The 72,089-nt window shown below is 34.9% G+C and overlaps 2 protein-coding genes and 1 long non-coding RNA gene across 21 annotated transcripts; 2 read left to right on the forward strand and 1 right to left on the reverse strand.

The window, feature by feature from the left end:
• Nucleotides 1-6,837: 6,837 nt before the first annotated feature.
• LOC138337370 (uncharacterized) lies at nt 6,838-7,388 on the forward strand. The gene is made up of 2 exons (XM_069287280.1): nt 6,838-7,038; nt 7,140-7,388. The coding sequence occupies exons 1-2, from the start codon at nt 6,838-6,840 to the stop codon at nt 7,386-7,388; spliced, it is 450 nt and encodes a 149-aa protein (XP_069143381.1).
• A 16,368-nt stretch (nt 7,389-23,756) lies between these two features.
• Nucleotides 23,757-44,351, reverse strand: LOC101256602 (uncharacterized). Of its 19 annotated transcripts, XM_069286772.1 has the most exons (9): nt 43,951-44,170; nt 43,746-43,878; nt 39,181-40,549; nt 32,128-32,355; nt 30,461-32,038; nt 29,686-29,789; nt 25,784-25,928; nt 25,574-25,702; nt 23,757-25,347 (listed from the first exon to the last, which is right to left on the reverse strand). In XM_069286772.1, the coding sequence occupies exons 6-9, from the start codon at nt 29,712-29,714 to the stop codon at nt 23,926-23,928; spliced, it is 1,725 nt and encodes a 574-aa protein (XP_069142873.1). In that variant the 5' UTR covers nt 29,715-29,789; nt 30,461-32,038; nt 32,128-32,355; nt 39,181-40,549; nt 43,746-43,878; nt 43,951-44,170; the 3' UTR covers nt 23,757-23,925. The 19 variants fall into 19 exon arrangements, with proteins under 19 accessions (XP_069142873.1, XP_069142874.1, XP_069142870.1 ...); XM_069286773.1 differs by having other exon boundaries at nt 30,461-32,355; nt 43,746-43,862; nt 43,951-44,173; XM_069286769.1 differs by lacking the exon at nt 39,181-40,549 and having other exon boundaries at nt 43,951-44,173.
• Nucleotides 44,352-45,791: 1,440 nt separating this feature from the next.
• Nucleotides 45,792-47,762, forward strand: LOC138337585 (uncharacterized). Its single transcript, XR_011210879.1, has 2 exons — nt 45,792-46,082; nt 47,520-47,762. It is a non-coding gene; the product is annotated as an uncharacterized lncRNA (long non-coding RNA).
• The last annotated feature ends 24,327 nt before the right edge of the window (nt 47,763-72,089 follow it).

Raw genomic sequence — 72,089 nt, forward strand, 5'->3', positions numbered from 1 at the left:
CATACTCTTCTGGCGTACAAGTAGACTTAATGTGGATAAAGTAGGAAGATTTCGTCAACATATCCACAATAACCTATATTGAGTCATTTTTCCTCCCTGTTCAAGCCAACCCAAGAATAAAGTCCATATTAATGTCTTCCCACTTCCAAGTAGGAACAACATAATTTGGGTCAAACCACCCAACTTTAGATGCACGGATTTAACTTGTTGGCAATTTGGACACCTAGCTACAATTTCCGCTACTTCCCTCTTTAAGCCATTCCACCAATAGACTTTTGTAAGGTCATGTTACATATTAGTTGAAACTAAATGAATAGAGTAATGCATGACATGGACTTCTTCAAGAATTTGACTTCTCAAATCATCAACATTGGACACACACAAACTCCATTGGTACCTTAACACACCATTTCCCCCTTGGAAGAATCATTCATTAAACTTAATGAGTATCGACACTTTCAAATACATCAATAGAGAATCAAGGTGTTGGTTAGATTTTACCTCAACTACTAAGTATGACTCAGAGTTATGATGCACCACAAAACCCCCATTTGGAGAATCTTCTAGTCGATCACCCAACCGGGCCAACCGATGAAAATCTTTCACTATATCTTTCTTACCCTCTTCAACATGATACACACTACCCATGGTTATACAACTCAAAGCATCCGCAACCACATAGCCTTTTCAGGGTGGTATAGGATATTCATGTCATAATCCTTTAAAAGTTCCAACCACCTTCTTTTTCAGAGATTCAACTCCTTTTGACAAAACACATATTGAAGACTCTTGTGGTCGGTATAGACATCAACATGAACACCATTAAGGTAATGCCTCCATATTTTTAAAAAGAACACCACTTCCGGCGATTCAAGGTCTTGAGTTGGGTAGTTCGTCTCATGCACCTTGAGTTGCCTAGAAGTGTAAGCCATCACCTTGCCATGTTGCATAAGGACCAAATCTACTTGGGCAGCAACAATTTATACGACAAAATCTTTATTACCCTACGGTAAGGTCAACACCGGAAGCGGAGGTAAGATTAGCTTTCAACTCTTGGAAGCCTCTTTCACAAGCTTTTGACCACTCAAACATAACCTTCTTTTGGGTAAAAGTTTTCAAAAGAGAAGCAATAGATGCAAACCCATCGAAAAACCTTCGATAGTACTTGGCTAGACTTAAGAAACTTTTTATTTCGGTGGAAGTTAGAGGTCTAGGCCAATTCTTGACTGCTTCCATTTTCTTCAGATCAATATCTATACCCTCACTTGAGATAATATGGCCAAGAAAAGCAACCAATCTCAACAAAAAATTCACACTTACTATACATAGCATAGAGTTATTGTTCCTTGAGGACTTGCGATACAACCCTCAAATGTCCCATATGCTCATCCTCACTCTTAGAATATAACAATATATCATCAATGAAGACAATTACAAAAGCATCAAGGTAATCTCGGAACACCCTATTTATCAAGTCCATAAATGTCGTCGGGGCATTAGTCAATCAAAAAGACATGACTCGAAACTCATAGTGAACGTACCTAGTTCCGTAATCCATTTTAGTAATTTCTTCACCTCTCACTCTTATATTACTATTATTTTAATTCTTAATTAATATTTCATTATCTATTTTAGTGATCTTATATTTGGTAAAAATAATTTAAAATAATTATAATTTTTTGTCACCTTTGAAATAAGGAAAATGTGATTTAATTGGTTCCTAAAATATACCCTTTCCTTCTAAGTCATGCTCCTTGTTCACTATATAAAGTGCCCTCATTATTATTATTCTTAAGAGGATTTACATGCTTTAACCATCAAGAGAACTCTTACTCACTTACTCACTCAGATTCACAATTGAACACTCTTAGCACTCTCACTCAGGGTCGACACACATTTTTACAAATCACCCAACACCCTTACATACTCACTCACGTTTACATGCTCTCATATAAAAAAGATACTCTAAGACTCTAAAAGAAAAGTAATAAGAATTTTTAGCTTTCAAAGTTTTTGCTTGAGTTTGCTGCTCCAGTTGTTTGTTGATTGCTTAACTAGTTAGTCTCTTAAGCATTTAAATTATTTTCCTATCAAGCAAGTTTGTGATAGCGATAAAAAGGGGGGAGGAGGAAGCCCCCAGGTTAGCTTTCGTTCTTCCCTCTCTCTATGTGTGATAATGTTTATGGTTATTCTTTTTTTATTTTCATATCTTATGTGCATTGCTTATATATATGAAAGTAATCTGTTACTATGAATATTTGATGTTACCATTATTTTTCAATTATATAGGTGTGTTACATTACCCCTTCTAGAAGGTTCTGAACTTAGAGTTCAAGATTTTTAAGAGTCGCCTAGAAGATAATTTTGGACGGAGTTATAATTTATTTTAATGTTGTATATTTTGTTCATTTGTTCTTTATTTTGACTTGTAATAATATTGTGGATAACTCTAATACGCTATATGTATGATATAACTAGGGGAATCGACTGGGGGGTACACATGCTAAATGTTACTTCATCGTATTTTATGTGCAGTAGTAATCATGCCTATAGGGTCAATTAATTTTCAAATGTTAGTTGGCGTAGAAACTATGCATATAGAGTGAAATATTATTATCCTATTCTTCACCTAGAAATCATTTTCATAAGTACTTTTGTAATACTCCAAAAAATTAAGACCAAATTTACAGCCTAACATGGGTGTATAAAGTTTTAGATAATTTTTTATGACCTAAAATAATGTTTAGAAGTCATCCAAGAAGTTTTAGCGCCAACACGTCAAAGGACGTCCATCACGTATGATGGCTAGCCTAATTGAACTAGTTGACGTCGCTATATTTGGGGATAGTTTCGGAGGTTCAAATAAAGTATAAAACCTGCAAAAATACATAATTTAGGTAGAATGTAGTATGAAGTGTCTAAACATCCAATGACAATGCCCCAAGGACCACCCGAAGAGTCTTGGAGGAGGACTCCAACATAGGTGGATAGACTGCCAAAGCAGCCAGCGAAAGTCAAGAATAAGTGGGCTGCTGCAAGAAGCGCAGCCCACACAGACCTTCAGTCCCAAAATTTATTTTTGGGAAATATAATATGTGTTGGCCCTGCAACGCGGAGCCACTTCCAAGATTCTGTAAAATCGTATTTTTGACATTTAGACTTCACAAAAAGACTAATTTAAGTGAGGGTGTTTTGATTAATTTAGGTGGGTGATTATATATATGCTAAAGTTAATTTTAAGTTATTTATCACTCACCTTAATCCAAATTCCCAAAACAAAACCCAAAAACTCTCACTTTTCTCTACTTTCTCTCTCCTCAAATCCTCCATTGAAAAGGAACAAAGCTTGAGGAAGAAGGTCAATTCCTCTAGGATTTCACTTCAATTTTGTGGATTAATCTTAATTAAGGTATGGGTTCTTAAATCTTGGGATTTCTTTACCCAAGAGTCTCTCCCAAATTTCATTTCTAAATTACCCAATTCCATGAAGTTTTCCAATTCAAATCGGTTTTCTTATAAACTTTAAATTGATAATAAATTATGATTTGATATTACTAATTGAGTATAGATTGTTGACTAATCTATGTTAATTAATGCAATTTTGTATTGCTCATGTTCCATTCCCCAAATTTCCCAAATCTTGGATCTTGATCATGAATTGATGGGAATTGAAGAATAAATTGATTATTAGACTTGTTTTATCTATTAGACTAGGGTAAGTTATTGTTGAAATTGAATGAAATTCTTGATGAATCCATGATGTACCCTAATTCCCCTAACCCTATGTTATGAATTGATTTTAATTTGGATAGTGATGATGCAATTGACCTAGTTCGTGTATTAATTACGATTGATTGATGTTACTACACCTATTGTTGGATGTAATTGGTTGGTTGATGGTAATAACATAATGATGTCTATTGAAGGAGATTTAGTAAGTCTTATGATCCTAACCCTTACTTCAATTATGACGGCTTGAGATTGATGATATAGTTCAATTGAAGCATGACTTATAATTAGCCTAAGTGGCTTTTTGTGTGATGATGAATTGAAATGTCTTGATTATGTTATTGTGAGATTATGTTTAATATGAAATGGTATAAGGTTGGTTAATAAGTACATATGTTCCTTATTGTGACATGGTGATGATATTATGCTAATCTCACATATAAGGGTTGCCATGAAAGGATATTCTGATACAATTTCAAATGAGCTAATGACAATGACTATACAAAGGATTAGACCCTATGACCTTCATTAAGCTATAATGATTAATAAAGACATTAAAGATATTTCAAAAAGGGACTCTATCTTATCACCGAGTTATCTAGAGTGAGGAGTGTCCTTTACCACATAGGGAAGGTAGGTTCACTAATGTAATCTTGAGATTGGAGACTACAATACATGTAGCATAAAGAGGGTCCCAACTATATCTCGTAGTTATTGAACTATGCTTCCCCCGTAGGAATACTAGCTAGTGGATCCACGTAGTTTCTATGTTTTATGTTTTGGTACTACCTTGGCACGTAGCCCGCCTTCCTTCGGTGTAGGGTTTTATGACACTGGATTCCACACTAGCTCATGTGGCGTATGGCAGTTAAGGCAAGATGTTCCCAAAAGGTAAAATGAATTAAAGGAATGGACTCTAACTAGGAAGACCTAAGGGGAGTATCTTAGTTTAGGTAGGGGTATGGGACTCTACCTAAACATTGCACTAGTTATCCTTGAGGGGAGTCCTAGGAGGATGTTCTTATGTATGAATATGTTTATAACGCTACATTATATGTATATGGTGAACTTGCATATTGTTGATACCTCATGTTGATTGGTGTCACATATGAATTTGTGTTGGTCTATATTGTTAATGTGTGATGCTCTGTACACTTAAATGCTATGTTATTTGAAGTAGGATGTTGGTCATGATTCTTGTTTGGTTAATTGATTAAGGATATGGGGCTTTGCTTGGTCATTGTACATGTTGACTTGATGGGGGTTCATGGGTAATTGTCTGGCTTTAGTGATGTTCAAATGTACTCTTATTCATGATTGTTGCTAATATAATGATGATAGAGTTATTTGACTATGTCTTTAATTATTGATATGCATGTTGACTTGACTAGACTTGATTTTGTGGTTCTTGTGATTACATGCCTATGACTATTGGTTGCTATGGTCTTGTTAATTGTGCATAAAGGTTTTTAATAAAAATGCATAGTTTATGAAATGTCCCTTTTCTTAGCATGATTTCAAGATATGTGTGCATATGGTCTCATATTTAGTACAACTAGTGTACTAACCCCATTTCTCCCTTTTCTCCAACATTTTAGGTTTCGCTCGTTGAAGTTATTTTGAGAACGACTTGAAGAAGACTTTGATCTCTTGATCATTTTAGTAGGGTAGGTCCTTACTTTTCGAGGTCGATGTCACGATCTACCTAATGGAGTTTTTTTGAGTTTAAGACTTCTATATTTCTTTATTTTCTATTTAGTATGAAATATTGTATAGCCCATGTGAGGCATTCTTACCTTGATGTATGGGCTATGCCCAAGTTCATACACTCTTATTAGATGGTTATGAGATGAGACAACTATTCTGACTATGTTATCTTATATTTTATATATTTATGTACAATAAAAGTAGAAGACTAAGTAATCTTCCTATACGAAGGGTCTATGTATACTCGATATATATGCACTATGTGTATGTAGAAAGAGGTCTATGTAAACCTCTGAGTAGATTTAATTAAAAGTTTTAAATGTCCGCTATTTTTACCTATGAAGGTAATGATCTAAGCTAAGAGGCTAGTCTTACTTCTCAAAAAGGACGACGACGCCAGTTACGTCAAAGGGGTATTCTTGAATGTGACGAACTTGTTATAAAAGCATGAGATTAAATATCTTTGAGTCGATGTCTCTCTCAAACACGTCTATGTGGATTCGTATTCATAATTGTGAAGCGCACCACACTTATGAATAGGAATCTATATGATTCCTAGGAAACTCTCGCTTTCTTTGAAGTCCAATATCGTGCCTTTAGAGTGTTAACTCAATGTGCTTTTAGCATTTAATACTTATAGGCAATGAATACTTAAAGCAATGCGGCACGAACACTGAAGAAGAGATTGTCAATGCGGGAGTTCCTCCCCGTGCTGATCAAGTTCCTCCTATTGACGAAGATGTGAATAATGACCAAGCCTCGGTGAATCACCCTCCTTTAACGGATGGTGACATAAGGGATGCTTTTCTCCAAATAGCCCAAGCCATTAATACCCAATCACAAGCCGCCACTACTCAATTCCAAGTCATGGCGGCCCAACCTAATTAGAGGTTGTATCCTAAGCAAACCAACAAATTTCTACTATGGCCTTCCGTATAAGGTATTTCACTAGGATGAATCCCTTTACTTTCTATGGGTTCAAGGTTGAACAAGACCCCCATGAGTCCATTTATGAAATCCACAATATCCTTTATGTTATGGGGTTGACTATTAAAGAGAAGGATAGTTGTCCACTTACCAACTCAAAGGTGTGGCCCAAACTTGGTATGTCCAATGGAGGGACAATAGGCTGTTAAGGAGTGCACCGGTGACTTGTGATGTGTTCAAGAAGGCTTTTCTTGAGATATTCTTTGCTAGGAAGAAGAGGGAAGCTAAAGTGGTGGAGTTCATCAACCTTCGCCAAGGAGGTATGAGTGTTCTTGAATACACCTTGAAATACTCAATTATCAAATTATGCTCCTTCTTTTGTTTCTGACCATAGAGATGAAATGCATGGCTTTGTGACGGGAGTGTTGGATGACTTGCAAGAGGAATGTCATTATGACTATGCTACATTACAATATGAAAATTTCTCGTTTCATGGTTCATGATCAAAAAGTGGAAGAGGCAAGGTCTAATAGGAAGAGTAGAGATGCCAAGAGGGCAAGATCTTTTGATGGAGGTTCTTCAAAGGGAAGGCTTGAGATACAAGACAAGCCTAGGTTCAAGAAAAGGGTTTATAATCAAGTTCCTTCTAAGTTTCCTAAGGCTATGGATGATAAGGTGTCTAACCCTAGACCTAAAAAATGAAAGGTACTAGTTCACCAACCGAAAAGCCAACTTGTGGAAAGTGTGGCATGAAGCACTATGGTAATTCTCTTAAGGGATCGGATAATTGTTTTGGTTGTGGTAAAAGAGGGCACAAAGTTAGGGATTTCCATAATGTGAGGGTTCAACGCAAGGGTAACGGTCAAACTCAAGTAACTTGTTCAAATGAGGCTCCGAAGAAGAACAACTTTTATGCTCTCCGCTCTAGGGGTGAGCAAGAGACTTCTCCCGACGTTGTGTCTGGTATTTTGAAAGTCTTCACTATTGATTTTTATGTCTTACTTGATCTCGGTGCTACTTTATGATTTGTTACCCCTCTAGTAGCTAAAAAAGTTGACATTTTACCCAATATCTTGCATAAACCTTTTATAGTGTCTACCCCGGTGGGAGAGTCAGTTGTTGCAAAAAGAGTGTACAGAAATTGTCCTATAATGTTGCCCAATAGAGTTTCTTATGTTGAACTAGTAGAACTTGATATTATTGATTTGATGTCATTTTGGGTATGGATTTGTTTCATGCTTGTGTTGTCTATATAGATTGTAGAATAAGGTGGTGAAGTTTAATTTTCCAAAAGAGCCCGTTTTAGAGTGGAAGGGGGAAATTCTATTCTTAGAGTTTGTATAATATCTTGTCTTAAGGCTTGTAAAATGATCGCTAAAGGGTGTTTACACCATATAGTAAGAGTTCAAGATTTAGTCTCTGAAATTACTTCCATAGAGTCGGTCCCCGTAGTGAGGTAATTTTCGGAGGTCTTTCCTAATGATCTTCTTGGTATTCCTCCCGAACGGGAAATTGATTTTGGTGTCGACTTGTTTCCGAATACAAATCCCATTTTAATTTCCTCCTTATCGGATGGCTTCGGCCGAATTGAAAGAGTAGAAGGCTCCTGAAAGATGTACTAGACAAAGGCTTCATTAGACCTAGTATTTCTCCAGGGGGTTCTCCTGGTTTTGTTTGTGAATAAGAAGGATGGTTACCTTAGAATGAAAATCGATTATCGCCAACTAAATAAAGTCACTATTAATAACAAATATTCTCTCCCTCATATTGACGACTTATTTGATCAACTCCATGGGGAAAATTACTTTTAAAACATTGACTTCAGATATGGATATCACCATCTTAGGGTGAGAGGTGAGGATATACCAAAAATGGTATTTCGAACTAGATATGGTCACTATGAGTTCTTAGTAATGTCCTTTGGTCTCACGAATTCCCCAGTGGCATTTATGGATCTCATGAATAGGGTGTTTTGAAGTTACCTAGATTCATTTGTCATTGTTTTCATTGACGACATCTTGGAATATTCAAAAAATGAGGGTGAACACATGGACCGTTTGAGGGTGGTGTTACAAGTGCTTAACGAGAATCAACTATTATCCAAGTATAGCAAATGTGAGTTTTGGTTGAGGTCACTGCGTTTCTTGATCATATCATACCTAGTGAGGGAGTCGAAGTTGGTCCAAGGAAAATGAGGTGGTCAAGAATTGTCCTATATCATTGTCTCCAACTGACATTAGGAGTTTCTTGGGTCTAGCAGGTTATTATCAGAGGTTTGTGGATGGTTTTGCGTCCATTACATCTTCTTTGACTACATTTACCCAAAAGAGTATGAAATTTGAATGGTCGGAGTCATGTGAGAGAATCTTCCAAATCTTAAAAGATAGGCTTACTTTCGCTCCGGTGTTGACCTTACCGGAGGGTGCAAAGGTCTTCATTGTGTATTGTGATGCATCCCGAGTGGGTTTAGTGTTTGTGATTATGCAACATGGAAAACTAGTAGCCTATGCTTCTAGACAACTTAAGGTGTATGAGAGGAATTATCCAACCAATGATCTTGATTTAGCTCCCGTGGTATTTGCCTTGAAAATATGGAGGAATTACTTCTATGGTATTCATGTCTATGTATATACCGACCACAAGAGCCTCCAATATGTGTTTACTCAAAATGAGTTGAATCTCTAAAAAAGAAGGTGGTTCAAATTATTGAAAGACTATGACATAAGTTTTCTCTATCACCCCGGCAAGGCCAATGTGGTAGAGGATGTTTTAAGTCGTTTGTCCATGGGTAGTGTGTCTCATGTAGAGGAAGCCAAAAAATACCTAGTAAAAGATGTTCATAGGTTGGCTAGATTGGGTATTAGGTTGGAAGATTTTCCGAATGGTGGTTTTATGGTCCATCATAACTCCGAGTCATCCTTGGTGGTTGAGGTGAAGTCCAAACATCACCTTGATCAACCTTGTCCAACTCGCTAACAAATCAAAGTCGAACACCAAAAGTCGGGTGGTTTACTTCAATAGATTAAAGTTCCTACTTGGAAGTGGGAAGACATCGATATGGATTCTGTTGTAGGTTTTCCTCGGACATGAAAGCAATATGACATTATATGGGTGGATGTGGATACGTTGACCAAATCTGCTCATTTAATTCTCGTATGGTCTACATATTTGGCGGAAGATTATGCAACGATCTTCATAGATTAGATTGTATGTCTCCATGGTATTTCATTATCCATCATATCGGATCGAGGTGCACAATTCACATCTAGATTTTGGAGAGCAATCCAAGAAGAGTTGGGTACTAAGGTGAAGCTTAGTACCGCTTGTTTCCTCAAACGGATGGTCAAGCGGAGTGTACTATTCAAACCCTTGAGGATATTCATAGAGCTTGTGTCATTGATTTTGGGAAATTAGAATAAACATTTGCCTTTGATGGAGTTTGCTTACATTAATAGCTACCATTCATCCATATTTATGGCTCTTTATGAAGACTTGTATGGTAGAAGGTGTAGGTCTCCTATTGAATGATTTGAAGTGGGTGAGTCTTCACTTTTTGGTCCCAATTTGATTTATAGGACTTTGGAGAAAGTTCATATTATAAGGAATCGCTTGCAAATGGCATGTAGTCGGCAAAAGTCTTATGCTGATCATAGGAGAAGGGACTCAGAGTTTGAAAGAAGGTAATAAGGTGTATTTTAAAATTTACCTATTGAAAGGGTGTTTAGATTTGGCAAGAAAGAGAAGTTGAGTGCTCGTTATGTGGGTCCCTATGGAATCTTGCAAAGGGTTGGTAAGGTTGCTGATACGCTCAAACTTACTTCTCAAATAAGAAGTAAAGCGGTCGTGTCAAGTAAATAACACAACTAGTGAGGTTGGGATCATTCCCACGATGAAAATAGTCTATACTTAACTTCAACCTGTTATTACTATTGTTTGGTCAATGACTTCCTTGCGAAAGTAAAAACAATAAAAGGGGGGTTTCTATTTCTAAATGAGTGAAAATAACTAATGAACTTGAAAGAGACACTTAACAGCTTTGAATGTTGGATTTTAATCAATTAATCAAAGTAACTAGGGTTTACGTGTTCCCTATAAGATCATAACTTGATAATTCTAACTATAACAATTCTTTCCTAGTATCTTGCATACAAAGTGATAAGTTATGTATTTCTAAATCCTTGGTCCGGCATCTAGAAAACCTCACTCCGCACCTTGGTCCGGCTACGTGTGTTGCTATCCTAACCTTTATCCTTACCTCATATTAAGCATCGTATTCGATATTTGACTAAGTTATTACCTCGTATCAATCAATACTATCCTATTAGATAGTATACACTAAATCTATGTTAGTAAATCTTTTCCTATTATCTAGCTCCTTGGTCTGGCAAGCAGCATTAAGGCGAGTTCTAACGTTGGTCGTCCGTTAAAAAGACTTCTAAGCGAAAGAATTATTAATACATGCAAGACACTATTCTAGAATTGTTATTTTAGTTAGGTTTTATCTCATTATTTTCCTATGGTTCCCACAACACTAGTTATGGAGTTTAGTTACTCATAGTCATATTCACAATATTCAAATATATTAAATAAGAATTCACGTACTTACTTCAATGAGAAAGAGTAAAATCCGAAAGTTTGTTTGATTAATCACCAATATTCACTTGCAAGAATCTCAAAGTAATCAATAATCTCACAAAAAGTCTAATGATTATCAAAAATCTCACAATACAATGTTTACCAATACAGAGTTTAACAATTTAAGAGTCTAACCTCAAAAACGAGGTTTTTCGAACTATTTATAAAAAATAAAAACCTAATTAAACAAGGACTCTATTTGCTGGAAATCTTCCAAAACGCGGCTTGGTCGACGGACCACGCGACGGATCGTCGTGGTCACGACGGACCGTCATGGACTCCGTCGTCCCATACTTATGCAGTTTCTTCTGTTGCTCTCTTCACCACCCTCAACGGCAAGTATGACGGACCGTCATAGGCACAACGGTCCGTTGAGGGTCTTCGTTCCAAAAAACATCAACTCTTGAAATCTGGGTACTGGGATCACTTCTCTGAACTTCATGACGAACCTGCAGGACGGACCGTCATAGATGGACGGTCACAAGCTTCGTAACCCCATATTTGGTCAGACTTCCCCATCTTCCTTCAGCATCTGCACTACGCTGCCACCTACGGACTGTCAGAAGCACGACGGACCGTCATAAGCTCCGTAGGTGGTCTCTTCTGCATTTTTCGCTCAACATCTCCGCATTAAGCTTTGGACAGATTTCCTGCAAAACAAAGAGAAACTTATATAAAAATTAGCACAAAAAGACTTTCAGACACACTAAACTTAAGGAAAAAGTATTAATTATACCGTGAAACCAAGGTATATCAGTTGCATATGATCTAAGGTTGCCTAGTGAATTGGCTTCGTTTCATCCGATTTTTCATGTTTCTATGCTTAAGAAGTTTATTGGTGATCCCAAGCCTATTCTTCCTATTGATGGTGTTTGTGTGAAGGATAACCTCTCATATGAGGAGGTTCCGTTTCAAATCCTTGACAGGAAAGTAGAAAAGTTAAGGAACAAAGATGTGGCTTCCATAAAGGTGTTATGGAAGAATCACCTAGTTGAGGGTGCAACATGGGAGGTCGAGGCCAACATGAAGTCCCTTTAACCTCATCAATTTGATAACTAAGGTTATTTGTTCTTATTAACAATAAAAATAATTACAAGAATTGAAGTTTCCTTGATTTTTAGTGAAATCTTGCAAAAATGTGCATTTTGGTGTTGTTACAATGACTTAGAGCAAAATGTGCTTTCAACTTGGAAATTTTGCAAGTTTGCCTATTTTGAGTTATGTTGTTCTTTTTTATACGGTGAGTCTTTATGAAATGATATATAGCATGTTGGTAAGTTTAACTTTGGCACAATTGACTCATGTAAAGTATGTTGAGCTCATGTTGTTATTGTGAGAAAGAAATTCCTCATGTTGTGATGTTAAGCCTTATGTGTTGAAATTGATGTTTTGAGTCATTGTGCAAATGTCATATTTTTATGTTTATTTGAGTTTTCACTCACTATGAAGTTTTATATTGTTGGTTGGGCTTCTAGTCTTTAGTCTATCCTTTCTCTTTTAAAAGCTTAGTGTTATTTCGGGACGAATGTTCCAAAGGGGAGGATAATGTAATACTCCAAAAAATGAAGACCTAATATAGAGTATAACATGAGTATCTGAAGGTTTATATAACTTTATATGACCTAAAATAATGTTTAGAAGTCATCCAAGAAGTTTTAGAGCCAACACGTCAACAAACGTCCATGACGTTCGAAAACTAGCCGAATTGAACTAGTTGACTTCGCTATATTTGGGGATAGTTTCGGAAGGTCGGATGAAGTCAAAAACCTGGAAAATAATTAATTTAGGTAGATTTTAGTATGAAGTGTCTAAACGTCCAATAACTACGCCCCAAGGAAAACCCAAAGGGTCTTGGAGGAGGACCCCAACATGGGTGGGCAGGCTGCAAAAGCAGCCTGCGAAAGTCAAGAATCAGCGGGCTGCAGCGCGAAGCGCAGCCAAGACAGACCTCACAGTCCCAAAATTTATTTTTAGGAAATAAAATGTGTCTTGGACCCGCGACGCAGAGTCACTTCCTAGATTCGATAAAATTGCATTTTTGACATTTAGACTTCACAAAAAGACTAATATAAGGGAGGGGTGTTTTGGATAATTTAGGAGGTGATTATATATAGACTAAGGGTCATTTCACTCACCCAAACCCAAATTCCCAAAAAAAAAACCAAAAGCTCTTACTTCTCTCTACTTTCTCTCTCCCCAAATCCTCCATTGAAGAAGGAACAAAACTCGAGGAAGAAGGTCAATTTCTCTAGGATTTCACTTCAATTTCATGGATTAATCTTCATTAAGGTATGGGTTCTTCAATCCTGGGATTTCTTTCCCCAAGAGATCCTCTCAGAGTTGATTTCTAAATTACCCAATTCCATGGGTTTTCCAATTCTAATGGGTTTTCTTCTAAACTTCAAATTGATGATGAATTGTGATTTCCTATTACTAATTGAGTAGATTGTTGATTACTTTATGTTAATTAATGCAATTTCGTATTTGTTATGTTCCATTCCCCAAATTTCCCAAATCTTGGATCGTGGTCATGAATTGATGGGAATTGAAGAACGAATTGATCATTAGACTTGTTTTATCTATTCTAATTCTTGATGAGTCCATGATGAACCTCTAACCCTGACTAGAGGTTAATTGGGATAGTGATGATGCAATTGACCTAGTTCTTGTCTCAAAAACTATTGATTTATTTTACTACACCTATTGTTAGATGTAATTGGTTGTTTGATGGTAATATCATGATGATGGTTATTAAAGGAGATTGAGTAAGTCTTTATGATCCTAACCCTTACTTCAATTATGATGGCTTGTGATTGATGATGTTGTTCAATCGAAGCATGAATTTAAATTTTCCTAAGTTGGTGTTGGTATGATGATGGATTGAAATGTCTTGATTATGTGATTATGAGATTATGCTTAAGATGGAATGATATAAGGTTTGTTATGAAGTACCTATGTGCCTTATTATGACATGATGATGATGTTATGCTAATCTCACATATGAGGGTTGCCATGAAACTATATTCTCATTCAATTCCTAATGAGCTAATGATAATGAATTTGCAAGGTATTAGACCCTATGACCTTCATTATGCTATAATAATTAATAAATACAAAAGACATTTCAAAAAGAGAATTTAGCTTAGCACCGAGTGAACTAGAGTGAGGAGTGTCCTTTCCCTCATACGGAAGGTAGGATCACAAATGTACTCTTGAGATTGGAAACTACAATGCATGTAGCATAAAGAGGGTACCAACCATATCTCCTAGCTCCTGAACTATGTTGCCCCCATAGAAATACTATCTAGTGGATCCACGAAGTTGTTATGTTCATGTTTTCATAATACCTTGGCAAGTAGTCCACCTTCTTTCGGTGTAGGGTTCCATGACACCGAATTCCACATTGTTTCATGTGCTCTATGACGAATAGGGCAAGATTTTCCCAAAAAGGTAAAAATGAATTAAAAGAATGGACTCTAACAAGGATGACCTAAGGGGTTAGCTTAGTTTAGGTATGGGTATGGGACTCTATCTAAACATTGCACTAGTTAGCCTTGAGGTGAATTCTAAGAGGATGTTCTTATGTTTGAATTTGTTTAACCCTACATGATATGTATGTGGTGAACTTGAACATTGTTGATACTTCATGTTGATTGGTGTCACTTATGGGCTTTGCTTGGTTATTGCACTTATTGACTTTATTGGGGTTCATGGGTAATTGTCTTACTTTAGTAATATTGAAATGTACTCTTATTCATGCTTGTTGCTAATATGATTTGATGATAGAGTTATTTGGCTATGTATTCAATTATATTATATGCATGTTCACTTGATCATACTTGATGTTGTGGTTCTTGTGATGTACATGCCTATGACTATTGGTTGGTATGGTCTTGTTGAATGTGAATAAAGGTTTTTAATAAAAATTTCATACTTTATTAAATGTCACTTTTCTTAGCATTATTTCAAGATATGTGTGCATATGGTCTCATACATAGTACAAGTGGTGTGTCACGACCCGGATTCTGGAATTCGGATCGCAACCGACTTCGTTGACCATTCAAAGTTCGCAAATAAGACTCATCTTGCATTCATCACATTCATATGGTTAATTTTAGCGGAAAATTTATAACTTTTAAACATATGAATAATACATAGACTTCATATAGTTATTTCATGAATTCATCATATATTAAGCTCAACATAAATGTAACAACCATCTATCATAAGAGTCAATTCGAAACAGAATAAGAATATATCATAAATACATTTGCCAAACACGGCCTTATTTAAAAAGTTTGAAATAAAAGTACGAAAGAAACGCTAGGGACAACATCCACTAGCTTTTCCTAAAACTAAGGCTAGACTAAAGTTGTAGCATCCTCGAAATCAAGTGGACCTACCAAATGGTTTGGAGAAACGCTAATGTCCAAACCATTTCAAGAGTCATCAATTTGTCCCTTAACCTGCATCTATAAAATAGTTAATAGTAGGGGTTATCATACCACATGTACTTATTATGGGTTTATGCACACATACACATAAGGCTATGCATGATCAAACAAAGCTCTTCCTAAACAACATGCTAATTCTGGAAAGCCTAGTCACTAGACTTTCCTAAATCGTTAGTTGTGAATTGTGGTATGAATATGATGTATTTTAATTCATTCAAAGCACACAAATCATTTTTTATATGATTAAAAGACATTAGCATCATCAACATAATTTTAAAACAACTCGGGAGAAGATTTGAGATTTTTGATCCTCTTAGGCCGAGAGCTCCTCTTTGTACACTTAGATTATTTTTAAGCCGTTTTCTTCATATTGTTGTGTAGTTAAGTAATTCCTTTGGTCATATGTTTTTCTTACAAGTGAAATGATTAATTTTAGTCCCATACCCACAATCAACTGATGTAAGTAATCCAAGCACTAATGAATGATTTCCCTACCTTATAGTGAGTCATTCTTTACACTATATATTCATTAACTTTCATAAGCAATTCTCTATTGATCATGCCATTAATTTCATTACTTCCATGTTTTATATATTATACATTTCACACACACGGACTTTGGAATCGTTGATGTAGCATTGAGATACCTCAAGTGAGGGCCCAATATATGGGACCTAAAACCGAGGGCCTTCTTTAGCAAACACAGAGTTTGCTTCATTAGTTCATTCTTACTTCACATTATTTATTTCATTCATTCATAGGTTGATGTAAACACCAGCTATACCTATGATTAAGTTTAAGACTCTCATCGGGATCATGAAGTGCAATAACCAAGAATGACCTAATGTCATTACTTGAATTTGATTTCACCTCTTGATTGTCTTGCACAAACGCCTTCGGTGTCATTCATTTCATTATCATTCATACTTTGAGGAACTACAACCTTAACCGACATATATCATGTGAGCATCATGAAATCCGGTGTCTTCCCCACACCGAAAAGAGGTGGAGTCACTGGCCAAGGTGAAACCAAAACATGCTAGCGTATATAGGTAATTGAATCCTGCTAGAACCCTATGTTGGATGCATAGGTTCAAAGACAAGGAGATATAAAGAAACCTATACCCGCCTCTGGACAGTCTCATCTCATGAGATTTACATGAATCTCTGCCTTCCCGAAAGAAGGAATCGCGACTCATAGCTAGCCTATCGGTGCTTCGTATAAACTTTCATTAAATTCATCTCACACATCATAGAAGTTGGCTTCTAGCATGAGGGCATCATTTCTCATTGGATGATTTATCATCTCATCATTAGTATTAAGTGTGAATTGTCCTTACACTTACATATAGAGTATGATTGAGTCTTGTCTCTTGATATTCAACACTCTCTTAGGTGAGTAGTTTTAGTTAACTTTACTTAGACTTGGTTGAGACTTGTCTCACAATTAATATTAGTCTCTTATCATGTTGTCACCATTTTCATTAGTATCATAGATTAACATAATTACTCACCTCATTACGTGAAAGTTCATTTCTTCTTTATCTTTTAGTGTTTACTCAAGCATTATGGAGGCTTGATTCTAGATTGAGATTTACTTACTCTATTGATGACTTATCATCCTTACTTTACATTGATAAAATGTGAATTTTCCTTACATATCATCCTTTGGTGTTAATGAGACTGGTCTCACACATTCTAACACCTTCATACGTGAGTATTCTTTTAACATAGTATCTTAGGTGTAAGTGGACTTGTCTTACTTCCTTTAACACTCCATTCTGGTAACTTAATTAATTTAGACCCCTTTAATTATGTTATAACTCACGTTACTTACTTACTTTAGTGTAGTAGATTCATATCATCGTTTATGGATGATGAGCACTTCATTTAATGAGTTTCATGAGTTCATATGTCATTCTTTTAGAGCATGTTGGGAGTTCTCCCAATGAGTGGCATGCCCTTGATTATGGGTTCATTGAATTAGTTTAGAACTTCTTATATTATCATTCGATACTCTAACTACACAAGATTGGCATATAATTAATATTTGCCTCAACCTTTGAATATTTAACTACTTAACCATTTTTGTTGGCATGTGCCAATTTTACGTATGTTCATATCTAAATTTAATATTTATGAACCATTAGCCAATCTTGTAATTATTTAACATAATATTATAGCCATTTACATGCATCACTTTTAGACAATGCATCTTTATCCATTTTATTGGCATACAATTAGTATTGGCATAAATAATTGGGCATAGATTTCATAACCATAATTGATGGAATAAGCCAATTTTCAGGTTCAACACGCTTAAGTTTTTATACATTATACATTAGCCAATCTTTTAGTTATTTAATATAATATTTTGTCCAATTTTCTATAACTTGCTTGACAATGTAGTGTTAGCCAATTTATTGGCTTAAGATTAGTATTGGCATAAGCAATTGGCTATAGATTTCATAACTGTTTTGTTGGCATAAGCAAAAGTTTCATTCAATCATGCTCCATTTGGGATACATTATTTATTAGACAATCTTTTAGTTATTTAGATATAACATTGTAGCCAATTCCCATTTAAATTTTAAACAATGTTTTTGTTAGTCATTTTATTGACATAAGCCAAACATTCACTCAAATTATGATTTCATGGATATCTTTTTAGCTAACCTTATAACATAACTTTAGGCATAACGTTTTTTAAAACATCTTGGAAAGAATAATATTAGCATTTGATGAATATATCATATTTATAACGTCATATTAATAGCAAGCATGCACAACAGACCGTAACACCTTCATTTATAACATCTTCGGACATATCTTTAACATAGTATCATTCTTTTAATTCACATAATAACACTTAACATCAAACGAGTCCAATTAATAGGTTAAGTCAATCATTTTTTAATCAAAACCCATGCACATTAAGATCATCCAAAACCAAATACCAACCACATGATTTCTAACCTATTCAAAATTAAAATCGTAACAAGGATGCTAGGGAAAGGAGTTCGACAAGAACGATGGGAAACAACCCTAGTTTTCAAGATGTTTGAATCATTCGAAAGAAAATTCTCTTGGAGAAATAAGTCCAAGATAGAAACCCATACCTTAACTATAACTTAATCTATGAATACCACCTTGAACGAAACCTTGAAGAAACCTTGAAATTGTCCTAGAGAAATTGATAAATTTTCTGCCTTTTTCTTTCGCTTGTTGCTTACTGTTTTTGCGTCTCCTTTACTATGAGTTTTAACGTGATTCTAAGTATTATAAACTTATATTGACTCCTTCAACTTTTGGTTTAATAAGTTAATTAAATAAATTAATTAACTAATTACTAAAAAGCCCCTCCTAAGTTGACTAAACATAGGAGAATGTTGACTTGACCAAAAATCTAGAATTTTGGTGTTGACTATGATTTTGTAAACATTTTGACTTTATTTTAATTAATTAAATCCTTAATTTAATTAATTTACGGACCTAGGGTAATTACTAAAGTACCCTAGTCATTCGAACCATAAGCAACCCTTTAGGACCATCCTAGATTAAGTACTAGGATGTTTCTCGAATTGTACTGGGCTAGCATAAGAATTTATGTTTGACCCCTTTAATTTAATTAATTAAATATCTAATTTAATTAATTAAGTGACCTAGGGTAATTACTAAGGTACCCTTAAGTCGTTATAAGCATAACTAATCCTTTGGACAATCCTTGGTTAGGTACTAGGTTGTCTTTTTCATGTCTTAATCGAAATCTGGAAATTGTTTTGTGATTTTGATTTTCACAAAACAATTAAGTTGCTAAATTAATTAATTTAGTAGCCTAGGGTAATTAATAAAGTACCCTTAAGCCGTTAGGATCTTACCTAACTCTTTGGACCATCCTAGGTTAGGTACTAGCTTGTCCCTTTCTTGTCTTAACCGAAATCTAAAAATTTCTTTTTTATTTTCGGTTTTAGCCCTTTTAAATTAATTAATTAATTAGGTAACCTATGGGAATTTCTAAAGTATCTTTAAGTTTTCAAGACTATAACTAACCTTTTGGACCATCCTAGGTTAGATACTAGGTTGTCTCTTTAACTAGTACTAGGCTAGTGTCAACCAGGTTTTCGTCCTAGGTTTTCGGGTGCACTAATGGGTACATTTCGGTTTTAGCTAGGACATTTAGTTAGGACCTAGAATCGGTTTAGAGTTGAATGGAGAAAATTCTATTCCTAAAGGTCGTATCATCTCTTGTCTAAAGGCTTATAAGATGAACTGTAAAGGGTGTTTATACCATATTGTAAGTGTCAAAGATTTAGACTCCGAAACTCCTCCCATTGATTTAGTCCTCGTAGTGAGAGAATTTACGGAGGTCTTTCTTAATGATCTTCTCGGAATCCCTCCCGAGTGGGAAATTTATTTTGGTATTGACTTGCTACCGGATACGAACCCCATTTCAATTCCTTCTTATTAGATGGCTCCGGACGAATTGAAAGAGTTGAAGGCTCAACTCAAAGACTTATTAGACAAAGGTTCATTTGACCTAGTATTTCTCCATGGGGTGCTCCGGTGTTGTTTGTGAAGAAGAAGGATAGAACCCTTATAATGTGTATCGATTACTGGCAACTTAATAAAGTCACTAAATAACAAGTATCCTCTCCCTAGGATTGATGATTCAGTTGATTAACTCCAAAGTGCGAGTTACTTTTCAAAGATTGATTTGAGGTCGGGATATCACCAACTTAGGGTAAGAGGTAAAGATATTCCCAAAATAGCTTCCTGAACTAGGTATGGTCGCTATAAATTCCTAATTATGTCATTTGGATTAACAAATGCCTCGGAACCTTTAATGGACCTAATGAATAGAGTATTCCAAAACTACCTTGATGTTTTTGTGATTTTCTTCATTGATGACATCTTGGTATATTCTAAAGGTGAGGATGAGCATATGGACCATTTGAGGGTGGTATTGCAAGACCTTAAGGAACACCAACTTTTTTCCAAGTATAGCAAATTTGAATATTGGTTGAGATCAGTTGCGTTTCTTGGTCATATCATCTCTAGTGAGTGTGTAGAGGTCGATTTAATAAAGACGGAAGTAGTTAAGAATTGGCCTAGACCTTTGGCTCCAACCGATATAAGAAGTTTCTTGGGTCTAGCCGGGTACTATAGAAGTTTTGTCGAAGGGTTTGCGTCTATTGCATCTCATTTGACTCAAAAAATGTGAAATTTGAGTAGTTGGCGGCTTGTGAAAGAAGCTCCCAAGTGTTGAAAGATAGGATTACCTCCGCTCCGATGTTGACCTTACCGAAAGGTACCAAGGGTTTTGTGGTATATTGTGATGCTTCTCGAATCGATTTGGGTTGTGTCCTTATGCAACATGGTAAGGTTATAGCTTATGCCTCTAGGCAACTCAAGTTTCATGAGAAGAACTATCCAACTCATGATATTGAGTCAGCGGTCACGGTGTTTGCCTTGAAAATATGGAGGCATTATTTATATGGTGTCCATGTTGATGTGTATACCGACCATAACAGTCTTCAATATGTGTTTACTCAAAAGGATTTGAATCTCCGACAAAGGAAATGATTGGAATTGTTGAAAGATTACGACATGAGTGTTCACTACCACCCCATCAAGGCCAATGTAGTTGCAGATGCTCTAAGTCGTATGACCATGGGTAGTGTGTTTCATGTGGAAGAATCTAATAAAGACCTAGTGAAAGATGTTCATAGGTTGGCTCGTTTGGGTATTCGATTGGAAGATTCTCCTAATGGTGGTTTTATGGTCCATCATAACTCTGAATAATCTTTGGTGGTTGAGGTGTAGTCTAAGCAACACCTTGATCCATAATTGATGGAGTTGAAGGAATCGATTATTGGTAAGCTTAATGAGTCATTCTCCTTAGGAAAGAATGGTGCTTTTTGAGGTACCAAGAGAGGATGTTTGTGCCCAATGTTCATAATTTGAGAAACCACATTCTTGAGGAAGCTCATGGTTCCCATTATTCTATTCATCCGGGTTCTACTAAGATGTATCTTGACCTTAGAGAAGTATTTTGGTGGGATGGCTTCAAAGGGACATAGCAAAATTTGTTGCTAAGTGTTTAAATTGCCAACAAGTAAAAGTCGAGCACCTAAAATTGTATGTCTTACTTCAAGAAATACAAGTTCCCACTAGAAAGTGGGAAGACATTAATATGGACTTTGTAGTGGGTTTTCCTCCAACACAAAGACAAAATGACTCTATATGGGTTATAGGTTGACAAAATCCACTTACTTTATCCCTGTTAAGTCTACTTATTCAGCAAAAGAGTATGCAAGAATTTATATTAATGAGGTTGTGAGTCTTCATGGGATCCATTTATCAATCATTTCGGATAGAGGTGCTCGATTCACTTCTTGGTTTTGGAGATCCTTCCAAAAAGGCTTAGGTACTCAAGTGAAGTTAAGCACAACTTTTCATCCCCAAACGGATGGTCAAGCGGAGCGTGCAATTCAAACCCTTGAGGATATTCTTAGAGCTTGTGTTATTGACATCAAAGGAAATTGGGATGAACACTTGTCATTGGTTGAGTTCTCTTATAACAATAGTTACCATTCGAGTATATCCATGCTTCCTTTTGAGTCTTTATATGGTAGGATATTTAGGTCTCCAGTTTGGTGGTTTGAGATTGGTGAGTCTTCATACTTTTGTCACAAATTGATCTATGAAGCTTTGGAGAAAGTTCATTTGATAAGGAATAGATTGAAGACGGACTATAATCGGCAAAAATCTTATGTCGACAATAGGAAAAGATACCTTGAATTTGAAGAAGGTTATAAGGTGTATTTGAAAATTTCACCTATGTAACAGGTGATGAGATTTGGCAAGAAAGGGAAACTTATTCCTCTTTATGTGGATCCCTATGAAATTTTGCAAAGGGTTGGCAAGGTTGCTTATGAGTTGAAATTACCTAGTGAACTAGCTTATGTATTTTGAGGGTGAAACAATTAAATAGAGAAAAATTACATAAATATACAACTTATTTTACCATATTTTCTAAAATTCTCTACCATTTAAAAAAATTATAGAAACTCCTACTCTCTCCTATTCTCAGACATCACTCTTAAGTGATGTATTGGGATGCAATTTATCTGAACATGTGTCTCATATCAACAATAACGGTAATGTGCCAGGACACGATTTATCAGGGCTTTAAGCGATTTTTATCGGGACATGTGTTGTGTATAAATAAAGATAATATATTGAAACGTGATGTATCAGACGTTAAGTGATATATCCAAAAATTGAGATGCAAAGTATCGAGACATTGAATGATGCGTCCGAAATCAGGACATGTTGTATTAAGACACTGAGTGATGTATCCAAAATTCTTAAAATTTAAGGAACTTTTATAACATAAGAAAAAATAGGAATATATAAAATATATTTAAATATATAATCATTGTTCAACTATGTGTATATACATAATTTTTTTGTAGTTAACAAGTACGTGTGCATCACTACTCTTCCACACGGGTTCACCAGTGTACATAGAGCAAGCTTATATTCAAAGAGTCTCATAGCCTCAAGTATGGTCACATATGAATCATGAACGGTTGTAGTTTTAAAATAAGCAGTACACTAGTGGCAACTAAAGCAAGGAATAGCTAAAGTCTCAACCCGCCCAATCCGCCCAAATCCATTCAGGTTTGGGTAGAAGAATCCATTTCACCCCATGACAAATTAAATTGATATGTAATCCAAAATTATTTTTGAAAAATCTTATCCAAATATTTTTAAAAACTTTGCTTTGATTTTATATGAGAAATTTATTAGATACTTAAAAGCTTATAAAATAACAAATAAAGTTATTAAAACTTAGTAAAAGTTGGACAGATTGGATTATTGCCAATGGCGGAGCCACATTGTCATTAGGAGGTTCATCCGAACCCCTTCAGCGAAAAATTATATTATTTTTACATGGTTAAAATAATTTTTTAGGTATATGTAGTAGATGTTGAACCCCCTTCGGCTACTTATCTGCCTATTTCTTCAATTTTTGAATCCCCTTGCTAATAATTTGGCTCTGCCACTGATTATGACCCATTACTAACCCACGTTACCTGACCCATTTTGACCCAACCCTCTTTGGCCCAAACAAATTTGAGTCGGATTGGGTCTTGACCCGTTTATTATCTTTGACCATTTTAACACGCTCAAATTTAACCCAATCCACACAATTGTCACCCCTACTCACCTCATGACATGTCATATTACGGAATATGCCTCCTAGGCTCCTACATGCAGTATTCAAAAACCTATGCCTATAAGAACCTCATGCTGAATATGTATTGGTACAGGTTGTCAAGTAAATAAAGGTTACAGGTTACAGTCAGTAAACAGCTTAGGGCAAGAATCAGCCGTGTAAATGAATGTGAAGAGGTAACACACACTGGAGCAAACACTCGTCAAGTTTAATCTATTATAAAATTTATCAGCCTCTTAGAGAAGCAAATCTGGCAGTCAAATCATCATAATCTGGTAGTTTGGGATGCACATGACATGCCTGGTTGTCGGGCTGAAATGAATTGGCACGAGCAAAGATAGGTGTTGCCTTCGATGGAGAAGCCTGCTCGTGTGGGAGGGAAATAGATCTTTTGGGGAAAACAACCACATCTGATTCCATTTTATCCTGATCTCCATTGGTTTGATTATTTGAGAATTCACCAGTATCAGGAGTTGCCAGAGCTTGTGGCATTTTTCTCACATCATACTTTGATGGTCTTTTACTGTAATGCAGCAATAGTTTATCTATCATTCTTTCCTCTTCATCTTTTCTATGGCGTTCATCCTCAAATAAAATCTGCAAGCCTTTCCTTGAATGTTCCCTTCGCCGGCTACTTGAACTTCTCTTGGCTCCTCTGGCATCTTCAGACTTATCTACTTCACCGTGATTATTAGTAGCTGATTTATGGTGCTTTCTCCTAAGAGATCTTGGTTTGGGCAAAATCACATCCTTGTGAGAGAATTCTTTATCATGACCATGACTATTTGTTCTAGTGGGTTTAATAGTTTGAGCCACATGATCAGAAAGGTCTGATTCTTTAGTGATCTTAATTGTTTCAACTCTAGTGGATGGAGAGGAACTTCTGAAATGGCCATCAAATTCAGAAGCAGACTGCTTAGAACCTTTGAGGCCTCTTTCCTTGCTATCTTTTCGCTTTACATATGGAGGATGGATGGCTTTCTCTTTGGACTTACTGTATGGTGGAGGGAGAGCAAACTTGGCATAGGATGTCATTAACCTATTTCCAGCGTCCTGCTGAACCATTTTTTTTGAGTTGACAGTATTCTTTTCAATGGCTGTGTCCCGAGCAGAAGTGACATCTTCATTTCTGAAAGGGAGTCCCCTACTAGGAGCAGTCTCTGATCTTGCACAAGATAGAGTGTCCTGTACTCTTCCTGTGAGAATTTGACCATGATTTTCATTGTTTCTAGTAAATTTATAATCAAAACCTTCTCGCCTCTCTCCATGTGATGAGTTGCCTGATTTTGCTATCCTTGTTGAATTATCATCTTTCTCCATGACTGCTTTGTTTCTTATCCTTGTCTGTTCCTCCTCGTCAAACAAGATATCATGTTTTCGCCCCACTGAATAGCATGTTTCCTGCTTTGTAAGATGTTTATTTCTATCCTTGTTTGATTCTTTTCCTTCAGAGGAATGAAGATCCTGCTGCTCTTTTTTCAAGACAGCACCCTCTCTTCCATTCTTTATGTTATGTTGATCATTCAATCCCTTGTGCCTTTCACCAAGTGCAACGTCAAGTTTATCAGCTTTTAAACCACCATCCTTGCCATTTGGTAGAATGTGATTGCCAGCAGAAGCATGTGAAAGTCCACTCCTGTTTGGTTGAGCCTACAATAATTAAGCCGTATACAACGGTCAAGCTTCACTTTAATCTAATATTTGACGAAAAGTTATGTTTCTTTTCCCCAAACTTTTCCCCAGACAGTTGAAAGAAGTACAAATTATGATATTTACCGAAGATGAAGGATGACCATTCATTTGGAGGCAAACACTAGCAACATTTACACCTTTTAGCAGCCAAAGAAAATTTCAGTTTTAAACTAAAATTATGTACCTGTGCAAATGCCATCCTCTTTTGAAATCCCATGGAGTCCCACCTTATGGAAAATTCTACCACTATATCTTGCAGCAGCTGAATTCTCTTCTCCACTGCAGGGGGGCTTGAAGATAATTTCTCCACAAACTGACAGCACTGAAGGAAGTCAGATATAAAAGAGAGATGAAAAGAGAAGATGTGCAGGACATAGTCTAATAAGCAAATTACCTTCTGGTTAACAAAACATTCTAAAGAGTTCCCGTATCTCTCCTGAAATAAATCCCTTAGCTCTCGTAATTCTGGTAAATCGGAGAATCTTGCTGCAGCAAACATCAGCGATGCCACAGCTTCTCTGCAGTTCTCAGGACAGCCCCTGGATATAGACGGTATGTGTAAATTATTATTGAAGTTCTCACATCATAGTTGGGAAAACAAGGTCTCAATCTAAAGAGTTGCAAAACAAGGTCACTGGACTTCCAAGTGTAAATACAGAAGCTAAAGGACATGAATTGCCTAGGTGATATAATTATTTATGGACAAAAGTTCAAGTCTAAGAATAGGTGGATTTGCATCCAAGAATCAGCAACAACACAAGTGTAATCCCACAAAGTGGTGTGTATGCAACCTTACCCCAACCTTGTGAAGGTAGAGATGTTTCTGATAGACCCTCGACTCAAGTAAAGCATACAAAAAAAAAAAGTATGCAAAGCAAGTACAATAGCGAAGAAGTCATGCTGAAACAATGAACAAGAGAACAGTAGCATGCCAAGTGAAATACGATAACCGAAGCAAATGAAACATCAAATAATACTAAAATGGAAGGATAAGATAATAATAGAGCAATAATAACAATATTAAAAATGAAACTAAACAGCGCTCGACCTACTAACCTTCTAACCTAATTCTCGACCTCCTCGGTGAGTTGATGGTAAGTGATTTCTGTCTCCGAGACTTCTTCAGTCTACCTTTACCTCTACCTCTCCTTAGAATCCACTATAGCCAACCTCTCAAACCTTCTCAGAGGGGCATCTGTACAACTTCTCTTCACATGTCTGAACCATCTCAGCATCACGTCCCTTATCTTGCCAACCACGAATGCACTCATACCTTGTCTCTGGTATCTTCGTTTCTGATCCCAGTATGCCCGATGCATCTCAACATCCTTATTTCCACAACTCTCATCTTCTAAACATGCAAGATCCTGATCGACCAACACTCCGCCTCATACAACATAGCAGGTCTAACCACCACTTTATAAAAACATACTTTTAAGGCTTGGTGGCACATTCTTTATCACATAAGACATTGGATGTGAACTTCCATTTTTTGGAGAAAAGGGTAACTTTGTATTCACACCAAAAGATTCATCATCTAAAAAATGATGAATTGGAAACTTACATCCCACATAGGTTATTCTTTATAAGTTTCCTATAAAATTAACTAATTCTAGCATCTCCCTATCAGATTTTATTTACACCAAAAAAACAAAAGGCTTATACAATTCATTCTAATATTCTGTAAATTAGTTTTTTGTCCATCAAAGCACCTTGAGTTCCTTTCTTTTCAAAGAGTCCATCGTGCATATTGGGATATTTCTTCACCACAGTTCTTTTCTTCCACTGTCGCAAATACCTTTCCAACTGCTTAGGAGTTCCATTGTCGTGTTAGGCTTCACCCACGTAACACCTAACAAAAAAAAACATGTTCCATAGGCTCAAAGTTGCCTTTCAGTGAAGGAATAGATGATTATTGATTTCTTCTTCCTGCTCACACATGACACATCTTGAGCAAATCTGCCAGCCCCTTTTAGGTAAAGCCTCATGAGTTAGGCATGTCTTTCTACATACCAAACAAGTAAAACAAGCCATCTGTCTAGCTCTATATGTATTGTGTTAAGATTCCAATAACATGATATCACTGTAAACACCCCTTTGATGTGTAGTTTACATCTAGGTTTGTCATGTCTCACAGATAGAGCTGGATGTGAGTTTAAACCTTTCAATAAATTAGCAACTTCTCCAATTTCCCAGTCATTTGATGCTCTTCTAAATAAGAGCTCCCAACCATGATGACTCCAAACTTGGGATACCTTCGTATTCCTCTGAAGACTTAAGGTATATAGGTGTTGAAAAGAGTGTCTCACTATCTTCTCCAATCCACACCTCATGAAAAAAGATATTTTTAAAGCATTACCCCACAGTGATTGAGATGTTATTGTTGAACTGGGGCCACAGTCTTCTTATGGTATTCCAGACACTTACCCCATTGGTGCCCACAACTTCCTCAGTTGTCCATTAAGTAAGTAAACCATATTTCCCTGATATAAATCTTCTCCAGATGGCTCCCTCTTCTAAGCAGAACCTCCAGAGCCATTTTGCAAAGAGAAATGTTCTGTTCTCTATGGTTCTTCAAACTAAGCCCCCCTTGCTGATTGTTGAGGTTCAATACATCCCATTTCACCAGATTGTAACCTCTCTTCTCCTTGCTTCCTTGCCATAGAAAGGACCTCCTCACCCTGTTAAAAAAAATTCTCAATGCTTTTAGGTAGAGGGGAAAGGCTCATCATGTATGTTGGGAAGCCATCCAGTCCTGACTTGGTGAGAGTCAATCTGCCCCCTAATAATAGATGTTGACTTTTCCACATGAACAATTTTTTCTCACACTTTTCCATCACCCCACTCCACACTTTCAATTCTTTATTTTTGGCCCCTAATGGCAACCCCAAATATTTAGTTGGTAAGGAGTCCACTTGACAACCCAAAATAGCAGCCAAGTTTTGCAAATTCCAAACCTGGTTGATAGAGAAGATGTGGCTCTTAGATTCCTTCAAAAATAGTTAGGGTGGCTCTTAGATGTCTGATTTGACTTGATTCTGCTTCAGGCGTCATCTGCATATAACAGATGAGATACTTCAACATGGACTTTACCTTGTTTATAAGTGTGATTTTCAATGATTTTTTTTGTATCAAATCCTAACGTTAAACCAATAACTAAACTAATAACGATCAATAATTGATAAACCAATAACGGTAAGCTATTATCTTAATGGTTTTATAACGGTTTAGCATGTCTATAAACCGATAACCAACAAGTCAAATCGATAAACTTCAAAATCAGACTGATCAAAACGACACACAACCCTAAACTGCGTACTCTTTTTGTTGACACGAAAATGATAAAAATTTCTTTTTGTCCTTCATATTTTTTCATGTCCCTATATTTTATCCTCAATATTACCAAATTATATAAAAAATAAAAAGGCTCTGCTAGAGCGTAGTCAGCCAGCTTCTATTGAACTTGACCGCATCACTTGCATTTTAATTTATATATAAAAAGTGAAACAGAGAAAAAAAAAAGAAACACAAAAACACAACAAAACAATTGAATAAATATGACGAAGGGATTAAAGCCAACGATGTTTTTTTTAGAAGGGAAGGCTCATTTCGGCATGAGCCTTGTAAGATACATTATGACAAGAGTCTTAAAAGCCTCATTCTGACATGAGCCTTACACACAGAATTTAACATTGTCAATGGCTCCATCCAAATGTTGCCCTTTTGGTTTCATAATCAATTTTGTTGCCTTTTGAAAATTTTGCTCAATTTTTTTGCCCTTTTGGCTCCAGACTCCTCCATCATACATATCCTTAGTTGCCCTACTGTAGGTTATAGGTACACCTTCAGTCTCCAAACACCTCCACAAACCCCCCTAGGAACTTTTTCATAAGCTTTTTCTTGGCCAATGAAACACCATATATATATCCCTCTTCCTCTCTCCCTTTAATGCTGTAGCAATCTCCTTACGAGACATATGGCTTCTACAATCGAACTGCCAAGTCCTTGTGCATTCTGTTCCATCATGACTTATGTAAAGATTCATGTGCGACATGCTTAATTGAAGCCTTAAAGTAGCTTCATTAAAAATTAGTTAGATCTCTCATGCTATTCTATTTACAAGAATTACTGGTATGAGGTATCTGTTACAAAACAGATATTCCCAAGTTGAAAATTGTTGTTAACCAATATTCTTTTTTAATAAATAATTCTGTAACTACCTATTGAGATTAAATTTGCATAGAATAAAATTAATGATATCAGGTGTAGAAGGTCCGAAGACAAACCCTTGTGTACCTTAGTTTCTGCATGTCGGAGAGCTGCATCAAAATATATTCACAAGATTGTTCCACAAAGTCATAGCAGGACAAGAGGTTCAGCCCAAGCAAAAATTCTTCAGTCTGCATCACCTCGTCAGAGATCATCAAACCACAATTAGATTCTAACTTTTCAGAAAATAAAAGAGTGTAAAAGAAATGAAAGAATGCATTAAGCCTTCTTAGCATTGATTAATTAATCAAGCTCAAATGCAAGAAGTTTCAGCTCACTATAACTGTTATAGTTGTCTCTAGAACTTCAGCTTATTTTCAGAATGCTTAGCTGGTGCACAGGTGTCTACAAAAACTTAAGCTAGAAGACGTAACGTAGGGCTGAAAAGACCGAGGAAGTGCACACCAAAATATATTGATATTTTTTTAAGTTGTTTCTCTTTCCTAGTTTGATTTAAAATTCTGCTAGCTATTCCTAAGTTTAGTTCCTTACTATCAGTAAGCAGTAAATCAGTTTAGCAGACTTAGCAGTACTTCACAGTATTTTAGTGAAGTTGTGAAAAGAAAGTGGTGTTGTTCGAGGCTTTATGGTCTCTTCTTTATAAACAAAAGCACATGCAGAGAAAGGAAAGTGCAAGTGCAGCAGTTGAACAAGAAATTGAACAGAGAAGAACTTATTTTGCTTGAACTAAAAGCTCTGTTCTTTTACAGCAGGCACTTAGAGTTACATATAAAATAAATGTTAACTTCTAACTCTTACAATAACTCTAACAATAAGACTCGTAGCTTAATAAACAACTAACCTGATCATCATTCCTAAAATATAGGAACTGTTATTCACTAATTTTTAGCACTCCCTCTTAATGCACGCTTACAATCAACAACTCCAACAGTAGCTGAAATATTCAAACTTAGGCTTTATCAAGGACTTGGTAAATATGTTTGCGACTTGCTCATTTGTAGAAAAAAACTTCTTGCTCCAGCACTTTCTCTCAAATGTAGTGATGACAAACTTCTATGTGCTTCGTCCGACCATGAAAAATTGGATTTGATGCAAGCTTGATAGCACTTCCATTATCACACTAATTTGAACAGCATAATCAACTTTGCACAACATCTCTCCTATTAATCTCTTTAATCACATACATTCTTGCGCAGCCATAGTCGCGGCTACGTACTCAGCTTCAGTGCTAGATACAGTTACCACTGGTTGTTTCTTGCTGCACCAAATAACCATAGTTGAACCAGTACTAAAAAAAATTCTAAAATTGTCTATCATTTGTATCTCCAGCCCAATCAGCTTCAGTATATCCATCTAACATGAATTTCTCATGTCTTTGTATGTAAGACCATAATCTAGTGAGCCTTTCACATAACGAAGAATTCGCTTTGCTGCATCTAGATGTGAGCTTCTTGGACACTGCATGAACTAAGAAACAATTCCCAACAGAATAAGCAATCTCTGTTCTAGTGATGGTTAAATAAATTAAACTACCAACAAGTTGCTGAAATTCTTTGGCATCTTTTAAAGGTTTTTGTTCAGCTTTCATCAACTTGAGATGTGGTTCCATTGGAGTTGCCTTTTCTTTCGACTCCCCCATACCAAAACACTGTTAACAGTTTCCTCGCATATCTTTTGAGAAACAAAATATCCTTGATCTGTTTTTTCAATTTCCAGACCAAGAAAACAGCTCACTTCCTCTAAATTCTTCATTTCAAATCGAACTAAAAGATCATTTGTTATCATAGAAATCGCAACTTCATTATTTCCCATAATGATCATGTCATCCACATATAACAAGACCATCATGTGCACATTTGATTCTGATTCAATAAATAAACTAGAATCTGCATCAGAAACTTTAAAGCCATAAATTATAAAGAATTTGGAAACTTTACCATACCACGCACTGGTGCTTGTTTAAGAGCATACAATGCTTTCTTTAATCGACAAACATGTTGAGGATACTGAAGAGAGATGTATCCTTTTAGCTGCTCTATAAACACTTCATGAACCAACTCTCCATAAAGAGAAGTGTTCTTTACGTCAAGCTGCCACAACATCCAATTCATAGATGCCGCAAGAGAAAAAATGGGTCTTCCAATTACCATTTTTGCAACTGGACTGAATGGTTCCTCATAATCCAGTCCATAACTTTGAGGAAAACCACGTGCAACAATCCGAGCTTTGTATTTGTCGACAACCCCATCCGAGTTTTTCTTCAAAGTTCAAACAATAAACCCATTTGCAAGTGATCAACTCGGAATTCTCAGGCTTCTACACAAACTCCCACGTCTGATTTTTGTTCAAAGCATTAAGATCTTCTTGCGTAGCTGCATTCCATTCGGGATGACCTTTGGCTTCTTCATAGCTTACTCTCCTATAAAGAAGCAAGACGTAATTGAGTAGCAGTTCAATTGTACCTCATAATCTTTGAAGTAACTTGGTTGTTTTTTCTCCCTTATTGACCTTCTTTCAGTTTGTCGGTCAACATCATCTGAATTTCAGCTTCCTTCATTATTTGGTTCTTGCAAGTTGCTCTCTGGAAGCTGCTCAAAATTCTCTTCATCACCATCAAGAATGGTTTCTTGATTGCTGGTTTTCTTTGCAGAATAGTATGATGATATTTCATCAATAACAACATTTATGGAAGTGACTAGTTTCTTGGTTTCAGGATCCATACACCTCCACCCTTTCCTATAAGAATCATAGCCAACAAAGACACTTTATTTGCTTTTGGATCAAGTTTGGTTCGGTTAGTTTTTGAAATATGAACATAACAAGTTGAACCAAATACTGAAAATGATTTACATTTGGCTTTTCATGATATAGAATTTCAAAAGGGGATCTTTCTTTACGCGGCCATGGAGGCAAACGATTTATCATGTGAACGCGCATTGAATAGCTTCAGGCCAAAGCTGTAACACCTCGAAAACCAGACCTAGAAAAAGAATTGCAGAAAACTTACCTCAGTGAACCACGACAAGGTTAATGGACCATGACAAGGACCACGGTCCGTTGACCATGGTAGGTAGTTGGATTCCACCAAGCTCAGACATCATACCACGGGACCCTTCATGGTCTGTGGTCTTGATGACGGGTCGTGGGGGCATCCCTAAAGATTAGGCAATACTGTAGACCCCACGTCTAAGCAGTGGCGAAGCCAAACATTTTATGAAGGGGGTGCAAAATTTTAGTGAGTTTTGATCACTACTTGAAAAACTTAAGGCTACCAAGGATCAAACCTCCCACCTCGAGCATCCAAACTTGTAACTTGCTCTTTACCACTAAGCCAAGGGTTCTAATCATGTCATGCGCGTGTAAACATATGTATATATAAACAATTTCAGTAATTTGAACTATATATACAATATAATTTTCCGGCGAAAGGTGTTCACTTGCACGCCCATCATTGATTGTAGCTCTGCCCCTGCGTCTAAGTGAAGACCACGAACACCTTCATGGTCTGTGGTCCTTCACACGGCCCATTGGAGGGTCCTAGAACCAGGTGGCCTTAGACCATCGGACCAAGTGAAGACAATGGGGGCCTTCACGGTCCGTGGTGAAACCCGTGGAGTGGACCTCAGAACCTGAGGTAATTGGACCACGACCAGCTTCACGTTTCGTGGTCCCTTTCATGGTCCGTAAAAGTAGTTGTGCTCAGCCCTTCTCCAGCTTTAAGTGAGGGGTTTGTTGGTCTTTTCCTCTTTCGTTGGACCCTTAAACTACAGCGTTTTAACCCTAAACTACGTGATTTTGGTTAGTTTAAGTCTAGAAACATAACTAGAACTTACATAAGCCAAATCTTTCATCAAAACTTAGAAAATTAGAACGTAAGAAAAGAGAAAAGGTTGAGCAACCCTAGTTCAAGAACGCAACAAGGTTTTCTTCAGTTTCAGCCCCGAAATCAAAAGATTCCTTCGTGGAATTCATCACAATGTATGTGGGATTTCACTAGTGGGTTCCTTTCGCCCATTAGGTCCCCACGTCAGATTCGTATTTCCTTATTATAACTAGACCTAGGGTTTCTAGAACTTCAACAAATTATCAAGAATTAGTTATTTACATGTTCCAAATCAGATTATCATGTTATTACTTTGTTTTTTGCATGAATTTCAGAACCCTAGCTATGAATTTCTTTAGTTCTTGAATTACACATGCTAGGTTAGATATTTCAGTATTTCGAATATACATGCCTCAGTTTTTAAATGTGTCATTTTCAGTATATAGTATATTAATGTGCATTCTCAGTTTACATGGCAGATTTTAGCTATCTAGTATATTACAGAAATTCAGTCATAATGTGTCAATCATTTAATCTATTGGGAGTAACATAATACCAAGTTGAACTATGGTCAATCACTCATGTAGTCCCAGAACTAAGAGCCATGTAGGTTGTAAGTCCCCTCTGTGGGCATCATTTAGTGATCACGCCAGTCATGCCTCTATACATATGGCAGGGTATATTTGGTCCTCTTAATGGGGCGTATATATCGGACTCCACATTTAGCTCATGTGCTTCTATTATCAGTTATTAGTAGCTCCTACAGTTCAATCATACTCCATTGCATGACCACATTTCAGTGCAGTCAGTATTCCGTATCATGTTATGAATTTGGTTTGGTCATTGCATTCAGTTAGTTCCATATTCAGTATCTATATCATGTTCAGATTATATTCTTGCTTTATTGCTTATTCAGTTATATGTTTATTCCAGGTTTGCTCTATTCTGCATGCTCAGTGCTGCCTTTTATGTATTGACGCATACTCTTGATTCATCTTCTCTTGATGTAGGTTCAGATTCTCAACTTCTAGATCATGTATAGATCGGTTTCCGATCTTTAGTTCCGCAGCTATAGTGGGGAGTCCTCATTCTTCGAGGACAATAGTCATGTTATTTTTCATTTTTCAATCTTAGCCTTTTAGTTTGAGTTTTGCTAGACATAGTTGGGGCCTGTCCCAAAACTTCTTTCAGACATAGTTAGATTATGTCAGATTTCATTTAGTATTTGAGTTTGATAATTCTTTTGTATTGAACTCTCAGATTATATTTATTCAATTTTAGAATGGGTATTTCCCCATCACTTTCATTTTTATGATATTTTAAGCTTCCGCATCAGTTTATTATTCTTAGTATGCTTATGATATGCCAGCAGGTTAGTTTGAGGTCACTCGTGATCTTAGGTCTCGTGTCCGCGTCTCGGGGTAACTCGGGGCATGACAAAAGTTCTCAAGGAAAATTCTTATCGTGCAACTAGGAAAGGCTTGTAGAAACAAGATGAGTTATTTTCCTTTCGGAAACACCATTCTGTTGGGGGTATTTGGACATGTCATTTGCATCAAAATACCATCCTTATCACACTATTTAAAGAATGCATCAGACACATATTCGCCTCCATTGTCACTACGGAAGCATTTAATTTTTACCCCAAAATCCTTCTCCACTACAATTTTAAATTCAACAAACTTTTACAAGGCTTCACCCTTCTCTTTGAAAAACTTCACCTAGGCATATCTTGAGAAGTCATCTACAAGTACCATGGCATACTGAAAACCACTATAACTTGTTTTTGTTGGTCCCATCAAGTCTGTATGTACCAACTCAAACATAGTGGATCTACAATTTGTTGATCTTTGAAATGGAAGACGATGTGATTTTCCAAATTGACAACCTTGACAAATTACATCTTTATGAATATTCTGTAGAGCTGGTAGACCATCCACCAGTTTCTTCGAACAGATTTGCCGCAACAATTGGTATCCCAAGTGCCCTAGTCGAGCATGCCAAATTGTTACGCTATCCACTAGACTTGTCTTCTTCACATAAGCTTCCCCTACTGCCATGACAAAAAACAAACCTTTCTTTTATCCTGTAAGAACAACATCAGCAAATATGTTCTTGACATTGTCCAGAATCTTCACATCAATTGGACCACACGGAATATATTTACCAGAATCAGTCATTTGAGAAACGGAAACTAAGTTTCTCTTCAAGCCTCGAGCATGAAATACATCCTTCAAATTGACAGTCCCTGTATCTCCAATGTCAATCTTCAAGACTCCTTCATTAGCTACTGTCAATCTTCAAGACTCCTTCATTAGTTACTGGATATGTCGAGTTATCTGCTGTAACAACTACTCGTTCTCTTTTATGTTGACGCAACTCTAAAAGAAGAGAATCATTTCCGGTTACATGATGTGAGCAACCAAAATCAAGGACCCATTCTTGTTTACAGCTATCATTATTGTACAGAGCTTGAACAATTACTACATCATCGCTCCTAGTTCAGTAACCTCAATAGTGAAGCACTTCTCCCATTTCAGTTTCTCATATTCACTTGCAATATTTGCTTTTGAGAGCTTCACTCTACAATATTTCTTGATGTGTCCAATTTTATCGCATCTATAGCACTTCCTATTATCAAAGTTGCCACCAGTAGCTTTTTCACCATTTGATTCTTTTTCATTGTTCCTGCTGTCAAATGATGTGTTTTTCTTTTTATTCTTATCCCTTGAAAAGAGAGTTGCATCTGGTTCAAGGCTTCTTGCCATTTACTTTGCCAATGCCTCTTGGTTGGAAAGCAAATTTTCAAATTCTTCAACTGAAGGTTGCTTTGTCCAGCCCTGAATGGATTATACTCCTTCAATCCTCGAATAATAAATCATCACAATCTAGCTTCACCAATCTTCTTATTAGGATCTAATTCTGAAATTTCAGCACAAATAGTTTTAACTAGCAATAAATATTCAGAAATAAAAATGAATCCTTGTGTTAGGATTGTCATTTCATTTTCCAGCCTTACAGCCAATTAATGTTCTTTTTAGTAATCTCTCAAGTATTTCCCCGACTTCTTTTGGTGAAGTAACATCACCGTACATGATCGATGAGCTCTTTTCCAATTGATGTTCTCAAAGCAAAGAGTGTTTTACCACATTTGATCTTCCATTTTCTCCGTGGTTCTGAATTTTCCGGAGTATTTGCTGGCATTTCTACTTCAGCACCACCAATAAGATCCCACAAGTCTTGACCTTGAAGGTAAGCCTCCATACACATTCTCCAGTAGCTGTAGTTTGTCCCTACAAACTTTTCAACACCAAATTGTGTGTTTGAACTATATCCCTCTTTTGCTGACTCCATATTGCACAAACTTTTTCCCTAGAACTTTCAATCTCCTCAAACAAGACTTACAAAATTGATAGACAAGAAGAAGGAAAGAACGTTTAAGCCAATAACCTGGCTCTTGATACCATAAAACAAAAGCATACGCAGAGAAAAGAAAGAACAAGTACAGCAGTTGAACAAGAAATGGAACAGAGAAGAACTTAATTTTGCTTGAACCAAAGGCTCTGTTCTTTTACAGCAGCACTTAGAGTTATATATAAAATAAGCGTTAACTTCTAACTCCTACAATAACAAATAAGACTCCTAGCTTACTAAACAACTAACCTAATCATCATTCCTAAAATATAGAAATTGTTATTTGACTCAATAACTACAGAAGTAAAACAGTAAAAGAAAATTCTAAGATGCACTAATTTTTAAGTCATTAACGGTTGATGTTGTTCTTTATAACTTCTTAGAATTTAGAAAGAACTGTCACTTCTGACCAACTATATTCATGAAAATTTTCTTAAGACTTCTTACTTAAAATCTCTATCATACTCTATGACTCATAATTTTTTGTGCAACAATAATGGAAATTTAAAAGATATAGTAATTTAAGATTTTGGAGGAACACTTTGCCTTGAGATAAAATATTCTTGAAAATGTAGCGTATGTACCGAAATACGAATATTATCAAATGATCATAATGTAAGCTTAATAATATAGTTCGATCTCATGTGAAGCACAGGTAATCTACCTAGTATAATATAATATAAAATATAACATCCAAATGGAGTGTTCTGAGTTGGGGTAGTAGAGTAATTTATCATTCAAGTTAGGGAGTTCACGTTTTTAAGGTAGTATAGAAAGATATAGATAGATATCAAACATGCCTTACTTGCTCACAAAGGACTCAAAAGTAGTTCTAAAAAGACCTTTTGTGAAAATATCTGCAACTTCTTCAGTTGTTGGAACAAAAGGAATGCACACACTCCCATTTTCAATCTTCTCTTGAGCCACAATATTTCACAAATTCCGTGTGCCATGGATCAATACTCAGCCTCAGCACTACTTCGAGCCACCACATTTTGCTTCTTACTTCTCCATGTCACTAAGTTTCCCCAAACAAATGTACAATATCCAGATGTAGACCTCCTATCAATAGATGAACCAGCCCAGTCTGCATCTGTATAAGCCTTAACAATTCTCTGCTCATTCTTTTTGAAGAACAACCCTTTCCCAGGTGAACTCTTTAGATACCTTAGGAGTCGATACACAGCTTCTTGGTGTTCTTCTCGCGGAGAATGCATGAATTGACTGACTAGGCTCACAGCAAAGGAAATATCAGGTCTAGTATGTGACAAGTAAATCAACTTGCCTACCAATCTCTAATATTGGCCCTTATCAATCAATTTTCCTTAATTTACAAATTTTAGATTTGGATCAATTGGAGTTTCAGCTGATCTACCACTCATTCTTGTTTCTTTTAACAAATCAAGAACATACTTTCTTTGTGACACTATAATTCCTTTCTTTGATCGTGCAACCTCCATGCCAAGAAAGTACTTTAGCGGGCCTAAATCCTTTATCTCAAATTTTGAGGCAAGAGGTTCCTTTAGATTTTTTATTTTAACCACATCATCTCCTGTGAGGATGATATCGTCAACATACACTATGAGAACTATTATTTTTCCTTCTACCGGATGTCGAATAAACATAGTGCGATCTGCTTGTCCTTGCACATACCCTTGCTTTTTCACAAATTGAGTAAACCTTTCGAACCAAGCACTTGGAGATTGTTTTAGACCATAAAGAGGTTTTCTAAGCCTGCATATCTTTGACTTGTACTTCCCTTCAAAACCTGGTAGGGGATCCATATAGACTTCTTCCTCTAGGTTCCCATTCAAGAAAGCATTCTTCACATCCAACTGTTGAAGAGACCAGTCGAGATTTACTGCGATTGTCAACAGAACTCTGATTGAGTTTAGCTTAGCTACTGGAGTAAACGTCTCGATAGTCAATGCCATATGTCTATGTGAATCCCTTAGCTACTAGGCGGGCCTTATACCTTTCCAATGATCCGTCTGATTTGAATTTGGTGGTGAACACCCATTTACAACCCACTGGTTTCTTTCCCTCGGGTAAATCCACTAACTCCCATGTCTCATTTTTTTAAGAGCTTGCAATTCCTCCAAAATAGCCTCCTTCCACTCGGGAACTTGTAGAGCATCCTGCACATTTGTTGGAATTTCCACACTAGAAAGTTGTGAAGTAAAGGCTGAATAACTAGGAGACAACTCTTTATAGGACACAAACATAGAAATAGGATATTTAGAAGTATTTCTAACACCTTTTGCATTTCGTAATAGGTAGATCTAGATCTAAAGAATTAGAAATAGAATCAGTTGGAAGAGTACCTTGAATTACAATGAGGTCTTGTGGGACTGATTTTTGGCAATGTTGAGAATCTTCGGCCCTTTTTTCTTGGGTTTTGTTCCTTCTCGAATACACCTGCATTTCTGTTTTTTGTTCTCTATTTCCATTTTTATTTTTGTCATTTGAAGGCGCCACAGGTTCAGGTTTCAATTTCTGAGTTTTTATCATTCAAGTCACTTTGGTCCTTATCATCTCTTGGATGACACTTATCTATATCTTTTCCTACATCTCTCACATTATTATTTACTGTAATATTAGGCTCATCATTTGCTTGATATCTAGTTTCCAAAATATCACAAAAAAATGAATCTTCACCTACATGATACTCCCCCTAAAGATGAGTAGTAAACTAGAGTTGTAACTCAAAGAAAGTTAGGTCTATTGTGACAATTATCTTCCTAGCATGTGGATCATAACACTTATATCCCTTTTGACTGACTTGGGGCATATCCTACAAAAATACACTTCTTAGCTCGCAATTCAAGTTTTCTACGATTATGAACATGAACAAATGGTGTACAACCAAAAACTCTCAGAGGCAGATCTGTAGTTAACCTAGAACTAGGAAAACTTTCTCTAAAAACTTTAAAGGTATCTTAAATTCAAGAGGACGAGATGGCATCCTATTAATAAGGTAAGTGGCAATCAAAAGAGTCTCTCCCCAAAGTTGTTGAGGAACTTTACTAGTAAACATTAAAGCTCTCGTTACCTCTACAAAAGGTGTCTATTCTTTCTTTCGGCGATCCCATTTTGTTGAGGTGTATCCGGACAAGAGCTTTGGTGTACTACCCCAGTTTCTGAAAAAGTTCCCTAATTGTTCGTTAAAAAATTCTCGGCCATTGTCACTCCGAAAAATCTTGATTTTCTCATTGAACTGGTTTCTACCATGACATAGAAAGTCTCAAATACATTTTTAACCTCAGATTTGTCCTTCAATTAAAAAAAAACCCAACTCAATCTAGTATGATCGTCAATAAAAGTTACAAACCACTGTTTTCCAAACATTGTTGAAATTCTACATGGTCCCCATACATCACTATGAATCATTGTAAAAGGTTTTGAAGCCTGATACTTTTGAGAAGGAAAAGAAGAACTGTGATGCTTAGCCATTTCACAAAATTCACATTGAAATAAGGATGGATTTTTATTTTTGAATAACTGAGGTAACAAGTGTCTTAAATAATAAAAACTTGGATGTCCAAGCCTATAGTGCCAAAGCATGATTTTATTCAAAACAAAAGTAGAGTTCAAACAAATAGGATTCAGTTGTAGTGAGTTGTTCCCGTTATCAAGAAAATAAAGACCTATTGATTCTCTAGCACTGCCAATCATCTTCCCCGAGACCTTTTCCTGAAATTCACACAAATCGAAATCAAATATAGCACGATAATTAAGAGAACGGGTTAATTTACTAACAGAAACTAAATTACAAGAGAGCTTTGGAACAGGAAGAGTATCATGAAGTGTAAGAGATTGTGATAGCTTAATAGTTCCTTTTCCAGCAATTGCAGAGAAGGAACCATCAGCTATCTTGATTCTATTGTTCCCTGCACAAGGAGCGTAAGTAGAGAAAAAACAGGTACTTCCAGTCATGTGGTCACTAGCTCCTGAATCTACAATCCAAGAATCTATTTGGTTGGAATTGACACTAAGAAAAGCAGATGATACAGTACCTGTTTGAGCAAAAGAACAGGAAGGATTAGAAGAATTTGGTGCATTTGAACAAAATTGTAGAGATTGAAGGAGTTTGTGCAGAATTTCCAATTGTTCCCCTGTAAATGGAGACGTTTTTGGAGAAGGTTGTTGCCCTTGATCAAAATTAGTTGTTTGGAGGGCCTGCCCGTTTTGAAATTGAAAGCAGGTCTGTCCATTTTGAGATTGAAAGCCACGATTATCAACTCCCTTTTTCTTCTAGTTTAGTGGTTTCCCATGAATCTCCCAACACGTTTCACGGGTGTGCCAATATTTTTTGCAATGATCACACCATGGGTTTTTGTTTCTGTTCTCTCCATTCTTCACTGTTAAAAGAGCTGAAGAGTCTATAACAGGTTTTAGTTCAACTAAATCAGGTCTTAACATAACTTTCCTCCTAGTTTCCTCTCTTCTAACTTCAGAATGTTTCACGAAGAGAGGGCAGAGGATTTTTTCTTAGGATTCGAGACCTGATCTCGTCAAACTCCCTATTTAATCCTGCTATAAAAAGGTAAACTCTCTCACTTTCTTCCCTTTTTTTTGCTTTCACACTATCCACAAAACACTCTCATTCATTATTGTAACACTAGTCTAACTCCAGCCACAATGACACCATTTCATTATAATAAGTAGTAACTTCATTCTCACCCTGCTTAGCTTGCCATAGTTTAATTTTTAACTCAAAAATTTGAAAGGCATTTTCTACATCAGAATATGTCTCAGTAACAGCTTCCCACACATCCTTAGCCGTGGGCAAAAAGAGATATGATTTACCTATGACTGGTTCCATGGAATTTATTAACCAAGCAATCACGAGTGAATTCTCTGATCTCCAGGAGTTGATCTTCGGGTCTCCAACTTCCGGCTTTTTTGTTTCTCCGGTCAGATGTCCTAGCTTTCCACGGCATCGATTGAAAGTTTTACGGACTGTGCCCATTCCAGATAGTTTTTCCCATTTAATCGATGAGAAGAAGTTAACTGGAAGGGCATGTGAGAAGCATCGCCCCCTTGGGCCATCAGATTTTCTGCAGGAGCTTCCAAAGAAGAACTTTTGTCTTCTATTGATATTTCAGAAAGATGTTCTTCGTGAAAGGTTGTTTCATCCATATGATATTAGGGGAAATCGTCCCGCTCTGATACCATGTAAGTTGAGATACTGAAAAAATATATTTTATTCATAGTGTTTTGTACAGTATTTATAGGAGAACAAGTAAAGACCAATTAAACTAATCAATCTCTAATTCTTAGGAAATCCTTGAATCAAGGGATTTCCTCTAAACTATTTTCCTAGAATAATATATTCTAATCCTATATTTACAAAAAACAGATCCTAATCAAATCTGTCAGCTTTATTTGTGGAGCAGATTATAATCAAATCTGTCAGCTCATTCAACAGTTACTCCTCTTTCTTTGATGTGGTCATGTGGGCAATTTGGAAATAGAGGAATAAGGGAGCTTTTGAAGGGGTTGAAATTAATTTTTGCTCGATTGAGGAGTAGTCTCCAATCCCTTATTTTCTTTCTGAGCACTCGCGTAGTTCTTATTTGTATAGAGGGTTGAGTGTCGTTTGAGAAAACCATATTTTGTAGGTTTATCCTCCTTTTGGTAAATCACTTGTATACGACCAAGTTGACTGTGCTACTACCAATGAAACCTTTTACTTATCAAAAAATATTAAGGTTGATGAAGCAAGTTATAAAAGTATGAATGGGTGTGCAGGTATCTCACTAACACGAGACCTGACATTTCGCAAGCAGTAGAGATCTAAGTAACTTTTTTAAGTCAAAATTAAATGACTTTTAAGTTAAAAAATAAAAAGTAAGGAGAGTCCTACTTTTGGTTTTTAACTTATTTTAAGTTATTTTTAACTTTGTCAAACACTCCCAAAAGCTAAAATGACTTAAAAGTAGGTTTGACCAACTTCTAAGTCAATTCAAACAGGCTCCAAGTGTCTTGTCCAAATTTCTTAATTGTGCGAGTGAAATGCACATGAAAGCAGCCAAAAGAGTGATAAGTTTTTTTTTTTTTGATAAGGGTTAGGGAAAAGAGTCACGTCGAGGAAACTTTGGAGTAAGGTGCTAAGTTTTGTAAAAGTCTGAAGTCCAAGGTTATTTTGATAGTGATTGAGATGGGTTAGTTGATAACATAAAAAGTACTTCAGGTAATTATTTTAGCATCGGTTTGGGATGTTTTTCATGATGCTCAAAGAAGCACGGTCGTTGTAATTACAGTCAACTGCAGAAGTTGAATTTATAGCTGCAATAGCAGCAGTTAATCAAGATTGTTGGCTAAGGAAGATCCTATAAGATGTTGATCTAGAGCAACAAGAAAGAACATACAGGTTTGTGGATGATAGGCATCCATATCGATTTCTCATAATCTAGCATTTCATTTTAGTTTTCGTGGGAAAACAAAACATTCTAATATCATATTGTACTTTCTGAGGGAAGTGCAAGGAGGAGAGGTCAAATTGGTTTATTGCAAGTCAGGAGATCAAATTGCAGATGTATTTACTAAGCCTTGAATTTCTAATAATGAGGGTTGGACTATGCAGTTGTTGAGCCAGCAGGAGTGTTGCAGTTGTCTGTAGAACTGCAGCTTATTTTCAGAAAATACTCAGCTGGTGCCTAGGTGTCTGTCTACAAGACCAAAACTTATAATTAAGCTAGAAGAGAAAGAACAGAACATACGGAAGAAAGTAAATTGGTAGTATTATTTTCTTTTTTAGTTGTTTCTCTTTTTCCTAATTTATTTAAAATTATGTTAGTTATTTTAGTTCCTTATTTTCAGTAAGCAGTAAATCAGTTTAGCAATTCTCATCAAATCAAAATTGGATTAGGTTAGGAACACTCACCCTTCCATAAGCATTAATATCGAGTCCATTATCAAGCAATTTGGCAAGATCTTCCTTCAAAAACCTCTGTTTCGACTCAGCTCTCCGTCTCACCACCTCGATTCTCGTCCTTGTAGCCTTTACTAGCGATTTGCTTCATTCATCCCAAAACCGAAGTGAAAAATCACAAATTTTAAAAGATAACAAGATAAAAAGCCATACATACCATTTGGAGCTGAAACCACGGGTTAGTATACCGTCAAGCATCTCCGATCTCACTTTTGAGCTTCAAGTATCTATTTCTGAAAACAGATCCGAACTACTCCAGTGAGTGTTTGCAGGAGATTTTGGATTTTTAACTCAAAATAATGAGTGCACTTATTCTCAACCTCTTTATTATTTTACTTTCTTCTCCCTTTCACTTCGAATTAGATGGACACAATATCAACGACTACCCAGCTCTGAACAACCCATTATATTATATCATTCAACTTTTAGGTTTGCACAAAAACACATTTAATTTAAAAGACTCAATATATCTACGTGATCATTAAAATTGTCATAAATTTTCACTTACAGATATTAGTTCGACCGTATCATTTTAGACATTTTATGTTGTGTTCTATTAAGTTATTTTTTGATAAATTTTGCTAATGTAGTAAAGTAAGTGTGATACACTCATTGATAGCGTGTGTAAGACTTATTTAGCCTATTTTACTTATATTTTTTCTCTTCTTTCTTTCTCATTTAGCTAGTACATCTTCTTACATTTCTCTCTTGAAAATTTTTAAAAATTCATTAAAAACTTCTTTCAAACCGTCTATTATATGTGTTGAAAAAATATAATGTCAATATTATTGAATACAATACATACTTGACCTTACGGGTTGATGACATGATAAATTTTGCATATAAAAAAACTTGAAAATTGTTCAGCAAAACAACTTTAAGAATAAAAGAAAAATTAAGTATAAAGAAAAAATTTACTATCTAATTTTAACATATTCACATCGCCCTTATAATTTCTACATTTCGTATTTATAATGCTAAACAGTAAATTAAATATTAAAAAATAGGAGAAAGGTATGGTGAAGAAGACAATGAAGTCAAATGGATATTACGGAAAAAATCATGGTCCATGAGAATGGAGAAGTATATGGAATGAAAATGGGTGAAAAGAAAATGAGAGAGGAGAAATCTGAAGAAGAAATTTGTGTAGTAGTGAGAATTTTTTTACGAAGAAGATGATCGGTGTGGGTGGGGAAAGAGGGGTGGGAGGGTAAATCTTCAAAATAATTTGTTTTCAATTGGTCAAGGCCCTTTCTATTTGACCTTTAATTTTTTTCTTTAATTTATTTTTGTGTGTTTAATGACATTGCTTTAAAATGAGATTGCATGACATAATTGGTCATTTATTCCATGTGGATATATTTGGTCAACACGCCCGTAGGATCAACAAAAAATTGTGAAAAAGTGTCAAAATGACACAAAGAGGCATGACATAAAGTATTTATAATGAAAAAAGTCTAGTTAAGGCATCTAAGTGAAAATTGTTGTCAGTTTTAGGGGCTCACCGATGGGTTAAGCCTAATATATAGAGTTGCCAAAATAAAATTAAATCCATTTAAATTATTAGCTCAACTTATATTAATTTATTTTAAATTATTATATAAAGTCAAATATATATATATATATATATATATATATATATATATATATATATATATAGAAAGAGAGAGAGAGAGGTGGAAAAATCAAACTCAATTCGCTCAACTCATTTAGATTGACCTGTCTGTTTATTAGTTCAACTCATTTCAACCTATATTGACTTTTCTTTTCTTTAAATGAAGACCATAAATATTGTGACATTACCTTATCCAACCGAGGCCCAACAATAATACAAAAAGAAACAAAAGAAGTCCAAGACCTAAAATGTTCGGATATCAAAGTAAAAGGGGGGAGGGGGAAAAGTCTCATCTCCTTCCTCGAAGTACAAACGAAACAACCATGGATCGATTGAAAGAAGCGTTGATGAGCTAAAGAGACGTCAAAGTCTTCAAATTCAGTATCCAACTCCACCCCATAACCTAGAAGTTGCCGAGCTTTAAGGTGTTTTCACCCAAGACATTCCAAATCTCATGAATGCCATGAAAACAATCTTAATGAAGACTTCTTACACGCAATAACGACAAATCTGGTGAGTTCCATAAATGATTATGAAGCTTTTGTTGTCCATTAATCAAAGAACTTGGGGTAAATCTTCATATTCCTTTCTCTTGTGAGTGTCGATTCTAGTACCAAAGTTGCAGATGCAAGCATGCCACTCCAATACTTGCTTATGTCGAGATTTTCAACAGGGTAAGTATTTTTTCCTCTCGATCCATTTCACCCTTGTTGATTTCCTTGTTTTCATGCCACCATCCATCCTTTTTTTTCCAGAAAAATGTTTCGTCATCCTTCTCGACTCTCAACATATTTAGCTTAAAAAGCTAATACCATTGCTTGAAATTCAAAAAAGATACATAGTCTATTATTCTAAAAATATTATCACTTATTGTCACTAATGCATCTACTTGAATGTTCAAATAGCTATGAATGCTCTATTATAATGTATATTTTCATGTTATCTTCTATGCATATGATCATGGTTAGCAAAGTCTCCATTTTGATATCTTCTTGTCCTAAGGCTAAGAAGTTTTTTTTTATCTGTATTGATGATGCCTCGTGCCACACTTGGTATATCCTAAAAATTTGATTATATTAGTCTTTGAGTACCTGCAAAATAGAACAACCCAAATGAACTCATTAGAAATCCTATCAAAACATTTTTAATAAACTTGATTTTTAATTTGATATGTTATATATAGTCATAATAAAGAAAAAAATAAACTTAATAGGTATTAAAATATTTTGGAAGAATAAATAAAATAATTAAACATAGTAAAAATTGACAAATTTGCATATACTATACCTTATTTGGAGAAAATTAAATGAAAGGTGTCAAATAAGTCTTGGTTTTATTTGTTGTGACAGATTGACCAAGAGTTGTTCAAGTCTTTTTTAAAATGTAATTCAGTAAATTTTGGACCAAATTAACATTTTCAAAACTTTCTAATCTTTTATAGAATACAAAAAAACACTTCATTTTTCAACTTTTATATTTCTATCCAAATTATTTTTAAAAAATAAATGCAAATAAAATTCTCTTCTTCTTCTTCTCCCAATGTTCTCTCCTCTTCTTCTTCTCTGTTAAGAAAATTTGAAAATTCAACAATCAAAACCAATATCTCTTCCCCATTATCTTATCTTCCTCCTCATCTCCGGTCGTAACTCTCTCCTCTTCTGAACTGAAGATTGTGTTCGACTTAAAATTGGTAAGTCATTTTTTTGAGAGATTTTACAATTTTTGAACAATACTAAATTTTTTCTTGGTTTAAGGAAGAATAAATCATTCTATAGATGTGAAGTATGAATAATGGTATAATGGTACCTATTATTTATTATTTTTGAAAGAAAGTTAACAAACCCAAAAAGCTCTAATTTTGAGAATATATATATATATATATATATATATATATATATATATATATATATATATATATATATATATATATTGTTAACATTTAGTGAAAATTCATTTTTTGCCTTTTGTTGTTCTTTTTGTGACCATTTTGTTCATATGATTTTAGAAATATAGTTTTGTTTAGTTGTCCAACATATATTTGAAGTGTATGAGTTTCAAAAAATCTATTTCTTAATCACTATAAAAACAATGACTACTGCTCCTTATCACAGTCAAACCTAAAAGGCTAGGTGAACAAGAAGGAAAAGGACCTAGAGAAGGAGAAAGAGAAGGAGGAGAAGCAGAAAGTTAAAAAGAAAGCACAAGAGAAAGAGAAAAAAGTTGAAGTTGTCAATTGTGATGTGAAGGAATAATATCCACCATTGATTAGATTGAAGGTTATGTATACAATTGTGAATTACTTTTTTGTTAATAAGTTGTATAAAACAATTGGAAGTGTTCATTTTTGTTGATAATATTAATGATTTTTTTTGTTGTCGGAACAAATGTCAATTATGATGGAAAAGAAGAAATATGGTGTCTGTGGCAATACATATAACCTATGTTGTAAAAAATACCATAAAATTATTTGCATGTGCTCCAATCGAAATGATATATGTGGCAACATATGTCATAGAAAAAAGATATGTGATAACATATGTCACATAAAGAAGATATGTGGTAACATATGTCATAGAAAGAAGATATGTGACAACATTACATTGTTATCAATTGTTCATTTTTGCTGATAATATCAATATTAATGATTTTTTTTTATTTTGTTGGAACAAATGTCAATTCTGATAGAAAGGAAGAAATGTGGTGTTTGGGGCAACATATATAACATCTATCGTAAAAAAATACCACAAATTTATCTAGATGTGCCACAACAGAAAGGATATATGTGACAACATTCCACAAAAAGAAGATATGTGGCAACATATGTCACAGAAAGAAGATATGTGGCAACATTATATTGTCACCAATTGTTCATTGTTGCCGATAATATTAATATTAACAATTATTATTATTATTATTATTATTATTATTATTATTATTATTATTGAATAAATGTCAATTATGATGGAAATGAAGAAATGTGGTGTCTATGACAACATATATAACTTCTACTCTGAAAAACACCACAAAATTATCTATATGTGCTCCAACATAAAGGATATATGTTGTCATGACAATGTATCTTGCAATTTTTTCAACAGTTTGTGCATATGTTGCTACAAATAACGTTTCAATGATGGGTTAATCGGTAAATTGAGCAATTTAGGATTGTAAAAAAAATGATTTGGACCAAATTTTAGTATATTGAACCATCATTAAGTAATAAAAATATGTTATAATTGATAGAATTGATGAAGGTTGTCGTACTAGACCATAGTTTTGTACTTAGACATGTCGTAGGACTATATATTAGTGTTAGATGTTGAATTAGGTGATAATTTAATTGAACTAACCCCCAAAAAGATCATTTTATTATGTACATATGTTGCCACATATGACATTTCTGTTACAATTTTTCCAACCGAACGTGCATATGTTGCCACATATGTCACTTCGAGGATGACTTATTCGATAAATTGAACAATTTAGGAATGAATAAATGTCAAATTGAACAAAATTTTAGTAATTTAAATCATAGATAAGCAATAAAAATATGCTATAACACTTGAAACAATGATTTACAAGGGTGTCATATAACTATCATGTTAGTTGCGACATGTAAGTCATATGTTGCTACATGTCTAACTTATACGTTGCAACATATGTCTATTTTGTTGCTATTGAAATAACTTTTTTGTTGCTACATATGGCTATAATTTGTTCTAATTATTGCAACATATAACAATCTGTTGGAAACGCGAATGCAAATTATTAAAAAAATTGCAGGTACCCCGATGATGATGAATGATTTCAAAGAACTATAAATTTTATATATCATAACAATGGTGTGATACCCCAATCATTTATGAAGTAATTCCAATTAATACAAAACGAAATCTGATCTAGTGATTAAATTAGTTAAATCTGATTCAAGAAGAAGAAAAGAAGAAAGTTCAAGGACTAGCAATCAAGACCAATAATGTATGAAAAGAAGAAGAAAAAGATAAAGGAATGGGAAGAAAGGCAAGCAAAGAAGAAGAAGAAAAAGGAGAAGAAGAGGGAGAAAAAGAATACGAATACGACGAGAGGTGGGGGGGGATATTTTATTTACCCTTTTGGTACAGCTTGCTGGTGGCTTCCCCCCAATTTTAGTTCCACCAAAATTGGTTAAATTAAGTTTTAGTCAATTTACCCTTTTACCCTTCATTTAATTCAATGGACCAAGTTGTCAACTTATAAACTTGAGGGCAACTCCACAATCCTTAATAACTAATCAGATAATTGTCACCTATACCCAATACTTAAGACTTATGTCACTGCCCATTTGTTTTGACCTAACCGTCACATTTTTTTAAAATTCCCCCTTATCTAGATCTCACTTAGTTGGATTTCACCGCGTATATTGTTTTTGTTGCTAGTAAAAATTGTGTTGGGTTGAACACATTAAGAACATGTTTGGATGGGCTTAAAATTTGGTGAAACTGACTTAAAAGTCAGTTTTTGACTTATTAGAGTGTTTGACAATTATCAAAGTGGTCTATTTTAAGTCAGAAATGACTTATTTTAAGCCAAAAGCTAAAAGTTAAGTGAGAGGTACTTTTTTTTCAACTTAAAAGTCATTTTATGTTGATCAAGTATATTACCTTTTTGCGCTTAATTTTTTTTATTATCATAATATTTATTATTATTATTATTTGTATTAATTATTATTATTATATCTATTTCTTATTATTTATTATTATTATTATTATATTTTAAATTATTATTATTATTGTTTTTATTATTATTATTATTATTATTATTACTACTACTATTATATTTATCATTATTATTATATTTATTATTATTATTATTATTATTTGTTATTATTATTATTATAATATTTATTATTATTATTGTATATTATTATTATTGTATTTATTATTATTATTATTATTATTATTTATTGTTACTATAATTGTTATTATTATTATCATTATTATTAAAATTCCCCTTTTTCCTAATTATTATTACAATTATCATTATTATTAATATTATTGTTTTATTTATTATTATTATTATTTATTATTATTATTATTATTTTATTTATTATTATTATTATTTATTATTATTATTATCATTTATGGTTATTATTATTATTATTATTTATAATTTATTATTATTATTGTTATTATTATTATTATTAAGTTGCGCATACAAAATTAACTTAAATAATAAATTTGTAGTCCTCTTATAAATAATTTTTGATGATAAAGAAATATGTGAATGATAGGAAATATTATTACTTATAGATGTAAAATATTGATTAAGTTTGATTTAATTTTTTTTAAGTATAAAAACCTTAAATTAATTTACTTTTTATCATGTTAACAACTTTAAGGGTATTTTAAACATTTTAAATAAAAAAAGTGTTTACCAGCACTTATTTGCCAAACACCTCAACAACTTTTTTTTCAACTGCAGCGCTTTTATCCAAACACATAATTACTTATTTTATAAATAAGTTTCAGCACTTTCAAAAGTATTTTTCAAAAAAATACTTTTTTAAACCAATCCAAACGGGCTCTAAGTCTTATCTGGATATATCGCCCATTACTTGACCCTTTTTAACCCAATCTATTTTGATCCGAGCAAAATTGGATCAGATTGGGCCTTAGCTCATTTGTTGTGCTAGTCCATTATGACCTACTCAAATTTGACTCAACTTGTTCAATTGTCACCCTCGACACATGTATCCTAATGACATATATGTGTCTGTGCGCGCGTGTGCGTGCGTGTTTTACATGACATAAGTAAATTAATTCAGTTGTATTTAAAGTAAATTGTCATGTAGGAAAAATGTATCTATTTATTCAATTTTATATAAGTTAAGTGTCTACTTGTGCACACCCAAAATAAAAAGACCTGAATATCAATATAAACAAGTTGAAAATCATATTATATACTAGTATAAAGTATGTACGTTGCACACTTTGTCACATCAATAATAATAGGATGGAAAAACTGCTCAAAAATAGCCAAGACTTGAAACATGATTAGATAAAAATAGCTATAGTTTGCTAGAGAGGTGAATTGTATTATATATATATATATGAATTGGTATGCATATGATTATATTTGTATATTGCATAATTGTATATATATAATTAGTATGTATATGTACAATGAATACAATAATATTAACGGATACAAATTGTATTAATGAATAAATTGGGGAAAATGTACAAGTACCCCCTTTAACCTATGTTCAGATTCTCAGAGACACAATTATTCTATACTCTGGTCCTATTACCTCCCTGAACTTAATATAATTTTCTACCTTTTTTTGTCCTACGTGACACTATCTTGTGGGCCCAGTGTGTGTTGACATTTTTTCAAGTTAATGCCACGTAGGCCGAAAAGGGGTATAAAATTATTTATAAAACAAGTGGGATAATAGGACCTTAACATATTATAAGCGTGTTTTTGGGATTTCGGACATAGTTTGAGGAGGTACTTATGCATTTCCTTTAATATAAACCATTCTTCTTTTTCCTCAAATAATCATTTCATAAAATTTACATGTGATATAATATTTTAGTTTTTTAAATTCTTTATTAAAAATAAAATATAAACTATTTTGCTTTAATTTTTAAATAACATAAACTACAAGCAAATATTACATAACATACAAACTAATAGGCAATTCAAATAAAAGTGAAATCATTAATGAAATACAATTATATAAACATCACATAAATACTCAACTTTCAAGATTATTATGTTGCTCTCGTAAATGCTTTGTTATTGCATTACAAATTTAAAAATGAACATTTTGTTCTTAATTTTTTCATATCTAGCTAAAAATTTGTTCAAATAGAAGATTTTCAAATTATATTAGTGACGAAAATTGCAAAAATAAATCAATATATTACTAATTTGGGTTGAAAATAGTATATATAATTTAATACATTTTAAAAATATTATATAACATTTAAAAAGAATAACGCATATTAAATATTAAATTAATGAAATTATATTCAAATAATATGTTTATTGAAAAATAATAGAAATAATAATAAAATAAAACAAAAGGTAAAATAGAAAGTAATATAAAGATGAGTTGGAGAGGATAATCTCAATTTTACACTTCAAATATAGAGAATGGAGGGTAAAATAGAGATGGGTTGAAGATGGTCTTACATATCTCCTCTTGTCCTCTCTCTCGCCTCTCTTCTCCCTTTGAAACCTTGCTTTCCTCTCTCCTCTTTTTCAGTCATCTCTTCCTTGCGTCTCTCCTCTCCTTGCATAGTCTCTCTCGCTTATTTCTACCAGAATTTATACAAATACGAATGTTAACAGTCGTTTATACAAAACACAAATAATAACAATCAATTATACAAATACAAATTATAAGTGTCAACTATACAAATCTCTTTAGTGATACAAATACATATACACATATATTTGTTGATAAATACTTTGATACAAATGATGATAAATACTTATTTTATATATAATTTTCTACCCTTTCTCGACTACGTGACACTAACTTAAAAAAAAATGTCAACACACACTGGCCCACAAAATAGTGCCACGTAGATCTAAAAGAGGTAGAAAATTATATATAAAATAAGTTCAGGGAGGTAATAGAAGTTGAGTATAGTATAAGTGTGTCTGAAAATTTGGACATAGGTTGAGAGGGTACTTGTACATTTTCTCTTTATGTTATGAAATAAGAAAATAAGAATGAAATAAAAATAATAATATGATATTGAGGAAAGAGAAAAAGATTTTTTTAGAGAAATAAATAGATAATTGAATTGAAGTTGTCTGGAAAATTTTTTTAAAAAAACTCTATATTTAGAGAGTAAAATAAAGTACATGGTTGGAGATGCCCTAAATACGATAAATGTTAGTTTTGAATCTATCGGTATATAATAAGAGAAGTAAAAGTGACATGTGTCAGCACCACGAAAATTAAATAATTTTAAAATTTTAAAAACAATTTAAAAATACTTTAAATATGTATCTAATACTAACCCAAAATAAAAAATAAAAAAGAGTTGTCAACTTAATAATTCAATGTTTATTTTTTTCCTAAAATTAAAAATTAGTCAATGTTTTATTAATTTGAATTTAAAAATAAAAATAATAAAAATAAAAATAAAAGTGAATAGTTTAATAAGTACGGACTCTATATGTAATGGTTCCTAAATTATAGACAATTGATTAGAATAAGATTATTGTTTTAAGAAAATTGACTATTTAAAACATTAATCAAGATCTATATTACATTGGACAAATCATGAATTTTATTTTCTTTACAATTTTTTTAATCACATTTTATAGTTTCATATGAAAAAATTAGGGGAAAATCAAAAAGCAACCTGGGTCCAAGATAAAAGCAAAACTAACTTGGTGCATTTTTTGAACTTAGACTTTAAATTGAAATTTCTGAATTCAAAATTGATTATCAATTTTAGAGGTAACTTTTTCTTCTTTGTTTTCTCTATTTATAAATACAAAACACAATACTTACATTATTTTATGTGATTTTATTTTTAAAAGAGAATCATCGTAAGAAATTTTAATTATGTTTTATGGCTAAATTAAATTTTTTTCGATGAGTTATTTCTTTGCACTGTTTATATAATAAAAATTGAATGAAGATAATACTCATTATAAACAAGAGGATCTTCATTTGAAGAATTCAAATTCAACAAAAGATTGAAGTTAAAGTATTGTGACTTAGTCTTAAATAGTTATATGTTAAGAATATATGAAAATGTTGATCAACTTTTTGAATGAATTGACAACATTATATATATGTGAATTTTTCCACGTAGTATTTTAGTATTATCCGAATGATAAACTCTTTCCTCTCTTAGAATTAGAGTTTTAAGAAATCACTTTAATAATAGTTATGGTGTACATAAGTAATTGCATTGAAGAATCTTCTTAGCGTAAATTATCACTTAATTCATTATAGATAAATTAATTATTAGTTTGAGTTACTAATTCTTTTTTAATTATATTAAAGTGTCCATATTATTATAATTGCAAATAACTTGATAATTTGTAAAATTTTAATGTAACAGTGATATTTAGTGTAACGATCCGTTTAGTCGTTTTGAACAGCAGATTTTATTTCTGGAAAAACAGGCTGAGGCAACGGACCCTCACGACGGACCGTCATGGGCACGACGGATCGTCGCAGGGTCTCGTTGCAAAACACTTAGAAAATCTGAAATTGGGTACTGAAAATCGACTCTCTGAACTTCGTAACGAAATGGCAGGACGGACCGTTGCATGTGTGACGGACCGTCACAGACTCTGGTGGAAATTGAGTCTCTGAATCTTGCGACGACCTGCAGGACGGACCGTCGCAGGCACGATGGGCCGTCTCAGGTTGCGTAATCCCAGTCTGGGTCGGATTTCTTTATACGTTTTAAGGGACGTTTTTGACTATTCCTGCTTTAATTATAAAGTTAGTGGGTTAATGTTAATAAGTCTAATTACTTAGGGGTTAAAAGAGGTAACCTTAAGTTAATTAGTGGGTTATTATTGCCATCTTTTATTCTTAATTATATACTAATTAGGGTAAAAGAAAGAGGGTTGGAATAAGAAAATTTGAAAACACAAGAGAGGGAGAAAACGAACGAACAGGGAGAGAAGAACAAAACTTTGAGAATTTGCTTGCTTGATCACAAGTCTTCGGTGGAGGTAGGTTATGGTTTCTCTTACGATATTCGTAGTAAACTCTTAATAGCGAATGGTATGTATTGATAATATTGTAAACCCTGCTATGTGCTTAATTGTATGCTTGTATGAATGTAATTATATAATTGTGATTATATAAGCATGATGAAGTTATTGAATCCCAAATCTTGCAAAACCCTAATCTCTTTGTTAATGATGAGGCCTTGGTATATAAGAAGGCGTGATGAACTAAAATAATGAGATTGATGATGCCTTGGTAAGAGTGAAGGCTTGACGAATTGATAGAAGGAGATTAGGGGATCGGGTGTCACGAACCGACACGTAGATTTAGGGGATCGGGTGTCACGAACCGATACGTAGATTTAGGGGATCGGGTGTCTACTTGGTATATATTGATTTCTATTTTGAGTTGACCGATGATATCTACTCAGTACCCGTGTTTTGTACTGACCCCTACTTTTATGTTTTCTTCTTGTTTATTTGTGGAGTGCAGCAAACGTGCCGTCATCTTCGACTCAACAATAACTCTATCCAGTCTTCATTACTCCGGATATCAGGGTGAGCTAATGCTTCTAGCTTGGACTGGATCTTCTTCTTCATGTCTTGATGCCTTGAAGTTCCGGCATGGACTAGCTTTTATGTATTTTTAGCTTCTTAGAAACTCTTAGATTTAGTAATTTGATCATAGATGTTCTTGTGATGATGACTTCCAGATTTTGGGAAATAATAGTTATTGAATTGGTTTATATTAATGAGTTTAAGTCTTCCGCATTATTTTATGATGATATTACATTGAAATGTTAAGGTTTAGATTGGTTGGTTCGCTCACATAGGAGGGTAAGTGTGAGTGCCAGTCGCGGCTCGGTTTTGGGTCGTGACAAACTTGGTATCAGAGCATTAGGTTCGTTGGTCTCATCACACAAGAACGAGTCTGGTAGAGTCTTAAGGAACGGTAGGGGGACGCCTTTACTTTTCTTTGAGGGGCTATAAGACTTTAGGAAAATTCCATTCTTTCATTCTTTCTTTCGTGCTATTACTTGGGTCCAATTGGTATCTAGGTGATACAAATTGGTATCTGACCATCTTCACTCTGTTTCGCAGATGGTTAGAACTAGAGCAACAACTGCGCCAACACCAACATCGGCAAGACAAGAAGCGTCCGAGCCAGCCACTGGGGCTGTAGCTCGAGGAAGAGTAGCGGCAAGAGGCAGTGGTAGAGGTAGGTTATGGTTTCTCTTACGATATTCGTAGTAAACTCTTAATAGCGAATGATATGTATTGATAATATTGTAAACCCTGCTATGTGCTTAATTGTATGCTTGCATGAATGTAATTATATAATTGTGATTATATAAGCATGATGAAGTTATTGAATCCCAAATCTTGCAAAATCCTAATCTCTTTGTTAATGATGAGGCCTTGGTATATAAGAAGGCGTGATGAACTAAAATAATGGGATTGATGATGCCTTGGTAAGAGTGAAGGCTTGGCGAATTGATAGAAGGAGATTAGGGGATCGGGTGTCACGAATCGACACGTAGATTTAGGGGATCGGGTGTCACGAACCGATACGTAGATTTAGGGAATCGGGTGTCACGAACCGACACGTAGATTTAGGGGATCGGGTGTCACGAACCGACACGTAGATTTAGGGGATCAAGTGTCACGAACCGACACGTAGATTTAGGGGATCGGGTGTCACGAACCGACACGTAGATTTAGGGTATCGGGTGTCATGAACCGACACGTAGATTTAGGAAATCGGAGTGTCACGTTCCGACACATAGTAGTAGGGGATCGGAGTGTCACGTACCGATACAAGAGAATTAATGAATATGAGGGAGCAGAGTGTCACGTGCCGACACAAGAGAAATAAAGATAATGAATCTTGAAAGATGTTAATATACTCAATCTAATGAACATAATTCCCAAATGAGTATGGTATTGAGGCTTGAGTCCTCATGTATGCACTTGACGGTAATTGTTAATGATATAGTACTTGCTGTTGCTACAAGTTGAGTATCATAGTTGATTTTATGATATTACTTGGTATATATTGATTTCTATTTTGAGTTGGTCGATGATATCTACTCAGTACCCGTGTTTTGTACTGACCCCTACTTTTATGTTTTCTTCTTGTTTATTTGTGGAGTGCAGCAAACGTGCCGTCATCTTCGACTCAACAGTAACTCTAGCCAGTCTTCATTACTCCGGATATCAGGGTGAGCTAATGCTTCTAGCTTGGACTGGATCTTCCTCTTCATGTCCTGATGCCTTGAAGTTCCGGCATGGACTAGCTTTTATGTATTTTTAGCTTCTTAGAAACTCTTAGATTTAGTAATTTGATCATAGATGTTCTTGTGATGATGACTTCCAGATTTTGGGAAATAATAGTTATTGAATTGGTTTTTATTAATGAGTTTAAGTCTTCCGCATTATTTTATGATGATATTACATTGAAATGTTAAGGTTTAGATTGGTTGGTTCACTCACATAGGAGGGTAAGTGTGGGTGCCAGTCGCGACTCAGTTTTGGGTCGTGACATTTAGACATGCTTGGTACACTTCACTTTGATTAACTCATAGTATATTAAGAAAAAAAGAGAAAGAAAAAAGAGATCTCATACGAGGGAGAAAGTGCACACTTATACTATAAAGAAAAATTACGCAGCTAAGCAAATTTATAAGAGTATTATTTAATTATTTATTATAATTATAGTTTGCTATAATTATCATTCGCGACTAATATTGTACATTAATTATGTGGCCTGACTTCGAGTTTGTATAATTAGTCACGGTTGCGTATGTATAATTCGCCAGAATATACAAATATATATGTATAATATACAATTGTTTAACCTATATACATATACAATTCACTTCTCTCCCACTCTCTACACTCTCTCGCTCGCTCTCTCAATCTCGCTTGCCTCTCCCCTCCCTCTCCCAATCTCGCTTGTCATATATACAAATGCATATGTATAATATACAATTATATACATATACAATTCACCTCTTGACAGATAACTTATAAAGAAACATGAAACCAAAGTTATCATGCATATGTGTAATTTTTAATTTGTACTTATTGATTAATTTAGGCATACTAAAAATTATACTAAAAAGTTAAAAATTGCTTATTTCAATCATTTGTATCTGTTGCCATTTCCCAAGTATTCTTTAAGTTGAGTGACATTATTACTTGCCAAATTCACAATAAATGATGTATCCATCTTAATTGATATATAAGTGATTTTAAATTTAATTGAATATTAACAAGTTAAAGATAAAAATTAAAACTTTAAATTCATCCCTAAAGTCAAATTCAACTGTGATTCAACATATAAATAACAATTTATTGTAATAGGACCTTTTAAATATTAATTTAAATTTCCTACATAGAATGAAAATTAATTTAGAAATGTTCATGAATTCAAAATTTTATTGAAACTTATACATAAATAGAGGATAAAATAAAAGTAAATGCATGATTTTAATAATTATAGAATAAAAATTGATTTTTAAATAATCAAGAAATAATTAAATATAAAGCCTTTTACAATTAAACCGTATTCTTACAAATATGTCTGAGATAAAATTAACATTTCTAAAATTCATTTCTCTACATCTACTTCAATTTTAAATTATGGTCAAGTGTTTTTCAATTTTATATATAAAGAAACTTCTAACAAAAAATATCACTACCAAATAAATCAACAAAAAATCGACAATTCTAGGGCAAACCTTCGAAAGATTTGTATTTTAAAAGTAAAAGTTTTTTTTTTTTTAAAAAAAAACAAATACAACTGTTTTCCCTTTTGAAACTTAAAAATAAAAATAAATATAAAAATAAAATTTGAATTCTAAGTTAAGAATAAATTTTTAAAAATTAAATTATGTATAATTTATTACTTTAGAGTTGATATAGCTATTTTAAATTTGAATTAAGATGTAAGCATTTTCAACTATTTAATTATAATTAAGAAATAAACTTAAATGCATGTTTTTTAAAATGATTAGTTAGAATTTTCACTTGCAATTTTTCATTTTTTTAAAAGAAATAATAAAAAGAATTAAGAAGTATTAATCTTTTTTTTCTTAAAATAAAAATAAAAAGAACAGAAAAGAGTCCTATTAACAGTGGTGACATTCTAATTGAGTATTATAATTCAGTAATTCATACGATTATTACGTGTTACGGATAATGCTTATCATTCAATTTTTATTTTTTGTGTTTCAGTTATATTATTTTTAAAATTTTGAAATCAGTTTAACTATTATATTTAATTATTAATAAAGTGTGAGGAAATATTGGGAAAGTGAGTTTTTTAAATAGGAGTTTCTACTAACTCTTTGTTTTGTTTCTTCTTTTTTTTGTTAAATTAAAAATAACAATTTTTATTATATAACATTTTTGTTAAAATTTTAATTCATAAATTAAAATTATTTGAATTATGAAATTTTAAATTGGAACCAGAAAATTCTTAATCAATTTACTTATATTATTTAAGGAATTCACTTATATAACTCAACATTAAAATGGAAAATTGCTAAAACTACCCTTGATCTATATGAAAAGGACTAAGATATCCTTTATCCATCTTTTAGTCTAAAAATATTTTTTCATTCATCTTTTTGGCTCACATATACCCCTCCACTCACCTTTTTAGCTTACTTACACTCTTTCATTCAACATTTTGACTAACTTACTTTATGCCTAACCACCAAGTTTATTTTGTTTCATTTTTATAAAAAAAATTATTGTTTGTCATTTTCTTATTAGATAAAATAAGAAAATCATCTCGATTATTTTTTTTCCCCAAAATCTATTCAAATAGAAAAATATATACCTCTTCAAGCTCCCCATATTTTCTAAACTAGTAACTTTTGTATTTGCTCCAAAACAAATTTTTAAAAAATTTGTTTTAAATAATTAATATATTATAAAAATATTAATAGTGCCACACTATCTATATTCCTTCTTAAAATAAAAAAAATTGTTAACTTCATTTTTTTGGCTAATCTGTGATAAATACTTTTCAAAGAAAAAGTTCCACACACAATTTCACTTAAAAATTAACTCATTAAAAAAAAGAAGAAAAAAAAGCAGATGAATAGTCGTAGTCATAGGAAAAATTTAAGTAGAAAAATAGAGAAAAATATGTGTAATGCATATATATATATGACATGATACATTTATTTATAAAATATAATCATCTATATAATGTTTAGAATCTTGATTTGGTTAATCAAATATTAGCGGTTAATTTTTTCTTATGTCATGAATTTTCAATCTAAGTTAAGGAAATGGAGAGGAGTTGGATTCAAAAATAAAAAAAATAATAATAAACAACTACAATATTTCTTTTAAATATAAAAAAAAGGGGTTTTGAAGATGTACATTGCTTTGGTTTGGATAAATAATGTAACGACCTATTTAGTCGTTTCGAGCAGTAGAATTACTTTTGATAATAACTGGCTGTGTCGACGGATCACACGACGGACCGTCATGGTCACGACGGACCGTCGAGTGTCTTCGTGCCAAAACACTTAAACTCTGAAATTTGGGTACGGGGAATCAACTCTCTGAACTTCGCGACGAAATTGCAGCACGGACCGTCGTAGATACGACGGGCCTTCACAAACCTATTTACTGAAGTTGAGTCTCTGAACTCTGTGACGAACCTGCAATACGGACCGTCGCAGGCACGACGGGCCGTCACGAGCTGCGTAACCTTGACTGGGTCGGATTTCTGCTAAAGTTTTAAAGGGGTGTTTTGGATTATTTATGTTAAACTGTATGAAATTAGTGGGTAAGTTTAATAACTTATTTACTTGGGGGTTAAAGGAGTTAACCTTAAAATAAATAATGGGTTACTTTTATCATCTTTGATAGTTGATTATATGCTAATTAGGGTAAAGGAAAAAGAATTTGTAGAAGAAAAATAAAAAGAACAGAAGAGGGGAGAACGAGCGAGAGAGAGAGAACGAAGAGGAAAGCAAAAAGGCTTTGGGAAGTATCTTGCTTGATCACGATTCTTTGGTGGAGGTAGGTTATGGTTTATGCTATTTCATAGTAAACTCTAAATAGCGATTGATATGTATTGGGTGGTATTGTAAAGTCTTCTATATGCTTAATTGTGTTGTTGCATGTTGTGATTGGGTAAATGGTGATGGATTATAATGATGATACTGTGGAATCTTAAAAAACCTTAAATCCACTCTATTAATGATGATGCCTTGATATAAAAGAAGGCTTGATGAACTAAAAGAATGAGGTTAATGGATCGGGTGTCACGAACCGACACGTAGTATTAGGGGATCGAGTGTCACGAACTGACATGTAGTATTAGTGGATCGGGTGTCACGAACCGACATGTAGTATTAGGGGATCGGGTGTCACGAATCGACACGTAGTATTAGGGGATCGGGTGTCACGAATCGACACGTAGTATTAGGGGATCGGGTGTCACGAACCGACACGTAGTATTAGTGGATCGGGTGTCACGAATCGACACATAGTAATAGGGGATCGGGTGTCACGAACCGACACGTAGTATTAGGGGATCGGGTGTCACGAACCGACACGTAGTATTAGGGGATCGGGTGTCATGAACCGACACGTAGTATTAGGGGATCAGGTGTCATGAACGACACGTAGTATTAGTTGATCGGGTGTCACTAACCGACACGTAGTATTAGGGGATCGGGTGTCACGAACCGACACATAGTATTAGGGGATCGGGTGTCACGAACCGACACGTAGTATTAGGGGATCGGAGTGTCACGTTCCGACACAAGAGGAATAAAGGGAATGAATCTTGAATTATGGTAATATAGTCAAACTTAAAGAACCTTTTTCCCAAATGAGTATGGTGTGGAGGCTTGAGTCCTCATAGGTGTGCTTGGTGTTGTTGCCAATGGTTCTTGTACTTGTTGTTGCCACCTGTTGAGTATTGTAGTTGATTTTATGTTATTACTCAATGTATATTGCTTTTTATTTTGAGTTGGCCGATGATACCTACTCAGTACGTGTTCCTTGTACTGACCCCTACTTGTATGTTTCTCTTTGTTATTTGTGGAGTGCAGCAAACGTAGCATCGACTTCGACTCGTCCGCAACTCTAGCCAGTCTCCAGCATATCAGAATTCAGGGTGAGCTACTGTTCCTAGCTCGGACTGGATTCTTTCCTTCACGTCTTGATATCTTGAAGTTCAGACATGGACCATCTGTTTTATTTACTTTAGCTTCTTAAATACTCTTAGATTTAGAAACTTGAGAATAGATGTTCTTGGTGTGATGACTTCCAGATTTTGGGGATAGTAATTGATGAATTTTAGAAGTTATTAATTGATTTTGTTAATGAGTTTTAAGTCTTCCGCATTACATTTTGTTCATTATGGTTGAAATGTTGGGGTTTAGAATTGTTGGTTCGCTCACATAGGAGGATAAGTGTGGGTGCCACTCACGACTCGTTTTGGGGTCGTGACAAATAATAAGAAATAATGTAATTTACCTGGACTCTTTATAATATCTAATAGGAGAATGACACATAATAAATATTTTTTAAAAATAAAAAATAAAGAGAGAATTGTTAGTTTCAAGGGTATAAGTGAGTCAAAAAGGTGAATGGTAGAGTATTTTTAGATCAAAAGATGGATGAATGGTATTTTAATTTAGGAGTATTTTTTACGGTTTTTCGAAATTAAGAAGATATTTACATAAAATTAAAACTGATCCCAGTGACTTATTTAAAACCGATCCATTAATTTTAAAATAATTAACTGCAAAATACATGCATATGTTTTGTTTTTTTTTGCAAAATATAATTTTGCAAAATTTATTTTTATAAATATTCATATTTAGTAAAGAATATCTTAAGACAAATTTTATATTTAATAATAAATACTATTTTTACGAGGAATTAAGTGCATATGGTTGCATTAGTATTTTTAAAAAATATATTATTAAATATCACAAATTTGTTATGAAACTATATAAAATTAGAAGACGAATAAAGAAGGGAGAAAGAGAAAGATTTCTTGTTCATTTTGAAGTAAATTTAGAATTCATTGATCTTTCACAAATCTTATTTACAATGAAGGAAAAACCCTTTATTTATACGGAAAACCTTACTTGGTCCCCAAGTAGGATTTCTAACCATATCCTACAAGGAATCCACATAATTAGACATTCACTATAACACAAATATGTTTATAACACTCCCCCTTGAATGTCGGTAGATTATGTGCCTCGTTAAAACCTTACTAGATAAAATCAGTAGGAAAAAAATCCAGTGAAGGAAAAAGAGTATACATATCTAATAATACGCATTATGGATGTCTCATTAAAAACCTTACAAGAAAAACCCAGTGGGACAAAACCTTGTGAGGAAAAAAGAGTACATCACGTATTAACTCCCCCTAATGACAACATCAATTAAGAGACTAGGATCTTTGTTTTCCAAGCTTGTGCACCATCTTCTTGAAAGTTGTAGTTGATAGAGACTTGGTGAATAAATCAACAATAATGTTACTTGAACAGACCTCTTGCATGTTGATATCACCATTCTTGGGAGCTCATGAGTGTATAAAAATCTTGATGAAATATGTTTTCTTCTATCTGGTTTTATGAATCTTTCCTTCAGGATCAAAGATTTCTGCAAGTTCCTTATAGTCTATTGCCTTTTGAAAACTCTTCAAAAGTTTTAATTCTAGTCGTCAACTTGCATAATAATACTTGTATATGCTCTATACATTTTGAATCAATTTAATCCTTATGAGGACGATAAATAAATTTTCCAAAAATGTGTATATGCTTTAGATTTTGAACTCATCGGATATTTTCATATCAATTTTGTTAAGTAACAACGTTCAATGTTAGATGTATGACATCTTCTAGTACCTAAATTGCAAGTCAAATAAGCTTTATGCTTACCAAGATGCACCATTTCACTTTTCACTTGATTATTATTTCTACACTAACATGCTTTAATAGTCGTACAATTTGTATCATAATAATCTTTTACAATATTGCGTTATATTGTATCAAAGATACCGTCAACGATATATCATTTTTCATTGATTCACAATACGACATAATTTATTGAGATCTCATCACTTCATTATTTTTAGGTAGCTACCCCACTCATGAGGTTTTATAAAATGTTATGTCGTAGGCTCCCCAAGAGCCATTATCTTCTTATTATGATCATTTTGATTCTTGGATCCTCTCCTTTTTTCAAAGATTATTTTATTTAGAATTGATTAGTCTATCATGCTTCATGCATGTCGTAGACTCTAAATTTAAGGGACATTCAATAGGAGTATTTACAACTTTTGAGTTGCTTTCAGTCTCCCCCTTATGTTAGACAAACTAACATATATCTTAATATTTGGAGAATTTATCCCTGTGCATCAATGTATATTCATTGATTATATACTACATATCAAAATAATCAGATAAAAAGCATTTGATCGCCGACCATAAATCAACTGAAAGAAAATTTGGTCATAATTTACCGGTTTAATGCGTACAATTATTTTTTTATGCAATATCGTAGTTCATATCAACATATGAAACTTTATTTTCATAAACAATGATTTTACTATTTGAGACATTTAGTGTCACATCATCTTGAGTATTAATCAATATTATCAAGATAAATTGTCTTGATTAAATATTCTGAAATTATGCTCTTAACTCAATTATTTTTGGACAAACAATTTTGTGAATGTGTAACTGCAAGTTGACAACAAATGCACATGTGATTATCTTATTGAGACATCTTTTTATCATATCATATTATAGGAGAAAAAACCCATATTCACCTTTTATACTTTTCAGAATTTAGGGATTTAGTCCCAACTTTAGTTGATTCAATCAACTTTATCACGAGAACAAGCAACGTAAAGAATTCTTGAAGCTTCTACTTTTTCAATGTATGTTTATTACTCAGTATGCACATCTTTGGGATGACCAAATTATTCATGCCAACTAATAAATTATTAGTACTTGTAAACTCCAAGTTTATTATGTCATGTGCCTTTTTGCTTTAGTAAATTCTCAATTTATTACTATTATATGAGAAAAGTTCAACTTTAATACTCTGAGAGTACATTTCAAATCTTTTTTCCTCAATTACTCTACCTCTTCTAAAGGTGATTCGTTATCCCATCACTAAATAGACTACTCTGGTTATCAGAAAATTATGCATGTAATCATATTATTCGTGCCAACATTTTTTTTTTGCAAACATCAAGTTGCGAGATAAAAATTGACACACATGAGACCATCAAGAAGAAACATCTATTAGGACCATTAAGTATCTAAACAATCGACTAGGTGTATGAATATGTCCACAAATATTTGTATATGTTCCTACAATGCAGAGGATTCAATCTCAACTTTCGTATATGATGGGCTCATAATTAGCTGCTAACAATCATTACTAGAAAACTCACCATTTAAAAGAATTTTAGGTTATTTTATGTAACGACCTGTTTAGTCGTTTTGAGCAGCAGACTTCAATTCTGGAAAAAACTGGCAGAAACGACGGACCCCATGACGGACCGTCATGGGCACGACGGACCGTCGCAGGGTCTCGTTTCAAAACACTTAGAAAATCTGAAATTAGGTACTGAAAATTGACTCTCTGAACTTCGTAATGGAATGGCAGGACGGACCGTCACAGGTGTGACGGACCGTCACAGACTCTTCAGAGAAATTGAGTCTCTGAACTCTGTGAAGGGGCAGCAGGACGGACCGTCGCAGGCGCGACGGGCCGTCACAGACTGCGTAATCCCAGTCTGGGTCGGATTTCTTGATACGTTTTAAGGGACGTTTTTGACTATTCCTGCTTTAATTATAAAGTTAGTGGGTTAATGTTAATAAGTCTAATTACTTGGGGGTTAAAAGAGGTAACCTTAAGTTAATTAGTGGGTCATTATTGCTATCTTTTATTCTTAATTATATACTAATTAGGGTAAAAGAAAGAGGGTTTGAATAAAGAAAAATAGAAAGAACAAAGAGAGAGAGAGAGAGAGGATTGATCGAGAGAGGAGAAACGAAGAGGAAAACACAAAGCTTTGGGAATTTGCTTGCTTGATCACTAGTCTTCGGTGGAGGTAGGTTATGGTTTTCATGCTTTCATAGTAAACTCTTAATAGACAATGATATGTATTGGTAGTATTGTAAACCCTGCTATTTGGTTAATTGTATGCATGCATGAACATGATTATATAATTGTGATTATATTAAGCATGATGAAGTTATTGAATCCCAAATCTTGATGAAAACCTAATCTCTTTTTAATGATGATGCCTTGGTAAGGGAGAAGGCTTGATGAACTAAAGTAATGAGATTGATGATGCCTTGGTAAGACAGAAGGCTTGATGAATTGATGGAAGGAGATTAGGGGATCGGGTGTCACGAACCGACACGTAGAATTAGGGGATCGGGTGTCACGAACCGACACGTAGTATTAGGGGATCGGGTGTCACGAACCGACACGTAGAATTAGGGGATCGGGTGTCACGAACCGACACGTAGTATTAGGGGATCGGGTGTCACGAACCGACACGTAGTATTAGGGGATCGGGTGTCACGAACCGACACGTAGATTTAGGGGATCGGGTGTCACGAACCGACACATAGATTTAGGGGATCGGGTGTCACGAACCGACACATAGATTTAGGGGATCGGAGTGTCACGTACCGACACAAGAGGATTAATGAATATTGAGGGAGCGGAGTGTCACGTACCGACCTAAGAGAAATAAAGATAATGAATCTTGAAAGATGTTAATATACTCAATCTAATGAACATGATTCCCAAATGAGTATGGTATCGAGGCTTGAGTCCTCATGTGTGAACTTGACGGTAATTGTTAATGATATAGTATTTGTTGTTGCTACATGTTGAGTATCATAGTTGATTTTATGATATTACTTGGTATATATTGATTTCTATTTTGAGTTGGCCGATGATATCTACTCAGTACCCGTGTTTTGTACTGACCCCTACTTTTATGTTCTCTTCTTGTTTATTTGTGGAGTGCACCAAACGTGCCATCGTCTTCAACTCAACAGTAATTCAAGCCAGTCTTACTACATTGGAAATTCAGGGTGAGCTAATGCTTCTAGATTGGACTGGATCTTCTTCTTCAAGTCTTGATGCCTTGAACTTCCGGCATGGACTAGCTTCTTATGTATTTTTAGCTTTTATAATACTCTTAGTTTAGTCATTTGATCGTAGATGTTCTTGTGATGATGACTTCCAGATTTTGGGGAATAATAGATGTTGAATTTTAGAAGTTAATGAATTGGTCTTTATTTAATGAGTTTAAGTCTTCCGCATTACTTTCTGTTGATATTATATCGAAATGTTAAGGTTAGATTGGTTGGTTCGCTCACATAGGAGGGTAAGTGTGGGTGCCAGTCGCGACCCAAATTTGGGTCGTGACAAACTTGGTATTAGAGCATTAGGTTCGTTGGTCTCATCACACAAGAACGAGTCTAGTAGAGTCTTGAAGAACGGTAGGGGGACGCCCTTACTTTTCTTTGAGAGGCTATAGGACTTTAGGAAAAATTCCATTCTTTCTTCCTTTCGTGCTATTACTTGGATCCAATTGGTATCTAGATGATACAAATTGGTATCTGACCATCTTCACTCTATTTCGCAGATGGTTAGAACTAGAGCAACGACTACGCCAGCACCAACACCAGCACCGGCGGGATAGGGTGCGTCTGAGCCAGCCACTGGGCTGTAGCTCGAGGAAGAGCAGCAGCAAGAGGCCGTGGTAGAGGTCGTGGGAGGACGTCCTATAGGGGAAGAGGACGAGCACCTAGTCCATCTGATACTAGGGCAGTGACTCCTCCACCGACTGAGGAGGTAATAAGAGAAGGGGAGGATGGGGAAAATGAACAAGTGCAGAATGAGGGATTGCCACCCCAGCCTACCCCAGAGATGATAAATCAGGTGCTCGCTTATCTTAGTGGGTTGTCCGATCAGGGTCAGGCACCTCCAGTGTTTTCTGCACCAACACCTCCGATTTCATAGGTACAACATGCAGCCACTATGACTCCTCGTATGGATGCCTCATTAGATATAGGCACGTTTGCACGTCTGACTACTGGGCCTATAATGACAAATGATCAGCATGAACTTTTCAGTAAGTTCTTGAAATTGAAACCTCCAGTATTCAAGGGTACTGAATCTGAGGATGCTTACGATTTTCTGGTTGACTGTCATGAGCTACTACACAAGATGGGTATTGTAGAACGGTTTGGTGTTGAGTTCGTGAGTTATCAGTTTCAAGGGAACGCCAAAATGTGGTGGCGGTCACATGTTGAGTGTCAATCAACAGAGGCACCACCTATGACTTGGGCGTCATTCTCTAGCTTGTTTGTGGAGAAGTATATCCCTCGGACATTGAGGGATAGGAAACGGGATGAGTTCTTGAGCCTAGAGCAAGGTAGGATGTCGGTCAATGCATATGAGGCTAAGTTTCGTGCACTATCCAGATATGCCACCTAACTTTGTTTTAGTCCACAAGAGCGGATTCGTCGTTTTGTGAAGGGGTTGAGGTCAGAGTTGCGGATTTCAGCCTTACAGGTAGCGGATACGGCAAAATCATTCCAAGAAGTAGTAGATTTCGTGGTAGAGGTAGAAGGAGTGAAGCCAGATGAATTCACCATGGCATAGACATCAAAGAGGTTTCGAAAGGGAGGTGAGTTTAATGGTTCTTACTCTAGACGACAGGGTTCTGGAGGTTACTCAGTTCGACCAATTCAGTCTTCGCTACAGACTGTAGTTGGGGGTCCACCTCAGACCGGTCAACACTTCTCTGAGAGTCCTATTCTTGACTCTAGAGAGTGTTATGGATGTGGGGAGACTAGACATATTAGGAGAAATTGTCCAAAACAGAGTTATAGACCCCCAATAGCTAGAGGTAGAGGTGGTCATGGTAGAGGCTGTCATTCTGGAGGACGTGGTGGTCGAGGTAATGGTGGTCACCAAAACGGCTGAGGTGATGGGCAAACTGGAGCCACTGCATCACAACATGGTAGGGGCAACGGACAGACGAACGATAGGGCCCATTGTTACGCTTTCCCTGGGCGGTCTGAAGCGGAGGCATCTGATGCTGTCATCACAGGTAATCTTCTGGTTTGTGATTGCATGGCTTCTGTATTGTTTGATCCTGGATCCACATTTTCTTATGTATCTTCCTCATTTTCTAATGGTCTAAATTTACATTGTGAATTACTTGATATGCCTATTTGTGTTTCTACTCCGGTGGGTGAGTCTGTGGTAGTTGAAAAGGTGTATAGGTCTTGTTTGGTGAACTTTGTGGGGAGCAACACTTATGTAGATTTGGTTATCTTAGAAATGGATGATTTTGATGTAATTCTGGGTATGACTTAGCTTTCTCCGCAATTTGCGATTTTGGATTGTAATGCTAAAACAGTGACGTTAGCCAAGCCTGGGACAGATCCGTTAGTTTGGGAGGGTGACTACACTTCCAATCCGGTGCGTATCATCTCCCTTCTTCGTGCTAAGAAAATGGTTAGTAAAGGGTGTTTAGCTTTCTTGGCACATCTCAAGGATGACACTACCCAAGTACCTTCGATTAAGTCGGTTTCGATGGTCCGTGAGTTTCTGGATGTGTTCCCTGTAGATCTTCCTGGTATGCCACCAGATAGGGATATTGATTTCTGTATTGACCTTGAACCGGGTACTCGCCCCATTTCGATACCCCCTTATAGAATGGCTCCTGCGGAGTTAAGAGAGTTAAAAGCCCAACTTCAAGAGTTGTTAAACAAAGGCTTTATTAGACCAAGTTCATCTCCTTGGGGTGCTCCGGTTTTGTTTGTAAAGAAGAAGGATGGGAGTTTTCGAATGTGTATAGACTACAGACAACTAAACAAGGTAATCATAAAGAACAAGTATCCTCTTCCCCGCATTGATGACTTGTTCGATCAGTTACAAGGTGCTTGTGTCTTCTCTAAGATTGACTTGAGATCTGGTTATCATCAATTGAAAATACGGGCAACGGATGTGCCAAAGACTGCTTTACGAACGAGGTATGGGCATTACGAATTTGTAGTGATGTCTTTTGGTCTTACGAATGCCCCTGCTACGTTCATGAGCTTGATGGACGGGATTTTTAAGCCATATTTGGACCTCTTCGTGATCGTATTTATTGATGATATATTGGTATACTCAAAGAGCAAGAAGGAACATGAAGAGCATTTGAGAATGGTATTGGAAATGTTGAGGGAGAAAAAGCTTTATGCCAAGTTCTCTAAGTGTGAGTTTTAGCTAGATACAGTGTCCTTCTTGGGGCACGTGGTTTCTAAGGATGGAGTGATGGTGGATCCTTCTAAGATTGAGACAGTGAAGAATTGGGTAAGACCTACTAATGTGTCAGAAATAAGGAGCTTTGTTGGGTTAGCTAGCTACTACCGTCGATTTGTCAAGGGATTCTCTTCTATTGCTTCCCAATTGACGAACTTGACTAAGCAAAATGTTCCATTTGTATGGTCGGATGAGTGTGAAGAAAGCTTTCAGAAGCTCAAGACTTTGTTGACTACCGCACCCATTCTCACCTTGCCAGTGGAAGGTAAGAATTTCATTGTCTATTATGATGCATCCTATTCGGGTTTGGGTGCAGTGCAAATGCAAGAGAAGAATGTGATTGCTTATGCTTCAAGACAATTAAAAGTGCATGAACGTAACTATCCAACTTATGATTTGGAATTGGCCGCGGTAGTGTTTGCATTAAAGCAATGGATACACTATTTATATGGGGTTAAGTGTGAGATCTATACGGATCATCGTAGCCTACAGTATGTCTTTACTCAGAAAGATTTGAACTTGAGACAGAGGAGATGGATGAAACTACTGAAGGACTACGACATCACTATTTTGTATCATCCGGGGAAGGCGAATGTTGTAGCGGATGCTTTAAGTAGAAAGGCGGGAAGCATGGGAAGTCTAGCTCACTTGCAAGCTTCTAGACGCCCATTGGCTAGAGAAGTTCAGATTCTGGCTAACGACCTTATGAGATTAGAAGTAAATGAGAAGGGAGGATTTTTAGCTTGTGTGGAGGCAAGATCTTCCTTCCTTGACAAGATTAAGGGAAAGCAGTTTAATGATGAAAAATTGATCCGGATCCGAGATAAAGTTTTGCGAGGAGAGGCTAAGGAAGCACAAACCGATGAGGAGGGTGTTTTGAGGATTAAGGGAAGGGTATGTGTACCCCGCGTCGATGATTTGATAAACACCATTCTGACAGAAGCTCATAGTTCAAGGTATTCAATACATACGGGTGCAACCAAGATGTACCGTGACCTAAAGCAACACTTTTGGTGGAGTAGAATGAAGCGTGATATTGTAGATTTTATTGCCAAATGTCCAAACTGTCAACAAGTAAAGTATGAACACTAAAGGCCCGGAGGAACACTTCAGAGGATGCCCATTCCGGAATGGAAATGGGAGAGAATCGCAATGGACTTCGTGGTTGGTCTTCCAAAGACGATGGATAAGTACGACTCTATTTGGGTGATTGTTGATAGGTTAACTAAGTCTGCTCATTTTATTCCGGTTAAGGTGACTTACAATGCCGAGAAGTTAGCCAAGATCTATATCTCAGAAATCGTTCGGTTGCATGGGGTTCCACTATCCATCATATCAGATAGAGGTACGCAGTTTACTTCTAAATTTTGGAAAACATTGCATGCGGAATTGGGTACTAGCTTGGACCTTAGTACTGCGTTCCATCCTCAGACCGATGGTCAGTCTGAGCGAACGATTCAAGTGTTGGAGGATATGCTTCGTGCATGTGTGATAGAATCTGGTGGTCAGTGGGATAGCTTCTTACCCTTAGCAGAGTTCTCCTACAACAATAGCTATCACTCAAGCATTGATATGGACCCATTTGAGGCACTATATGGGAGAAGATGTAGGTCTCCCATTGGGTG

This window comes from Solanum lycopersicum, chromosome 7 (assembly GCF_036512215.1).
Source record: "Solanum lycopersicum chromosome 7, SLM_r2.1".
In the NCBI taxonomy this organism is placed as follows: Eukaryota; Viridiplantae; Streptophyta; class Magnoliopsida; order Solanales; family Solanaceae; genus Solanum; species Solanum lycopersicum.

Excerpts from the sequence above, each read along its gene's own strand:
- LOC138337370 (XM_069287280.1), top strand. The coding sequence starts at position 6,838 with ATGAAAATTTCTCGTTTCATGGTTCATGATCAAAAAGTGGAAGAGGCA. Across the intron at positions 7,039-7,139 it reads CTAAGGCTATGGATGATAAG|GGATCGGATAATTGTTTTGG; the intron begins GTGTCTAACCCT and ends AATTCTCTTAAG.
- LOC101256602 (XM_004242902.5), bottom strand. The coding sequence starts at position 43,991 with ATGCTTGACGGTATACTAACCCGTGGTTTCAGCTCCAAATG. Across the intron at positions 25,712-25,783 it reads AATGTTTTGTTAACCAGAAG|TGCTGTCAGTTTGTGGAGAA; the intron begins GTAATTTGCTTA and ends GACTTCCTTCAG. Across the intron at positions 25,348-25,573 it reads AGAGGATGGCATTTGCACAG|GCTCAACCAAACAGGAGTGG; the intron begins GTACATAATTTT and ends TAATTATTGTAG.